Raw genomic sequence first — 72089 nt, forward strand, 5'->3', positions numbered from 1 at the left:
CTTGCCCTCACACTCTACATCTGGTAGTGTTTCGGATTTACTGTGTGTGTCTGTGTGTGCATGCACGCATACATGCATGTGTGTGTCTCTGTGTGTGTGGAGAGAGGCACACACATACAGGTGGAGAGTAGGCACATTACGCATATGTGTTAAAACATCCAGAGAACGAAGCCATGTGTCCCCTCTGATCACTGTCCACCTTATACAGGGAGGCAGGTCCCCTCACTTGGAGTTGCAATTCACTGATTCAAATATTCCAGCTGTGATTCTCATGGGATGAGGACTACACCTCCCAGAAGGCCTTTGTGAGCAGAAGGCCCCTGCGCGCAAGCGCAGATCGCAGTTTCACCCTGCCGGACCCAAAAACTACATTTCCCAGGAACACTGTACCCCTTTAAAAGTTTAAAAACCCCGCCATGTGTTCTCTTGCTCTCTCTCTCTCTCTCTCTCTCTCTCTCTCTCTCTCTCTCTCTCTCTCCCTCTTTCTCTCTTTTTCCTCCCTCCCTTGACCCGCACTGTGGAGCACCCCCTTCCCTTAATAAACATCCCTCCCACGCACGTGGTCGTGTCCTGGGTCTCCCTTCCTCCGGCTCCACGATACACCCCACGCCAGAAAAGAAGAACATCATTGGTGCCGAACCCGACAGCTGTGTCCCCCGGATTTCAGGACTGGGGCTCCGGGCTTGGCGCCAGCCAGGTTCCCCCGGACTGTGCCGGACCGGCTGAAGAACTGGAGACCTGAGACCTGAGGACCGGAGGCCCTATGGACTAAACCACCTGCTTCACATCTCAACACCTGCCTGTGTGCGGCTCTTCATCCAACACCAGCTTCAATCGTGAGTTAGTTCCCTTCCAGCTGGTCAAACGACCCTGGCCTACCCACTGGTCGCCACTGAGCGCTCGACGGCCTGCGGGCTGTTTCTAGGGCCAGGGGGACTTCTCTGGTCCCCTTCTCCAGCCTTCAATCCGGCTTGCGTTCCCAGCTCTGACCGTGATTGAGACGGCAAGAAAGCCTCTCACTCCGCTCGCACCCGGGGCCCGGGGCTCCCGGCTCTCTTTTCTTTTCTTCCTTCCCTGCTTCTGACTCTCCACGTGATCACTACGGTGTGATCTCCCGTCCAGGACGGAGGCTTGGCCTTGCTGCACCCCTCCTGTCTGAGGAACAGTCCTCGTACACTTGAGGGTTCAGCCAGCCAAGCATAACATTCCGCGTGTGGCACTGGGACGCTGGGTCACGCGCCTGAATGTTCGTTCCATCTGCATGCATTTCACCTGCCAGGAACGGTCCTTCAGGTTTGAAGTCCTACGGTTTTTCTTTGCGGGCGTGTTCACGGTCTAGCTATGGGAGCCAAGCAGTCCAAACCGATCCCCCCTGCCTCCCCACTGGGGCAGCTCTTAGAAACACTCAAGCCCCACGCTCTAATGCCAAGCGTTCATCAAACAAAGTTAATACGTCTATGCTCAAAAAATGGCCCACATATTCCTTAGAGGGTAATTGCAAATGGCCGCCTAACGGTACCTGTGACCCCGATATTTTACAGGAGTTAGCCAATCACTGCCATCGCACAGGCAGATGTAAAGAACTAATATATGTCTCTGCTTTCTTTTACCTAGCTCTCAAGATAGATTCTTCTGCCCTTTCTCGTTGTTCGTCTGCCCACATGTTTCTAGCTATGCCACCTGCTGCTAATTCAAGACCAGCCACTCCCGCAATGGACCCTGCGGATGAACCCCCACCTTCCAGGCCCAGGAGAACAGCCTCCCTTCGTTCCGCCCAGGCAGACGACACTCTACTTAAATCCCCCAGGGTCTCCTTTAGGTCTAAGGAACAACCTCCCGAAGCTAAAGAATCTTCACCTAACCTTGCTTCCTCCAGGTCCAGACGTAACAAAACTCCACCTAAACATTCTTCTTCCCGCTCTCCTCCCAGCAGGTCCTCATCCAGCTCCACCAGCTCCTCCCCCTCCCCTCCCCCTTTGCGCAGACGGTCCAGGTCTAGGTCTTGGCGAAGATCACGTGGGACTTCAGGTGCCTCATCCTCCCCATCGCCCGCCCGCCCGACTCCGCCTCCTCGGTCTTCTAGGGTATCACGGCGTTCCCTGCATTCCTGCGCTCTAGCACCCGCGCGCGGGCGGTCACCGGGCCAGATCCTGATCCAGATCAAATTAAGCCTGCGGCCATCCTGCCGCTGCGGGAGGTTGCTGGGGTAGATGGTCTAGTAAAGGTTCATGTTCCGTTCTCATTGTCCGAGCTCTCTCACGTGGCTAACTTACTTGGGTCTTACACCTGTAACCCTACTACTTTTATTAAGGAATTTCAGTACCTAACACAGTTTTATAATATGACATTCCATGACGTATACACCATATTAGCCAATAATCTCCTGCCCGAGGAACGCAGACGGATTTGGGAACAGGCAAGACAATACGCAGACGAGGTTCACCAAACTCTAGCATCACATCCCCTTGGAGCAGAGGCGGTTCCGGAACAGGACCCCCATTGGGATTATAACAGCCCAGGGGATATCCTGGCCAGAGACCAATTCATAACATGTCTCCTGGCGGGCCTACGTAAGGCTGCCCTCAAACCGGTAAATTATTCTAAACTCTCAGAGGTCATTCAGGATACGAAGGAAAATCCTTCTTCATTTCTGGACTGTCTCACAAAGGCCCTGTTACAGTTCACAAACCTAGACCCGGAGAGTACGGAAGGCAGAAACATACTAATGACTCATTTTTTTAATCAGTGTTATCCAGATATCAAAGCCAAACTCAGGCGTTTGGAGAATGGCCCTTTAACCCCACAGGCGGAAGTTCTAGAGGTAGCCTTTAAGGTATATCACTCGAGAAATGACAAGGCCCACGGTCACTGCCACGTGGTACCCGCAGCTGCTCAACCGACCGACATGATGGGCTATTCGTCCTGCCCCAACCGGGCACCACCCCCGCCTCCCGGAAGGCGTGATCCACCGGGTCCGTGCTTCAAATGTGGTAAGATGGGCCACTGGGCCCGAGCATGCCCCAATCCCCAACGCAGCCCCAAGGGACCTTGCCCAAGGTGTCACAGGGAAGGTCACTGGTCTATAGATTGTCCTCGTGTGCTCGGTGATGCAGACACAGAGAATGCCCAAGTGGACCTCTTGGGTCTGGCCTTGGATGACTGAAGGTGCCCGAGCTCCGCCCCAACTGCCACGGTTATCTGCAGCCAGGAGCCACGGGTACTTCTCACTGTATCGGGAAGGCTCATCTCATTTCTCTTGGATACCGGAGCTACGTATTCGGTTCTGAGGGAATTTTGGGGACCAACCTCTCCTTCAAATTCCCCTATTGTCAGGGTAGGGGGACAGCCCTATTTGCCCCAGCGGACTCTGCCACTCAATTGCGTGTTTAGAGGTATTTTTCTCACTCATTCATTTTTAGTCATGCCAACCTGCCCTGTGCCTTTAATGGGAAGAGATCTTTTAGCTAAACTGGGAGCCTCCATTTCTTTTGCTCCCCCCACTCGCTTTGTTCCAGACTCGCCAACGACACAGTTACTGCTGCTCCTGGCTCCCCAGCCTTCTGACACTAACGCCTCTCTTCCTCTTCCAGCCTCCCTGGTGGATCCTCTGGTATGGGACACTCAAAATCCTGCCATTGCTAAACACCATTCCCCTGTGGTCATTCAATTACAGGAACCCACCAGATACTCAAGCTCAGTACCCTCTCTCTTCCCAGAGCCGTAGAGGACATAAACCGATTATCTCTGACCTTTTGAGGAAAAGACTGCTCCGCACCACCTCCTCCCCTTTCAACACCCCTATACTGACTGTTAAGAAACCTAACGGGACTTATCGTTTGGTCCAGGATCTCCGGCTTATTAACTCAGCTGTTGTTCCCCTTTACCCAGTGGTTGCTAATCCCTTTACACTTTTATACAATATTCCTCCAGGAACCTCTTACTTTTCAGTTCTAGACCTTAAGGATGCCTTTTTCTCCATTCCCCTTAGCCCTCAATCTCAAAACATCTTTGCCTTCACCTGGACTGACCCGGACACTAATTTCTCCACACAGCTCAGCTGGACCGTCCTTCCCCAGGGATTCCGGGACAGCCCACACCTCTTTGGCCAGGCTTTGGCCTCTGATCTGCTTTCACTGTCTCTCCATAAATCAAAAATAATTCAATATGTAGATGATATTCTCCTATGCAGCCCGTCTTTGGAGATCAGCAAGATGGACACTGCCGCCCTATTAAACTTCCTATCCAAAAGGGGCTATAGAGTCTCATCCTCTAAGGCCCAGCTGTCCACTACTGAGGTAACGTATTTGGGTTTAACCATAACCCCAACACAAAAGGCTATTACTCTAGACAGAAAAAAACTAATTCAATCCCTTACAGTTCCTTTGACCAAAGAGGAGGTCTTATCGTTCCTGGGAGTGGCCAATTTCCTGCGTTCCTGGATCCCTTCCTTTTCCCTTTTAGCTCGTCCCCTGTACGAAGCAGCTCTGGGCTCCCTGCGTGAGCCCTTACCCCATTCGATCATAAAGCCCTTCCAGAGACTCCAACGGGCTCTCATTCAAGCCCCAGCTCTTCATCTTCCGGATTTAACTCATCCCTTTTCTCTTTATGTAGCAGAGAAGGAGGGATACGCTCTCGGGGTCTTAGGACATCAACTGGGACCTTCTTTTGCGCCTGTAGCATACCTGTCAAAGAAGATGGACCTCACCACTCGGGGCTGGGCACCCTGCATACGTGCACTGGCAGCTGCTGAGCTTCTGATTCGTGAGTCAAAAAAAACTGACCTTTGGAGCGCATACCACAGTCTTCTCTCACCATAACTTGTCCAATCTCCTAACTTACAAAGGCTTACAAACCCTACCCCCTTCTAGAGTTCTTTCCCTACAGGTGGAACTGGTGGAAGATGCCAGTCTCACGTTTCAATGCTGCCCGCCTCTTAATATTTCAAACCTTCTACCTCGACCTAAGGTTGATGACTCCCCATCCCACTCCTGCATTGAAATCCTAGAGGACCTACTACCTCACCCCTCACATATACAGGAGGGCAAACTGTCCCAGGCCACTTACACCTGGTACACAGATGGCAGCTCCTTTTTATGTGATGGGACTCGTAAAGCGGGTTATGCTATAGTATCAGATACAGAGATAATTGAGGCAAAGGCACTCCCTGCTCATACTACCAACCAGCAGGCTGAACTAATAGCTCTCACCCGTGCCTTTCAGCTAGCGGAAGGACAAATTTTAAATGTCTACACAGACTCTAAGTATGCATTTCATATCCTCTTATCCCACGCAGCTATCTGGAAGGAGCGTGGGCTTCTTACGACAAAAGGTGGATCCATAACTAATTCTGATCATATCATGGACTTATTAAAAGCCTCTCATCTCCCTAAAGCTATAGGAATTATTCACTGCCAGTCTCATCAGTCCGACAGTTCTACTGTTTCCAAGGGAAACAATCAGGCTGACAGGGCAGCTAAGACAGCAGCACTCCAGAGCCCGGATCTACCTCAGTCCCCCCAGGGAGTCCTTACAGTACAGCCCACACTCCCACAGACACCCGACACCCAGCAGATCCTGTCCTACCTACACAGGCCCTTTCACCCTAATAATAAGGCCCTGCTCCACTTTGTTAAGGCTCATCTCCAACCTACTCCTGAGGATATAAGATTTCTAAAGGCCATGACTGCCTCCTGTCAGATCTGTCAAAAGTCAGATCCTAAGACTAAATACCGTAGCTTCCCTTTTCCTACCCATCAGGCTAGGGGCTCTCTTCCAGGAACTGACTGGCAGCTGGACTTTACTCATATGCCTACAGTCAAAAGAGTTAAATATCTTCTGGTTTTGGTGGATACAATGTCCGGGTGGGTTGAAGCCTTCCCCACTACTAACAAGAGAGCCCAGACAGTCTCCGATATTCTTCTCCGAGAAATCATCCCCCGGTTTGGGATTCCAACCTCTCTCCAATCAGACAACGGCCCTGAATTCACCTCCCAGATTTCTCAAAACCTGTCCAAAGCTCTCGACATTCCTTGGCATTTTCATATCCCGTACCATCCTCAGTCTTCAGGTAAGGTAGAGCGTGCCAATCGCTCTCTAAAGGACACCCTTCTTAAGTTGTCACAGGAACTGCATCTTGACTGGGTAAAGCTCTTACCTTTGGCCCTTCTTAGAGCCCTACCAAAGAGCCCGCTGTTTATTTCACCCTTTGAACTCATGTATGGACGGCCGGTTCTAACCCCTGGCCTTCCACCTAAAACCTCCCCCCTACCTGATCACCTGCTCACGCCATTACTAACCCACTTACGCTCACTACTGTGGGATTTCACTGATTACTCATTACCTCGACCATGTGCTAATCCATGTCCACCACCAATTAAGATTGGAGAACAGGTACTATTTTCTCCCCCAGGTCAACGTCCCTCACCCCTTTCCCCTAAATGGCAGGGTCCCCTCAGAGTAATTCTTCTAACTCCCACAACTGCCAAGCTCGAAGGACTTCCTCATTGGATTCACCTGTCACACCTTAAACCATTCACTCCTCCAACTCAAGAAGATTCCTCATTCACAGTAACTCAGACAGGACCTTGCTCTCTCAAGTTCCAGAGGACACCAACTTCAATACAAGAAAAATAACGGTTCCATCTACACTTAACTCTTTATTACACTAACACACCCTCTTTTCCTTTTCCTATGTATGACCTCTAAATTCTAAATAACTACTTAGTTGTCGTTACAGGAATCATCATCGCTCACGGAGACAAGGGATTCAGATGATAAATATGGTCAAAAAACCTTATTTCTCTTTTAAGCCATTTTATTTAAGTTCTAGGAAGCCAGCTTGACACACCTGAACGGATTGCACACGAACAAAATAAGTATTCAAACGGAATAAGTATCATTTAATTTTTTATCACTCTTGGCCTCAAAAAAAAAACCCTAAAGCCCCCCACTACCTCGAATCCTTAAGTCTTCACCTCATATCCCCCCCCCCCCCTTAATCTTTCTTTTCCTAATGTGATTCTTGTTTTCCAGCACCTAACGACAACCCAGTTCCTCAAGACACCAACGGATGCGGTTTCAATCAGCCATCCCCGGGACACGGACCACCAGGACATCCCAGGACGTCAGTAAACAGGACATCATAACCAGGACACACCGGAACCATCCCAGGACAAATGGGACCAGGACACCAGGACATCGAACACCCCCCCCCAAAAAATCCCTCGAAGCCCACAAAGTCAGCAGGAAGCAGCTATGAGACCGGGCTACGCCCCCATTCCCTACCCACTAAGACTCCCCCCAAATTTTTTAATAAACCAAAAAGGGTGGAGATGTGATTCTCATGGGATGAGGACTACACCTCCCAGAAGGCCTTTGTGAGCAGAAGGCCCCTGTGCGCAAGCGCAGATCGCAGTTTCACCCTGCCGGACCCAAAAACTACATTTCCCAGGAACACTGTACCCCTTTAAAAGTTTAAAAACCCCGCCATGTGTTCTCTTGCTCTCTCTCTCTCTCTCTCTCTCTCTCTCTCTCTCTCTCTCTCTCTCTTTCTCTCTCATCTCTCTATCTTTCTCTCTTTTTCCTCCCTCCCTTGACCCGCACTGTAGAGCACCCCCTTCCCTTAATAAACATCCCTCCCATGCACGTGGTCGCGTCCTGGGTCTCCCTTCCTCTGGCTCCGCGATACATCCCACGCCAGAAAAGAAGAACATCACCAGCTACTCAGCTTGCTCTGAGGTCCACTGCCTCTGCCTCCGGAGTGCTGGATCGAAAGCGGGCTGCCATGCCCACCTGGCATTTATGTAGGTTCTGAGGCTCGAAACTCCAGTCCTGACACCTGTGCAGCAAGCACTGCATCTGCTCAGTGGCCTCCATGTGCTTCCTTGATTTTTAAAGGGAGTTTTATTCTGTATTCCCCTCTTCTAGCCGTCTTATTTTTGGCTTTGAGCTTTTTCATTGTTGGGAAATTTTATGTGTTCTTTTTGTTTTCTTTGCCCTCTTGCCCTCTTTTCTTTCTCTCAAGAGTCCCTGCTCCTCTTCCCCCTCATCCTTCCATTTTAACACTTTCTCCTCTTCCTCCTCTTTCCTTATCTACGTCCTTTACCACATCCATTTCCTTTTCCCACACTTGCCTGAATCAATTGTTAAGACGAAAGCATATTCCAGAGTAAGTTGGTCAGTTTCACTTTTTAAGGTCATTGCTGGCATATTAGAGTGTTGTAACTACGTTTAATGTATTTCTGTCTCTTGCCTACAAGAGATAGAATCTTGTCCCTGCTCTAGCATGAGTTTGCTATTGCAGAATGAGACGTAGGCTTGCACCTTCACAAGTGGATGTTCAAAAGAGGATCCTCCTCAAACCCCAAAGAGCTACTGAAACTGACACATACACAAAGCACAACCCAGAAATGCAAAAAAAAATTAATGTGGAAAGTGAGACTCTCATAAGATTGGAATTCCTCTGCTACCTAATGCAAACATGCTGAAGGAAGTGGATGTCAGGTGACAATCTCCTAAGTCTTCTGGTCAAAACAACCAGTGATCTAAAAGAAAATACAAATAATCAGGTGAATCCAGCCCAGGGCCTAGAGAGAAATGGCAACCACATAGAGGTCAAAGCCAGCACAATGTATGAGAAAATCAGCAATACAGATGAAGAAGACAAAAACATGGAGACGGATTCGGCAAGGAAATTGAGATGAGGAGTGGAAATGAAATGTTTTAAAACTCAGATAAATAGCACAGTGGAAATTATTATCAATAGATTTGACAATCAGAAATAAGGCGACCAGGAGGAAGAGGATCAGAAGAAAGGCAGTCAGATATGGAGGACGGGGCTGGGGGAAAGTTGGGGAAGTTGCATCAGAGTATCAACAGGAAAACAAAAGAAAAGCGAATGCAATCCAGTGCCAAGCAGCTCTGTGACTCTCAATCGAGAGAGTGAACCCAAGACTCGACAGGAAGGAAGAATCAGTGAGAGAAATACTAGAAACATAGAGAACATAGTGGATGATTGACATTGTTGCTGAAAAAGAGGCAAGTCTACAGAAAGAAAGATAAAGTCAAACATGAGAGGCATGCAGAACCCAAACCCACATGAGCAAAGAACCACTCGGTGGCATAATACTATAAAGATGTCAAAAATACAAAGCAAGGAAGTTTCAAAAGCTACAAGTGGGGAAAAAAACCTAAGTTAGTTAAAAAAGTTAAAATACTATCAAATAGTTAGAATACTATCAAATCTCTCATCAGCACCCTCAGTTTCAGGAAGCATAAAATATGATGCATATTCAAGCTCTGAAAATAAGTAACTGCCAGCTGAGAGTGCCATACCCAGCAAAGCTATCTTTTAAAACTGACCAAGAAATCAGGACCTCTCAAGACGAACATAAACAAAGACAGTTTATGAGTCCCACCCCACCATCCCAGCAGGACAGAAGATGCTTAAGAGAATATTATACACAGAAGATAAATAAAGGGAGCCTCAATCATGAGAGCACAAAAAACTTTCCCTTTCGCTAGAGGAATGCCTGAACAAAGAGGAAGTAGGAAGGAATCCATCTTGACCAGCATAGTCTGTCTACAGAGTCTTCATACTAAGAAAACAGTCAACACACAATTCAACCAACAGAAAAATAACGAAGCTACAGGAATTAGTAAGTGTCCCTTAAAATTAACTTACATTTAAAAAGTCTCAACTTGCCAATAAAGAGACACAAACTGTCTGACTAGATTTAAAAAAAAAAAATAAACCCAACCTTCAGTTGTCAGACACATACCTCAGTGGTAAAGACTCCCACAGACTGAGTTAAGGGAAGGAAAACATTTTAATGAAGAAACAAAACAGAAACTGAAAACAAAGTGGCAGACACTGTTATGATGTCTGATAAAGACGACTTCAAAGAAAAATAGTCAAAAGATATAAGGCGTATCCCATAAGGATATGTTAATGAAAACAGTTCACCAAGAAGGTATAACAGCTGTAGATATGTGTCAAATGTTGGGCTTCCTTGTGAAACAAACACTGGCATATGTAAAAGGTCCAATAGGTCTTGATACAGCGATGATGGGGGATTCAATATCTCATTCTCATCTCTAGAGAGGTCATGGATGCTAAAATCCAGCAGAGAAAGCTCAGAACTAAACTACACCATCACCAAATGGACTAAGCAGGGATCTGCAGGACAGTCCACCCCACAAAAGAACATACATACTTCTCAGCAGCCCATGGGTCCCTTGCTAAAACAAACCACATTCTAGAGCCAGTCTTAACAAATCCAGATGAACTTAAATTACCTCTTATATCAGTCATAGCAGATCATAATGCAATAAAACCAAAAGTCAATAGAAAAATAAACAACCTGCAGGAAACTACACATGGAAAGTGAACAATATGTTCTTGAATGATCAGTCGATGATTGAAGAAATCAAGGAGAAAATTAAAATTTTTCTAGAGACAAATGAAAATTAAAGAATGAACTTCCAGAACCTTCAAGATACAATATTACAGGAATTTTTATATTATGTTGACATGAAAAAAATCAAATAAATGACCCAAGGATGCACCTTGAGGTCCTAACAGCAATCCAAAACCAAAGGACCAGCTCTTAGACTTGGTCCTGGATATGGTACTGGAGAGATATTCGTGTAGCCTTCTTTAAACAAGGAGCCTGTTGGGCAGAGTGCAGTCTATGACAGAAATATCTAGCTGCCCCCAAGAGTTCCTGCTCTTTTCCATAATACTGTGGCAACAATCACTGTGTACCCTGAGTCCACTGTGGCATCAACTTCTGCTTCCTCTCTCAAGAGTGCGAGATGAGTGAGAGACGGTTCCCCTACTGTCTTGTCTGTGTTCCACAAGCTGACATAGAAGGCTTGAAGCTGCACCTAAGAACACTTCCGTGGAAGGAGCTGGGTATGAGAGTCGCTATGGTACCTGCCGTCCAGAAACAGTTAGCAAACACGAATGAGAAATGAACGACCCTTGCTAAGCCACTGAAGTTCAGAGGTTCATTTGGTGTCGATATTAATGTATTCCTGAAAGGTGTGACGGAGACAGATAAACAACTCTCCGAACGAAAAGCCTTCTATCAGAGGGAGCAACTGTTGTATGTCCTGTGGGCAGAATAAGAAGGGTTACACAGATGAACAGGGATCCAAGCATGACTTAAATGCAATAAACATGAAGAGGAACTTAAGGAGAGATGATCAAAGCATTAGACTAGAAGCCAAACCTCTGAGCTCTTATAACGCCATCATAAGGACATTCTCCTTGTCCTTGCATGAGGTGAGGTGGACAGTTTCTGGAATGTTTGGAGCAGAAGGGAGACATGGTGTGACATTTTCATTGGCTCACTCTACCTGTTATTCAAGAATGAGTCACAGAGGGATTCCAAGTAGGAAGCTCTCTTTTGAGACTATAAAACAATCCAGGGAGCATAGTGCCAGGGACTAAGAATCAGGTGGGATGGTGGAGGGCATAAACTGTGTTTGGATCCTGGACATAGCTTCGTGGTAGTGCCAAAGGCTTCTTGTCTAAAATCCAAACACCAGCGGTACTTATTTTTATATGCCTGGCTGGCTTAAAGCAGACGACTGTGTGCATTACAAACAGAAATTGGCTTCCAGCAGCTCATAAAGTGCAGGGTGTCCTCTGTGGTGAAAATACATGATAGTACTATTATTATTTCATTATGAGTGTTAATAATTAATGTGTAAAGAGTAAATGAGACCAGCGGAAGCTCTTACAAATGTGCATTGAATTGCCCAGCCTATAAATATTTTTCATTGAGATTTAATGCTCTTTTTAGATAGCAAGATTGCCAGTGGCTTGGAAGACAGGACTTAGGGTAGGGGTGTCAGAATGACACCTATGATTACCCTTGCCCACTTCCTAGAAAAACAAGAATTGGGCTGCCTTGAATTAGTTAGGGGTCTCTCGTACAAAGGAAAAATGGGACGCACGTATTGAAATAGGCCAGTCTGAAAGAATTGGCCAACAATTCAGAATGGGAGCAGCTGGCAGGTGGAAAATTCCAGAAACCGTTGTAGTTTAAGTCCAAAGGCAGTATATCTTAAACCAAGAAGAGCAGATGTGGCGTATGTCTAAAGCCTGTATACGGACAGAATAACACCTTCCTCATGGGAAGATGTCCCCCTTTTGTTCCGTCTGTGTCTTCAACTCCTTAGATGAGGCCCATTTGCGTTATGGAAGTCACTCTGCTTTACTTACTAACCAATTTCCATGAGAAAGAAGCACCTTCCACAGAAACTGCCTTAATAAAGTTTAATTAACTATCTGGGCATTGAGGTGCAGCCGAGGTGATAAACAATTAACTCTCAGACTGCCACTTTGAGGTAGAACATCACAGTGCCCTATCTGCAGCCCTTCAGTGAACTCTGCCTCTGAGCAACCACATGATGTTTTCCTTCTCTTAAAGTCTAATTGAATATTAAGAATCAACAGCAACAACAAAATCATTGGGGATAGCTCGATGACTTTGCATCCCAAGCCTGGTGACTGGAGTCTCATTCTAGAATTCATGTAATGGTGAACGGAAAAAACTGATTCCACAAAAAGAGTGTGTGTGCACGCACGCAAGCGTACATATACAATAATATTTTTAAAGCCATTGGACAATAAGAGCCCTGTAGTGATATTTCTTTTGTATTTTAATAAATAAAATTTGCCTGAAGATCAGAGAGTAAAACAGCCCCACTGGTCAGCCTTACAGACCAAGCAGTGATGACACACACCTTTAATCCCAGTAACCACACTAGTTTGCCATAGAAACAGGGTGGTGCATGCTTTTAATCCCAGCACTAGAGAGGAATATAAAATAGGAGGACACAGCTCACAGACACGGTCTCATTCTGAGATTCCTGGAGGCAGGATCGCCATTTCAGACTGAGGTAGAGGTAAGAGCCAGTGACTGGCTGTTATGCTTTTCTGACCTTCAGGCTGATCCCTAATTTCTGTCTCTGGGTTTTTATTAATTGTGCTACAGAGCCCCATAGTTTCTACTATTACAAAATATTTAATTCATCTCTTGCTCTTGCTTTGTAAGGTTTAGTCCCACGGATAATGTGATACCTCACACTGTCTCTTTTTCTTTGTTCTCAGTAGTGTATCTTGGGCACTATAACACTTCCCTCCTTTAAAAGAGGCACTGGAAAAATGAAGAGATGTTCATGTAACTGTGTTGTTCTTAAACTAGCCATTTCGGTTGATTTATATTGGTTCTGACTATGGTCTAATCCCCGAAACATTTAATTATTTAAAAAGATCAAACAATTACAGAAAGTTTGAGAAAATAACAAAAACAATTTACCCTAAGGGATATGCCTGTATTATGTCATTGTAATTGCAAATATCAATAAAATATTTAATAGCTACAAGGAAAGTAACCAGTAAACTGGAAAAACAAATTCCTAGAGTAAATGTCCGGATGCCTAAGAAAATAGTGAAGTGATCTCATGGGAATACTCGCCAGCAAGAAATCCTGATGTTGAGAATCAGAAGAAAATCCTACTTGGATCAAAAGAGTAGACAGAATTTAACTGCATCAACTAAGAAAAAGTTGAATAAAGAGACCTAGGTCTAAATCAAGACAAAAACTACTAAACGCTAAGAGTCATGTAATGGCCATCAGCTTGACCACATCTGGAATGAACTACAATCCAGAAATGGAGGGCTCACCTGTGAGAGATTATTTTTGCTTGGTTTGAAGGAGGAGGATCCACTTCTAGAAGACACCAGCCTTTGATGGGGATCTGAGGTGGGAAGACATACCTTTAATCTGGGCCACACCTCCTGGAAGCCTTTATAAGGACGTGAAATAAGGAAGCTTTTGCTCTTTGCCTGCTTGTTCATGCAAACCCATAGAGACTACATCTGTGGGATTCCGGTGTCTACTGAAGACCAAATGAAACATCAGCCTTGTGGACCGGGCAACTTCTGGATGCTTGGACTTTCCGTTCGTAACCCGCCACTGCTGGGCTAGTTAGACCAGAGTATGTGAGTGGTTATCCTACAAGTCCTGCTGCTCTACAGAGCCCTGACTAATACAAGACATTGGCCTGATGTGTCTCGTCTTTACTGGACATATGAGGTGTGGAAGAGATCCAGTACAATCTCCAATCTCTGGACTTTGGCACCTTGCAGAACTAGTAACAGGACACATGCTCAAAACAGACAAGATCCAAATCTGTTTTCACTTGATGGTAGTAGCCATGGCTGATGCCCTTCAGCCAGAGTACAGTGGCATCGAAGAGCATCTCTCACCTTCTATTTGAGGATTTCGGCAAGAGAGAGCTGTAGTATATGGAGGCTCCTGGTTCCTCGCATCACCAGTGAGGGCAGAAAGAAACCAACACTTGGCATCGGAAGGTTTAGGTGCCCTGAGCAGTTAAAAGACTTCTTAGGAATATATGTGACAGGAGACTAACAAAATTCACTCAGAGAGGGCCAGCAATATGATGACTCAGTGGGTCAAGGCACCTGCCACCAAGCCTGATGACCTGAATCCAGTCCCTAGAACTCACACTTTGGAAGGCGAGATCCAACGCTTGCAAATTGTCTCTGATCTCTACATGTGCTTCATGGTACACACGTGCATGCACACAGCCACACAATAAATAACGTACAAAAAGTTTTAAGATGTCTTTCAGAAGAAAAGATGTCTTGAAATAAGTTTAGAAATTATGTTGTAGGCACTTCTTGACTTTTGATGGCTTGACTTGAAGATTGAGACTTTACAATGGTAAGACAGCTATACATATTCAGTGGGATTGATATTATGAATCTTTATATTCCCTGGGTTGGTGCTATGCAGTCTTAGTCTACCATGCCATGTAGAGTGGCTCACTGCACCACAGCTCCCAGCCAGTAAATGAATGATACTATACAACGTGGCCAGCCGTTTTTGAGTCCAGGCATTTAATACATTATATCAGATAGTTACAGGGTTTTTTTTCCCCCTGTAGGTCCATCTTAGATGAGTTTGCCCAACTATAAGCGAAAGGAAGTGTTCTGAGCATGTTAAAGGTAAGTTAGTATAAGCTAAGGTTTTAAGTGAGATAGTAAATGCATCTTCACTTCTGATTCTTTCATGGTGTAAGCCCATCACAAATTGTGGTGATTTCAATGAGAACGGCACCCATAGACTCATGCTTGAATGCTTGGCCCCAAGTTGATATTACTGTTTCAGAAGGATAAGTAGGTATGGCCTTGTTGGGGGAGATGTGCCATTTGTTAGTGCTCATGTTCTCTGTCTGTCTGTCTCTGTCATGTGCGTGCACATGCATGTGTGTGTGTGTGTGTGTTTGTGTGTGTGTGTGTGATGGCTGTTGTCTCAACATGTAAGCTCTTAGCTACTGCTCCACTGCCACAACTGTCTGCCTGTTTGCCATGCTCCACAGTATGATGGTCATGGACTCTAACCCTCTGGAACCATGAGCCTCCAAATTGAATGATTTCATAAGTCTGTTTGGTCATGGTGTTTTGTCGTGGCAATAGGAAAGTAACTAAGAAACAAGTCAAGAAGCATCAAGAAGCTTCTCAATTTTGTACATGGAATTTTAGAAAATATTGTGGTCTTCACTTCAAGGTTTACCCGTTTTCCACTAAAAGTTCTGGTGAAAAATGTCTTCACAGTCTACATGGGTAATGTTGATCAAAGGATTCCTTTTGTTCAGGAAGTTCACGTTTGACAGATTTTTTTTATGAAGTCTTTGTACAGAAGAACTGAGCAAAGATAGGAATACAAGGTGGGAGGAGTCAGGAGCTCAGATGCAATCTAGAGATGCAGTTTGGAGGTGCAGTCTGAAGCAGTCAGTCAGAGAATGCAGTCTTGGGAGGCAGTCTGAGGAGGACGGGATCACCCTTGGTCTGAGGATTCAGGAGTGGTAAAAGTGGTTGGCTGCACTGTTTCTCTCATCTCTCAGCTTTCACCCCCTAATATCTGACTCTGCGATTTTATTAAGAACAATTAGAGGTGGCTGGAGAGATGGCTCAGTGGTTAAGAGCATTGCCTGCTCTTCCAAAGGTCCTGAGTTCAATTCCCAGCAACCACATGGTGGCTCACAACCATCTGTAATGAGGTCTGCTGCCCTCTTCTGCTCTGCAGACACAGACAAAGTATTGAATATGTAATAAATAAATAAATTAATTAATTTTAAAAAAAGAACAATTAGAATTAGTGCTACAGTTATGCTATTAATATAGATGTGTGTACATGAATATACATAAAGTGAGTTAATGAGTGTAGATGTATTCCATTTAATCAAATAGAGAAATAAAAACTCTGATTCTAGTAATAACCTCACATATCCCTCACCAAATAACTAGAAATAATTTTAAGAGGTAGCAAGCGGTTTCAGAAACTAAACTAAGTGTCCAAGAAATATTTAGAATAAAAAAATAAAATGTTTCAGGCTTTTAAAGGGTCTTCCAAATTAGCCTGCCACTTGCAGAAGAAACTCAGGCCTAGGTAGGCAGTACCAATGTTCCATGAGAAAGTTCATGGCCAACCTTGATCTCAAATACATGTACCTCTTCTTTTCAAATGAAATTCTTGACTTTCTTGATAAGACTGGAGATTCTCGTTAGAGACGCTAATGCACCAGGTTCTCAGATCCATGAGTGGCTGTTGACAAAGGCCTTTATTTTTTCTTTTTTTTCTTTCTTTTTTTTTTTTTTTTCTTTCTTTTTTTTTTTTTTTTTGGTTTTTCGAGACAGGGTTTCTCTGCAGCTTTTTTTTAGAGCCTGTCCTGGAACTAGCTCTTGTAGACCAGGATGGCCTCGAACTCACAGAGATCCGCCTTCCTCTGCCTCCCGAGTGCTGGGATTAAAGGCGTGTGCGCCACCACCGCCCAGCAAACTTCTGTTCTTTTAAGTCAGTCATTTTGTGGTTAATTTATTGTAGCGTTCACAGAAAACTACTAGTCATAAATAATGCATTTTCTTATCTACATTCTTTGCCTCTACCTGAGGAAAAAACTGCAGGAAGCTCCAGTTTTACCCCTTACACTTCCCAATGCTCCTCTGTCGGTCTACAGGATAGATTTCAGATCAAGTTTCCTTGTCTTTTGGTGTGTGTGTGCATGCATATGTATGTTCCCAAAGCACATGTATGCACAGTTATGCATACTTGTGTGGGGGTCAAAGGACAACCTAAGTGCTTCTTAGAAACCATCCAGGCCGGGCGGTGTTGGCGCACGCCTTTAATCCCAGCACTCGGGAGGCAGAGGCAGGCGGATCTCTGTGAGTTCGAGACCAGCCTGGTCTACAAGAGCTAGCTCCAGGACAGGCTCTAAAGCTGCAGAGAAACCCTGTCTCGAAAAACAAAGAAACAAACAAACAAACAAAAAAAAAAAAAAAAAAAAAGAAACCATCCACCTGGGTTTTATCTTTAAGATTGACTTTTAATTTGTGTGCAGAGAGAGGTGTTACGTGTACACGAACGCAGGTGCCCAAGGAATCCTGAAAGAGCAGCCAGTGCCCTAGGACTGGGAGCTGCCCAGCTTGGATGCTGGAAAACAAACTCCCATCTTCTGCAAGAGCAGCAAATGCTTTTAACGCCTGCCTAAATCATTTCTCTAGCCACTGTGTGTGTGTGTGTGTGTATGATTGGGAGATGTACATATAAAGGCCAGTGTGAAAACCTGACATAGACATTGGATGTCTTTTTTCAATATCTCTCTTCATTTTATTTACTTACTCATTAATCCATTCTTTTCATCCAGAGACTGAAGTTCATCAGCTAGGTAGCTTGACTGGGCAAGGAGCATGTGGAATCAGCAGGCCTCCGCAACCTAGGTTACAGAACACTCCACCCCCAGCTTTTTAAATGGGCACAAGGAATCCTGACTCTGTCCTCCTGCTTATTCAGCAAGCACTGGGGGGATTAAGCCTTTTCCCCAACCCCCACCTTGTTTTGGACACAGGGTCTTTCCTTTATCTGAAGCTCACTGATTAGACTAGACTGGCTAGCCCACAAGCCCCAGGGATTAGTCCCTAACTGCCTGATGCTGGGATTACAAACGGGCGCCACCGCACCCAGCTTGGTAATATTTGTACCAGGAATCAAAGGCATGGCAAGCACTTTTTTGCCTGAACTATCCCTGTAGTGGTCAAAGTGCTGTTTTCCAGAGAAATATTTTTTTGCTACTGTTTATTTGTCCGTGATGATTGTTTTGCATGCTTTCTGGTCTTGTCTAAAATATGGCCCGGTGGCCATTTTTAGGCTGTACTTACCAGCAGCCTGAAGCAAAAATGTGCACGACTTGACTGAACATTTTGAATTCTGCTGATGGTTCACTGTACATATTGGAGAGCGAAGGCTAAGAAAGGATAATGAGAATGATAATTTCACAGTAAAATTGGGGGGGTGTGGCTGGTAGGCATGCGTTAAAGAGGACCATTCTAAATCCCAGTTGAGGGTACCCTACAAAATACCAGTAGTGGTGGAAAACGTGGAGATCATAATAAGAAACTGTCATGCTTAGGAGACACGAACAAAAACGATGTCCTTGCACAGGAAAATAAGCAGTAGGTAAAATGAAAACCTGAATAAATCGTGACTCTAAGAAATGCCCTGTATTTACGCAAATGGTAGAAACTGGGTACTAGACGTGTGAACTCTTTAAAGTATTGTTTCCATTTTTCTGCAGATCCAAAACGGCTCTAAACAGGAGTTTCTCAAGGAGGCCTGAAACAGCCATCTTTCCTTATATTCATACTTTAAATAAGAAATCAAAGAAGCGAACATCTCATACAAATCGGCAGTATTCCGGGGATATCCTTGACTGTTTGCCCGAAAGCTTAAGAAAAACTAATTAAGAACACCTCCTCGACCATTCGTAATGCTCTAAGAAGGAAACACCACGAAATCTTTCCAAAAAAAAAAAAAAACCTTTTGGTGTGGCTTCCAGGCTTGTTCCCAGGGCTAACGGGCGTGCCATCTGCTCCCAGCCCAGGTGGTAACCAGAGTTCACGTGTCACCCGGCACCGGGTGCTAGGGAGCCGCCCTGGCAGGTCCAGGCAACTCCGCTGCCCGCAGGTCGCTGGGGGGAGGGCAGGGCGGCAGGATCAGCATCCAGCGCCCGCGGCTCGTTTCCCCGGCTCCATCTGCTCCGCGGGGACCGGCGCGGGTACGGGGTTGCTCAACAAAAAGGCGCCCCGCGGAGAGCGCGCTGGCCCGCCCCGCCCCGCCCGGGCTTCCCGCGTCCGCGCCCGCGTCCCCGCGGGAATCGCTCCCGCGTCACCGCCTCCAGGTACCCGGAAGGGGGAGGGGGCGAGGCGACAATAATCCGGCGGGCGGGAGGGCGGGCGGAGGGGGAAAGGCGCGGCGCCGAGCGCCAAGACAGCGAGGGGCGGGGCTCCGGGCCGTGCCGCCGAGCCATTGGTCGGCCCCGCCCCTGCGCCCGCCGCTCATTGGTGAATGCTCAAATTCGGTCTCAAGGCGCCAGAGGAGGTGTTTTAGCGGGGACCGCGGTCCCGGGCTGGAGCTTGGCTAAGGCGGGTAGGATAACGCTGCTGCCGGCCGGACGGACGGACACCGCTAGCTGGCTCTCTGGGCTGGCTGGCTGGCTGGAGTCGGGGATCTACGAGCCTGGCCCGGCTCTGTCCATGTCGCCAGCCGGCCGCTGAGATCTCCACGCACGCCCTGCCCGCGCACGCGTGTGGCGGAGGGTGTCCCCGGAGACGGAAAGCCTCCATCGCACAGCGGCAGTAAGGAAGCGTGCCGCCCCTGCGGATGGGGAGTTGGGAATGGGGAGAAGGGCTACCCGCCCGGGGCTGCCATGCCACTGGCCCAGAATCCGAGTGGCCTGGCGGTGGTGCTGGCTGCAGTCCTGGGTGAAGGAGACTGGTCCTTCCCCCACGATTTAAGGGGTTCCATGGGAAGAGTTCAACTTGGGGTGTGCTTAGATGCCTGGGGAGGGGCTTGCGTGCATCCCAGACGGGTTGGTCTCGAGATCGGGTTTCAGTCCACCCCGTAGTTCAACCCACTCAAAGTTGAATTCCTCCCAGTTCTTTGCGCCAAAATTAACTGACCTGGGAGACCCTGTAACTTTCTGACATTTGCCCAACACCCTCCTTAATTTGTTAACTGTTTTGCCTGTTGATTTTTGTAAAGAATTACTGGTTTGATCAGTTTTTCTTCTTCCCTGATTTTCTATGACTTCTAAGTATATTTTAAGCGTTTGTTCAGTGAGTTTTTAATGAGGGTCGGAGGGTGTCTGTGTTCCTGGAAATTCCCAGGAATGCTCTAGGGAAGAGCAAGTGTATGTTCACAAATGGCATTTTTGTTGTTGGAGTGGGAAACAAGTGTGAAATCGTTTTCTGATATAATTGTGTATTCCAGATGGAGGTAAATTGTTTAACACTAAAAGACCTGATCAGCCCCAGACAGGCCAGGTTGGATTTTGCCGTTGAAGATGCCGAAAGTGCACAAAAGGTAAGCACATATAAACACTTGAATCTCTAATGTCTTTTGGATGGTGGTGCCTGGCTTTCGTCTTGTGCATAGCACAGTTTTGATGACGATTAAAAAAGAGGTTTTAAAGAACCATTGTTTCAGTTCTACACCTACTCACTAGTGTTGGAACCAGATCCTAAAGTCAAAGATCTGCCAGGTGCAGCAATCAAGTGTGCAATGCTTAGAGTTGTCAAGGATAGTTTAGCTTTGCAGAAATTAGAAATATTGGTACCAGATTTAATGTTAAAATGCTGAGAAATACCGACTTCATCCTAGTGACTCAGGTACAGAGGTTCTGCCAAGAGTCTAGTTTGCCTACCATACAGGGCCAATGTGCCTGGCCCTCACTAGCTATTCTGCGCAGTTAGCAGCCCTTCCGCTTCTTTTATACCGAGCCGCAGTCTCCCTTTATGCACGTCTCTGCATCTTGAACGCATTACCGGCTAAACTGGCTGTAGCAATATCCACACCGTCACCTTGGCCTGCTACGGCGCAGGTGTGCCCATCAGGGGATGCCCTATGGAAAAACTAGAGCAGTGAAGTCTGAGCGTTTGTTTAAGCAAAAGCAAAGAGGTACGACAAACCAGTTTTAGGAACCTTGAATGTACATCTGTAGTAGCAACTGCCTTGGGCATTGAACCTCTCTGGATTCCAGGTTAGGGTCAACAGGACTGACCAGTGTCCTGACTGCTTGGTGGCAAAGAACATCCTTTCATATGATACTGTATTTTTGTTAAAGGAGGAGATGCATACCAAGAAATTATTGATTTAAACATTACCTAAGAGTATGACCTTAAGAATATGTTCCAAATTTTGATTCGGGAGGTTTTCTGTTTTCCTTTGTAAGTTAGATGGTTTTGCCGAGAGAGAGAGAGAGAGAGAGAGAGAGAGAGAGAGAGAGAGAGAGAGAATCTGCCCAGTCAGTACTCCATTCTCTTTCTGGTCAATGTCTTGCCAGATACCTTCCCCAAGGGCTGCTCACTCCTCCTCAGTTTGCCTCAGTACTGTTGAACCCTCATGGGGGTGCAGAGAAACCTAAATGACTCAACAGATTGGGAAAGCAGTTACAATATTTGAACTGGAATGAATAAGCAGGGGTTCAGCTCAGAGAGGAGGCAAGAGATGAGAACAGAGTGGTTTTGTGGGGACATTGGGAGACCCTTTGTCCTCTCCCCATTGCTGCATAAAGAGGTTTCCTAAGTATGATAGGAACATGGGGTGTGTAGTCACAGATACCCGAGTTTGATTTCCTGCCCTGCCACTAACTAGCTACATGACCCCAAATAACATATTTTTAAGGTTTTCCAGCAAATATTTGTGTTCCGAAGACTAGAGATAGGGAAAGTTAGTATCACCTAACCTTTAGTAGTCTGTTGGTTACCATTATAAATTGGAGCCCGTGAAAAGCACCTTGCTCATTGGGTTTTTGTTGAGTGCCTAGCTTAAACATTCTTCATGTTGTTCTGAATTAATATAATTAATTATAATTCCTGAATATAAACAGGAACTATAGTTTCCTCTCCCAGCCCTCCAGACCAGAATAATCACACAGAAACTATATTAATTACCACACTGGCTCAGGAGTATTTCTAGCTAGCTCTTCTTACATCTTAAATTAACCCATTTATTAGTCTATGTACTGTCACGAGGCTGGGCGTTACCTCGTTTTCTGCATGTCTTGTCTCCTCAACAGCTGGCTGGCATCTGACCTGACTCTGCCTTCTTTTTCTCTGTATCTCTGCTCGGGTTTCTCACCTGGCTTTACTCTGCTAAACCATTGGCCAAAACAGCTTTATTCATTAGCGAATAAAAGAAATTCACATACAGAAGGACATCTCACATCATAGCAGTCCGATCATAACTTGCCCTTTGGTTATGTGAGAGGCTTTCAGAGATCCAGATGGAAAAGTAGCCAACTAGATTAAACTCTAAGAAATACATGCATAGGCATTGGAAAGCTTCAGGGGGAGTTTTTGGGTTTTTTTTTTTTCCCCAGGATTTGGGTTGAGCCTTACTGGGTAAGAAAAAGTCAACCTATACTAAAAGAGGTAGTGAGAGAAACATTTCAGAAAAAAGAAACAAGGTTTGAGCCTTTGAGAAAGGTTTGAGAAATCCAGAGTGGCCAGAAGCCAGGGAGGCAAAGCTATTCCTTCTGAAGATCCCTTGGGGGTTTACCAGTGAGGGCATCACTAGATCGCTTTTCCCTTAGAGGACCTTTTCCTTAACATACACTCTGGTCCAGATCCGCATACGCACATCCCCTGATCACTCGCAGAGAAACTTGCTTTGAAAAAAAGAACTTTTGTAGCATGATTGCCCAACCTTTGGTTATGATATAATAAACAGACTGACCAGTGTCCTGACTGATGGACAGTTTGGGGCAGAGAGGTTGGAGCTATTAAGAGGACTTGGTGAAATTGCTGATGCCTGCATTGGGCTCGGAGGGCATACGTACTAAGGCCCTGAACTGTGAGAAGAGGGAGACCGGTAAAGAGGTAGAAGCACGCTGGTGCATGCCTCTAATCCAGCACCCTAGAGGCTGAGGCAGGAGAAGTGTGAGGCTAGAATAACAGGCTCGTACCACCACGAGCTTCCGTGTGTTTTCTTTAAGGGCCTTGAACGACTCTGGGGAGTGGCCAAGGAAGATGGCAGATTCAGCTTGGAATATGCTTGCCCCTGTGAGACAGACAGACAGACAGGTAGCAGGAGGCAGCTGATTGGCTGATTTCATAATTCTTGAAAGGTTATAGCCATGGAACCAGATTTCGAATTGTGAGCACATAGTTTGCCTTTAAAGCCGCATGTATGAGGCTGGGTGAACCCGAGAGTGAGGAGAGATAGAGGTCTGGATGTGGACTCGTGTAGTTTGCAAGAGTCCGAAAGGAAACCCAGTGAGGGAGCTTGAGAAGGTGCTGTCAGAAATAAGGAGTGTGAAGACCGTATGCGCAGTTTCTCAGGAGCTGAAGTCTAGATTTTATAGAGCCAAGACTCACTGTCCCCCTTACTGCTTCGGTGGGGCGGGGAAGCAAGATGGCTTCAGCACCGGCCAGCCAAGAGGTGATCTGAGTGAACAGCATGGATTAGAACAGACGAATGGATGGGGACCCTCTTGGAAGGTGACAGGAAGAAGGTCTCAGTGTGGACTGCTCTTCCTAAAAGTGTGTTCTGGCAGGAAGGAGAGTTGATGGCCCGTAGCCAGGGGTCACTTCCTGACACGGAGCCTCTGCAGTGAGCCCTGATCAGCAGGCAGGGTTTCCACAGGCAGGGCTCTGCATACGTGAGAGAGGAGGCCATGAGCGTTATGGAGGACAAGTTTGAAGAAAGCCAAATGGGACCATGTGTGAGCTGTGTATGGAGAGCGGGCTGGAGAAGACGTTAGTCAGACACCATCAAGAGTCTTGCAAAGCTGGTGGTCATATACGTGACCTAAGAATGCATAATCAGGGCTATATAGAGAGATAACCAAGTTGAGAACTAAGGTCTTTTAGCTTCCAAGCCTTTTCTGTGGCAATATACAGCATGTTTCCCCATAGCCATAGTACCGGTACTTACTAATAATAATGGTGTGTAGTATGGAGGGCTGCTTGTTGGTTCCCGGCCGCCTGGCTAGCTTAGACCCAAAATAATCACACAGAAACTGTATTAATTAAATCACTGCTTGACCTATTAGCTCTAGCTTCTTGTTGGCTAACTCTTACATATTTAGCCCATCTCCATTAATCTGTGTATTGCCACATGGCAGTGGCTTACCGGAAAAGCTTCGGCATGCCTAACTCTGGCAGCTCCATGGCGTCTCTCTGACTCTGCCTTCTTCCTCCCAGCATTATGTTTAGATTTCCCCGCCCAGCTCTGTTCCCCTATAGCTCTGCTGTAGGCCCAAAGCAGTTCCTTTATTCAGTAACCAATAAAAGCAATGCATAGACGGAAGGACCTCCCACACCAGTGGTGAACAAAGCATTTCCCAGTGACCTCCCACACCAGTGGTGAACAAAGCATTTCCCAGGTAGCTGTGTTTTACCTTATTGTATCACAGCAGCGTTGTAGCAGATAAACCCAGGTTCGATCCTTCCTTTATACCTGAGAGCTGTGAGACCATTTCATGGCTTGCATTTCTCTGGATCCTCTGACCAAAGCGATGTCCAACATTTACTATTGAGCAGCTCTCATGTGAGTGTGATGTACAGAAAACTTGTGGGTACCCAGGATTGTAGCAAAGGAAGGAAGAGAGAGGAAAGGTGCAGAATTGGACACGGCAAGAGACTAAGCTGCAGTTGAGTCGCAATGGAACTCTGATACAACACCACACGAAATTCAAGGCAACCCCTTTGAGTTAGTCCTGAGCTGGCAAAGAGACCAGATCTTTGCATACTGGTAGGAGTTTTACCAGTCACCGAGTTCACTGGTGGCCTCCCAGGAAAGGGTGCGATCCCGGGTTCATGGGCTCTCCTTAGCCAAAGCAATCCAGCCAAGGGCGTGTACTGTTGGCATGGCTTCCGGCAGCTGGGAGATGACTCATTCATTCCTGAAGAGAGATGGGTGCATCTAGTGTCTACCACACAGATAGGCATGTTACTAGAAAGTCTTGACGGTTTGTCTGAACCCCATGTTTTGTGCATATATGGAAACATGGAATCAAGAGGAATGAACACCCAGATCTGGAACCTATTCTAATCCCTTGTTCTGCCCCACACAGTGTCCAGAAGGCAGTAGACAGGAGACACCGGTGTTAATAGGTCATACCTGATCTATTTCTTGCCTATCTGGGACTTCACAATTTGTGTGTCATTTTTAAATTTTCGTGTAGAGGTGTTGTCTTTGTTGGGGCTTCTGTTGCTGTGACAGAACCATGACCAAAAAGCAAGTTGGGGGGGGGCGGGGAGGGTTAATTGGCTTACACTTCCACATTGCTGTTCATCTTTGAAAGAGGTCAGGACTGGAAATCAAGCAGGGCAGGAACCTGGAGGCAGGAGCTGATGCAGAGGCCATGGAGGGTGCTGCTTACTGGCTTGTTCTCTATGGCTTGCTCAGTCGGCTTTCTTATAGAACCCAGGACCAGCAGCCCAGGGATGGCGCTGTAGTGTGAAGCGGCGGGGCTGCGTCCCGCCACCCGCCGCCGGCTAGCTTTACACCCGAAATAATTACACGGAAACTGTATTCTTTTAAAACACTGCCTGGCCCATAGTTTCAGCCTCTTATTGGTTAACTCTCACATCTTCCTTTAACCCATATTTAGTAATTTGGGTAGCACCACGAGGTGTGGCTTACCAGGAGAGATCTTAACCTGCGTCCATCTCGGAGAGGAGCAGCATGGAGACTCCAATGGCGACTGCCTGAAGCGTCTCCCCCACTCTACTTCCTTGTTCCCACAATTCTGTTCTGTCTACTCCACCTACCTAATTTTCTCTTAAAGGGCCAAGGCAGTTTTCTTTATTAATAATGAAAGTAACACATAAACACTCCTCCATCATTTCCCCTTTTTCTGTTTAAACAAAAAAGAAAGGCTTTAACTTTAACATAGTAAAATTACATGTAACAAAACAGTTATCAAGCAAGTATTACAGTTACAATATTTAAATCTATTTTATCTTTTATCATAACTAAGGAAAGCTATAACTATCTATTTATTCTTCAACTCCATCAAAGACTCCAGAAGGATATAATGCTACCTAAGTAAACAAGAAATAAGTAACTTATAAAACTCTAGAAATGACAGAGACAACTCGCTGCCTGGACAGTCACCCAAAGTTCCTCTGTACCGTTGGGGCATCCATCTTCGGCCTTCAGGCCCATAGTGTCCAGCAGACATTTCCATGAAGCAGAAAAATTCCAAAGACAGTTCAGTCACTTTCTGCTGTGTCCTGCAGAATGTCTCGCAGACTCTTTCACGAATCAGGAACCCTGAGAGACCATCTCACCTTTAGGCAAGTTTAGCAGTCCTCTTTCTGTGGGTTCCTTGTGTCCAGTTTATGCAACAGTCCAGGCAAGAGCAGTTTCTTGCCCAAATGGCTAACAAACTCCATAAGTAGCCTCTTCGATGCCCATCTTCCTCTTGAAGTAGATTGGTGCTGCCAGGAGCAGACGTGTCTCATTGTCATGAAAAACCCTAAGTTATTAAAACATTAAATGCCATATTCTGCAGTCTTTGAAAGATATGAAGAATGTCTATCTAACTGAAATATATCTCTACACATCTAGAACACCTAATAACATGACTACAAGCTTAACTATTATCAATGATTATCCATTAACAACCTATATTTCCTAATTATACATTACAGTTTTTAAAATGAACTACAATCACAATAGCTTAATCAAGATCAGAAATACATATACATATAACAAAATTGACCTTAAAATCTATACCAATGCAAATTCATATCTATATCATCTCCCCCTTTAAATGTAAAAGAACATTTATAAGCAATATTTGGGAAAATGGGCGCAGTTTTTTCTCTCCAAACTGCTTCCTGCTGAATGGGGGCGCTGTTATTTAGGTCTTTCATGGTGTAACCTGTGTGCTAGGTTCCTCTCAGTTGGCAGTTGAGTGAAGTACTTTTTGAAGATGTTCATAGCAACCTTTCAGGAGGGCGTGGTCTATCATACCATATTGGGATAGAAGCAATCCACAGAGTCTCGTCCTCTGTGAAAACAAAAGAAGAAACTCTTTTCCAAAGCATCATGTTCTTAGATCCAAATCCTGAAGTCATACCGTTAAGATGTCCATTCTGGTCTAGCCTGGCAGCCCATATAATGAAATGTCTCTCTGTACTTAGCTCCTTTACAGTCAAAAAAATCAAAGAAAACACAACAAAATACATAATCCAGACTCTCTGTGAATTTTCCATTTTTACGTGGCTTATTTTTACTCTATCACTTTACTTCTTTTAATCTATAACTATCTATATTCTGTCTCTTTAAAGACTTTAACCTTTTTTTTTTAAGGCATTAACTTTATTTTCTATATTTTTTTTCTCTCTTTTAAGCCTACGTGAGCCATTTAAAGGCCTTCTATGTCTGAATCTTTTCTATTGTGAATCTGTAATTTTTTACTATCCAGGAGCATTTCTTAAAAGGTTAACCACTTCTTAAAATAATACGGTACTGCCTGTTTACAGCCAAGTCTAAACCTTAACTGCGCTGTTATCATGGTAATTACGATAGTTCCTGCCTGAGGTCAGCACAATTCAGCATGGCGGAGCAGAGCCAAAGCCGCTCCTGCCTCAGTCATTTGGTGCCCCTGAGCCGCACACAGTTCCAGGCACACAGCAGTCGACATTGGAGCCGCACTCAGCAGTTTAATTTTGATACTGAGCGTGCAGCACAGAAACTCTTTTAATCCAAGTTACAGCCAAATCAGATGCGCAGAGCACTGCGCAGACTGAAAACACCTCTCTCTCTATGGCGGCAGGAATCCGCAAACGCTGTCCCGCTCGCCTAAGCCTGATTCCGCCATCTGCCCAGGTGCAGGCAGGGAGCAGTGAGCCATTGGCATGGTCTCAGAGTACTTTCTTTCCGATACCAAGCGGGCAAGGTTTTTAAGTGGATTTAGTGACCACGTTGGAGCGCCAATCTGTAGTGTGAAGCGGCGGGGCTGCGTCCCGCCACCCGCCGCCGGCTAGCTTTACACCCGAAATAATTACACGGAAACTGTATTCTTTTAAAACACTGCCTGGCCCATAGTTTCAGCCTCTTATTGGTTAACTCTCACATCTTCCTTTAACCCATATTTAGTAATTTGGGTAGCACCACGAGGTGTGGCTTACCAGGAGAGATCTTAACCTGCGTCCATCTCGGAGAGGAGCAGCATGGAGACTCCAATGGTGACTGCCTGAAGCGTCTCCCCCACTCTACTTCCTTGTTCCCACAATTCTGTTCTGTCTACTCCACCTACCTAATTTTCTCTTAAAGGGCCAAGGCAGTTTTCTTTATTAATAATGAAAGTAACACATAAACACTCCTCCATCATGGCGCCACCCACAATGTTCTGGGTCCTCCCTTGTCAATCACTAATTAAGAAAATGCCTTACAGCTGGATCTTGTGGAGGCATTTTCTCAGTTGAGAGTTCCTCCTTTCAGATGGTGTGTGTGTGTGTGTGTGTGTGTGAAGTTGACGTGAGACTAGCCAGCACAGATGGATTATAGACCTAACTCACTCACATTACATAACTTCACTATGACTCTCTCACATAAACTGTGCATTTTTAAAACTGCATCCGTGTACGAAGAAACTGCTCATCCTGAATTGCCCCCTCACTACGGAGAAACTTAAGAACTCATTCCTGTATGGACACGTACCCTGGAAACGGAAGGGAAAGAGAGTAAATCTGTCTACTCATAAGCCTAGGACACACCTTGTGTCTTGAGGGTACCTCTTGGCAAGACTTAGTGTTCATTCAGCACCTGCAGTGGGCAAGGCATCTAGCAAATATGATGTGTGGGACCGGCCTCCACAAGTGCAGACTCATTATTGAGACAAAGACAAACATCCAGTGTTGACCGAGGTTTCTGTTCTTCCTGGTCCCACAGTCATTCGGTCCCAAACAAATACACAGAGGTCTACATTAATTATAAACTGGTTGACCTATTAGCTCAGGCTTCTTATTAACTGTTATATCTTACATTAACGCATAATTCTTGTCTGTGTTAGCCACATGGCTTGATATCTTTTTATCAGCGAGGTGTTCTCATCTTGCTTCCTCTGTGTCTGGGTGACGACTGCAGACTGAGCCTTTCCTCTTTCCAGAATTCTCCTGTTCTGGTTACTCCACCGTATAGGTCGAAGTATATTCCTGTCTGGCTACTGGCAATCAGCATTTTATTAAAACACTATAAGTGACAAATCTTCACAGGGTACAAGACCATTGTCCCCCAGCCATCCAGGAAGCTAAAGAACAATGCAGTGTGCTATGTTATATTAGAGCTAAGTGCCAGGGCCAATGGGAGAGAATGGGAAAAAGGAGAAAGATAGAAGCTGAGTTATATTGGGTGTTTGATATGCTCTTATGAACAATTCTGAACCCTTGAAGCTGGTATTTTTATGAGCTTCGTCTTTCGGTTGAATAAATGGGAATAAATGAGGCGTGGAGAAGGAACTGGCCCAGTAGTCTGAGACCCTGCATATATAACGACTCCCTTGTGCTGCCTCTCCAGGTTCTACTGGGCACCTTTCCTGGAACTTAGGAGAAGGTAGTTTCCTTCTAATTTGCACCCAGAACAAGCTCATCTGTAGCTGCACCATTTCAGAAGCTGTTCTCAGCTGTCTTCTGCATGCTGTGCTTTTCCCAGGGGCTGCTGTACGCCACTTGAAGCAACTTGCTAAACCTCTGTACCTGTGGCTATGTTAACTGGAGCAAACAATAGTACCTTCACCAAAGGATTAGATTAGAGATTGACACAAGTCCAGGAAACAGGGTGTGACATGTATTAAATGCTTCATCTTTTCCCTTGAGGGTTCCTTTGTAGGCACCATCAGAACGGCTCACCAGCAGGGACTTGCTACCAGGATTGTTGCTTGTTTGCCGCCGCTGAGCTGTGAGATCCCATCACCTCCACCTCACCTTTCCGCCACATTCCAGCACAACAAAGTGTCACTGCAAGCTAGCTGGCAGCTTCTGCTGACGCAGCGAACAAACATCAGGTGGCCTGGGAACACGAACACCAATTTCTCCCGGTCGTCTACTTCTTTATAGAACAGGACTTTTGTAGCTATTGATCCGCCAGACCGGAGAGTACAGTAGCGGTAGGACGGGAGATGAGTGTCCAGGAAAAGTGTGACATGTTGAGCCCTTTCTCCTTTCTCCGTGTATGAGTCTCTGTTGGTGGGAAGAGAATTCCACTCAAAATCTTTCCGGTTTCGAATGGTAGAAAAAAAAATATCAGAAAGATGTTTGATTCTGTTACTTGGTAGAACCAAATGCAGGGTCTGTATGCTTTTTTATTGTTTTTTTATGTTCTCCATTTGAACCCTTTCTTTTTTTGTTGTTGTTGTAGAGCTCAATAAAAATCAATTTAAAAAAACTGGCAAGAATAATATTTTTCTCTGCTCCCCTCCCCTTCAACCCTCTCCCATGGTCCCTATGCTCCATATTTACTCAGGAGATCTTGTCTTTTTTTACTTCCCATGTAGATTTAATCCATGTATGTCTCTCCTAGAGTCCTCATTATTGTCTAGCTTCTCTGGGATTGTGATTTGTGGGCTGGTTTTCTTTGTTTTATGTTTAAAAACCACTTAGAGTGAGTATATGATAATTGTCTTTCTGGGTCTGGGTTACCTCACTCAAAATAATGTTTTCTAGATCCATCCATTTGCCTGCAAATTTCAATATGTCATTTTTTTCTGCTGTGTAGTACTCCATTGTGTAAATGTACCACATTTTCTTTATCCATTCTTCAGTTGAGGGGCATCTAAGCTGTTTCCAGGTTCTGGCTATGACAACCAATGCTGCTATGAACACAGTTGAGCACATGTCCTTGTGGCCCAATTGAGCATCCTTTGGATATATACCCAAAAGTGGTATTGCTGCGTCTTGAGGAAGGTTGTTTCCTAATTTTCTGAGAAATAGCCACACTGACATCCAAAGGGGCTGTACCAGCTTGCATTCCCACCAGCAATGCAGAAGTGTTCCCTTTACCCGACAGCCTCTCCAGCATAAGTTGTCATTAGTGTTTTTGATCTTGGCCATTCTTACAGGTGTAAGATGGAATCTCGGAGTTGTTTTGATTTGCATTTCTCTGATGACTAAGGATGTTGAACATTTCCTTAAGTGTCTTTCAGCCATTTTAGATTTCTCTGTTGAGAGTTCTCTGTTTAGGGCTGTACTGCATTATTTTATTGGATTATGTGTTTTTTTATGAGCAATTTCTTGATTTCTTTGTAATCAAGACCTTTGGAGATCAGACCTCTATCTGATGTGGGGTTGGTGAAAATCTTTTCCCATTCTGTAGACTGTCGTTTTGTCTTGTTGACCATGTCCTTTGCTTTATAGAAGCTTCTCAGTTTCAGGAGGTCGCATTTATTAATTGTTTCTCTCAGTGTTTGTGCTGCTGGTGTTATATTTAGGAAGTGGTCTCCTATGCCAGTGCATTGAACTCTTTCTTATCATTGTCTAAGGCAGCATACATGCAGTATGGTGTGGGAGCAGGTGCTGCTCTACCATCTGTTCCAAGATTGCAAAAGCTGAAAATCAAAAGCTTGGCCCTGAGCACTTAGGAACCGTACTAGCGATTTGATGCTGCCTTTGGGGCGTCTCAGCTTATGACTTGCTGAGGGTCTCACTTGTTGCAGAGGCTGGAGGTTGATTTAAGTGAGAAATTCAAATGGTCAATCATAACGTGGAGTTCCACGTTAGTCCTGAGGGAAAGGTGGCTTAGCAGTATGTAGGACTCAGGAAATAGAAAACAAAATAAACAAGCGAAAACTGGTCGTTCACCGAATGGTTGGAGAAACGCTGCTCAGAAAACAGCAGTCCGCTCTCAGGTTAGCGTACGGCTGGTATTTTGTTGGCTTCTGTCCCTTTGACTTGTCCCGCTACTGGTGGCTTTTGAACACTGAACTACAAAGGCATAGCTGTTCTTTACCGGTAAATTCAAACTTGTAAGTAGGGTCTGAAAATATAAAAAATATATCTCTGAGAAGCAAAAAAAAAAAAAAGACTCACTGGTCTTCTTCATTTATAGCTATTGTGAGCATCTGTTGGTGGTGTTAGATACGTTTGTGATTTCTCTTGTCGACACTTCATGGAAAATATGTGTGAAGGGAGTAGCAGCTATAATGGGTGTCTCCTTGGAGCCACCCGTCAATACCCATGGAGCTTAGTCCCGATTCTTTCCAGCCCTGAGCATGTGTTTGAATTTCCAGGTCGAAGTGGAACAAACTCCACACTCTTAGCCGACTCTTGCCCTTCCTTAACCGCGCTGAAAGTTCTCTTTTCTTTAAATAGGAAAATATATTTATTGATCCATCAAGGATGACCCCAAAGACTCCGATGAAAAATGAGCCAATTGATCTGTCAAAGCAGAGAATCTTTACTCCAGAAAGAAATCCCATCACGCCAGTAAAGCTGGTCAACAGGCAGCAGCAGGTGGAGCCATGGACGCCCACAGCCAATCTCAAGATGCTTATCAGCGCTGCCAGCCCCGACATAAGAGACCGAGAGAAGAAAAAGGGACTGTTCAGACCCATTGAGAATAAAGAGGATGCGTTTGTGAACTCCCTGCAGGTAACTGACTAGCTGTGCTCCTAGGCCTTGTGAGACTTCAGAGATTTACAAGATTATTAAAAAGAAATAGGATGCCTGTCCAGTCACATACAGCATTAAACATGGAATCGTTTGGTTAACAGCTGAATATTCTCTTTGATTCTTATTTTTCATAATTAATTTCTTTCTTCCTTTTCAGACCATATTTTAAAAATAACATATTAGTAATTTGATTTAATAAAGAAACTTGGGTTCTGTTTTTTTTTATAGCACTGTTGAGAATTTTTCATTTCAATAATTTTGACTAGAAAAGTTCTATTATTCTGTTTGCTAGTTGGGGGACTTTATTCAAGTTAACCTAGTTTAATGTATTTCTTTAATTTTATTTGCTTAGGTTTTTGGTTGGGAGAGTTCTTTTGTTTTGTTGTTGGTTGATTGGTTGGATGTGGGTTGGGGGGTGTTTCCGCTGCTTTAGCCACTGTTGTGTTGCTGTGAAGAGACACCTCTTATAACATGACAACTCTTATAACAGAAAGCATTTAGTTTTTAGTTGGGGCTTGCTTAAAGTTTCAGAGGTTTAGTCCATTATTGTCAGGGTGGGGAACATGGCAGCATATATGGCTCTGAAGAAGTAACTGAGAGCTGGCCAAGAGGAAGACACTGGACCTGGTGTGGGTTTGAACCCTCAGAGCCCACCCCCAGAGACACACTTCCTCCAACAAGGCCACACCTCCTAATCCTTTTCAAATAGTGCCCCTCCCTGATGACTAAGCCTTCAAATATATGAGAATCTGGGGGCCATTCATAACTCAAACCACCACAGCTGCTAATGATTCAGCCCAGGGCTTTATACATAGTGGGCAAACCCTCTGCCACCAAACCACATGCCCAACTCTTAATGTAGAAGAAGGCTCTCGGGCAATCTTTAAATCACATACCACACAAAGATGTAGAGCTGCTCAGTGAACAGCATCTTCATAGTGTTTTTTAAAAGACCCAACAGCCAGTAATTTTCCCTCCCATCCACCTTTTTTCTGAGACCTCCCAAGAAAGATGACTTCCAGAGTAGTCTTCTTGACTATTTTTCCCCCTTTTTTGGTGTATTATTTTTAACGTTGTAAAATCTGCCAAAATATAGAAATTGGGAAAGAAAAGGAGATGTCTCAACTTACAGCTTGAAGCTAACAGAGCAAAGGGGTTTAATCTACCACACATGCCGCTGCCATGGCAGAGGTTCCTCTGTGTGGCTACATGCAGAGCATGCAGTTTGGAGAGCAACTCCTTTGCACTCAGAGCCAGAAACAGTTCGTCGTTCCTCTCGTACGTCTGCTCTTTTCCTTGGCCTCCTTTCTGTACTTTATGTGCTTTGAAAACCACAAGAATCCCAGCTTCAGGGGGGCACGAGTGAGTGTGGCTGAGTGCATCAGCTTCCACATCCAGAAGGTGAGGTCTGTGGTGCTCCCTGCTCCGGTTTTCCTGGGATAACACTCACACCGGCCACTGTCTTTAATCCCAGCACTCGGGAAGTAGAGCCAGATCAATCTTTGTGAGTTCAAGGCCAGCCTGGTCTACAGAGCGAGTTCCAGGAAAGCCAGGGTTATGCAGAGAATCTTTCAGGAGCATATATTGATCCTGCAAAGTTTGAGAATGATTGTTTTCACCATTAGTGGAAGTACCATCATTGGCCGTGCACACATTCACAGGGTGGTGGGTGCCACATTGATTCCCAAGCGCCTGCCCGTTTCCACGAGGTATGTGAAACACTGACTGATCCCTGTCGCTGAAACCGTCACTTATGACTCTGTCAAGTTACAGGTCTGTGGTCTGTGTCTTTCTGTGGCTCATAAGATTAAACTTCTTTCTATGTGACCACTGGCCACCATGGTTGTTCCTCTTCTCTGTGATGATGGCTGTCTGTGTGTGTTGGTTTGTACTGGGTTGTTTTTCTCTCTCATAGTGATTTCTAGGAGATGGTTGTGTATTCTGGACACTAAACTCATCAGTCACTGTGTTTCCTATATCTCATATATCTTGGTTCAGTTGGTATTTGTTTTTTTCCTTTTCTGATGGGTCTCAGCTCACAAAGCCTATGTTTAAGATGGCTCTGTGTATAGATACCTTCTTTTTTAAAAAGATTTTTTCATTCTAATTTTTTTAATTTACATACATCTCTGTGTGCTTCTCTGTTCATATACCATGTGTGTTCAGATGCCCATGGAGACGAGAAGGGGGCCTCACATCCACTGGAAGTGAAGTTACAAATGGTTCTAAGTCGCCCACATGGATTCTGGGAACCAGATCTCGGTCCTTTGCTCTTAACCTCGGAGCCCCATCTCTTTAGCCCCTAAAATCTCTCCTTGAAGGGGATCTTCTGGGGGCTAGAGCAATGGTTCAGTGCCGAGAACACTTGCTCTTGCAGATGATAGGAGTTCAGTCCCCAGCATCCACATGGTGGCTCCCAACCCTTAGTTCCAGAAGGTTCCAATGCCCAATTCTGTCCTCTGGGCAATGCACACATACACATAAGAAAATATGTCAATAAATGTGATCCTTTTGTATCTCTTTGATCTTTCACTAGTGTAGGCTTAGAAACTTATTCGCCTACTTTTTCTCCATGATAATTCGCTTTCTGTAAGTCTTGAGTCCATCTGGGATTGCTTTATAAATGTCTTGTGAGTCAAGGATACAGCTTTTGGTTTCTGTATGTTTTGTTGTCTGTACATTTTTCACACGCTCTCCCTTTCAGTTGGCAGTGTGGTAGCTGTCCTGTCCATATATGTGTGCTTCTGCCCATTATCTGTGTGTGTACCTTTGTCCATTTACCTGTTTGAGACCAGCATGATTTTGCAGTAAGCTTTCCCAGCAGGCAAAGCACAACTTCACCATACTCTTAAAATGTGTAAAGTCTTCCTGATGCTTTCTTTAACATATGCTTTGAACTGTTTTCTTTCACCTTTTAGTGTTAATATGTAGGCCTGACTGACCTGAACCCATCTGTAGACCAGGCTGGCCTCAAACCCACGGAGATCTTCCTGACTCTGCCTCCTGAGTGCTAGGGTTAAAGATGTACGCCACCACGCCTGGCTCTAGATTTGGGTTTTAATAGGAATTATTTGGCTGTATTGATTGGAGAAGTGTTAACCTCTTTATGGTGCTGAGCCTCCTATCCATGAAACTGGTACACACCCCCAATTATAAGTCTCTAAGACAGTCATTTTCAACCTTCTAAATGCTGTGACCTTTAATACAGTTCTTCATGTTGTGGTGACACCCCCCCCACCATAAAATTATTTCGTTGCTACTTCAAAACTGTAATTTGCTACTGTTATGAATCATATAAATATCTGATATGCTGGATATCTGATATGCAACCCCCCAAAAGGGGTTGTGACCCACAGGTTGAAAACCACTGCTCTGAGATTTTGCATATTTACTAGATTTACTCCTAAAAACCGTATCATTCTCATTGTTTTATGAACGTCTTTTCCACTGACTTACTCTTGCTATATAGAAATGTAACATGGGTTTCAAACATCTTTTTCTGTGTTCAGCTGTCTTGATGATTCCTCTTGTTTTCATGGGTTTTAATGAGTGAACCATCGTGACCTTTTCAGAATGAAAGGCTTGGTTTGTGCTCTTCAGTCGTTGCTTCAGTTGCTTCTTTCTTGTCCTAACGTATGACTACGATTTCCTACATAACACAGAGGACAGTGACAGTGGGCATCCGTGGGTTTTCCTGGTTTTAAGGGAAGACTTCCAAGGTTTCTTGACTAGCCAGATACCAGCTTTTGTATTTTCAGGAATGTGCGCTATAAATTTATCAACAGCTTTTTCTGAATCTATTGAGATAATCTTAGCACTTTGCTCCTTCGGTCTGTTTATTAAAAAGCCTTTTCTTTCCCATGGAGACCTGTTTACATGTGGGCAGAGACGAGAATGCTACTTGAGTATACTTAGAACAAAAGAGAGTTTAACTTATTGGCCCTTTTGGAATCTCACCAAGATTTGGTCCATCTTGAAATATATGACAGTTTAACAGATCACTGTATCTCATGCTTAATCCGTAAGGGTCACAGAATGGTAAAAAGCAGATTCTGAGGCACTGGGTCCCAGATGAGGCCAGAGATGCCACTACATCTCTAGCAAGTGCCAGGTCCACCCACATCTGAGAGGACAGGGTGCAGCAACCTGCACAGGACGCCGGTCCTGTTTTAGACTTGTAACCGTGAGTCTCTCAGCCTCCTGTTATAAATGAGAAACAACTTAGTCCACAGAAGATAGGAGGGAATACATTGAGAGTACTAGACTAGATGTTTTTCGCCAGAATCTTGAACGGTGTGGATGGGACCACGTTGCCAACAGGCTCTCTAACACCAGCAGTTAAGGTAGTAACCATAGTATCTCTCCCCGCCCTTCCTGTCTGCCCTCCGTAGCTCGACGTCGTCGGCGACGGTGCCATGGATGACTATGAAAAGCAAAGACCGAGCAGAAAGCAGAAAAGCTTAGGGCTACTGTGCCAGAAGTTTCTCGCTCGCTATCCAAGTTACCCCTTGTCCACCGAGAAAACCACCATCTCCCTAGACGAAGTCGCTGTCAGCCTTGGTATGTATCGCCTGATTACCTGGAGACCTGCCGTCTGTGACAGTGGGAAGCAGGTTACCTGGGGTGGGCCAGAGGCTTCAGGTAGGGAGTGGACGGAGCTGCCTCCATTGCCAACAGATCTCCCTTCAGTGTGCACAGAATTCAAGGAACCCACAGGGCCAAACGGAAACTCTAGGGCTTTCCATCTTAAAAATGTCAGAGGTAGGGCTATAGCTGAGTGGTAAAGAATTCGCTGATCATGTACAAAATAGGCTTACCCACAAATACAATACATAACACTATACAGGAAAAGAACTGTATTTAACTGTAAAAGGGAATATGTTTATGCTTACATCACAGATTAATCTCATTTTATATTTGTATTTGGAATCTAACAATATAAGCTGGGTCTGATGGCACATGCCTATAATCCCGGTACTTGTGAGACGCAAGCAAGAGGATTGTACACTTGGGGCCAGTGAGACCCTGTCTCTAGAGAAAATTCCAGATTTTATTTTTAGTAACCCTTCAGAGAGTTTGGAACTAGTGTCATTGCCTATATAAAGCAAAAAAACGAGAGCACGACCATGATGCTTGAACCCCTGTGCATGGTCTTCTCGGCCAGCCTGTCAGAACGGGAAGTGCACAGCTGGACATAACTCAAACAGCTAGGCTTCCTAACAAAGAAGAATGCATATGTTCACGTGGCAGGAGCGTGTGTACCGGTGGGACGCCTGCCTGCATGGCTGCAAATACATATACCGTCACTTTGGATGAGAGACCCCTAGTGGACAGGGACTGTATTTCAAGATGATTGGATTGTTGACAGTCATTAAATAGAAATCACGCTAGTCTGGAGGTATACTGGGGTGTCCACTTAATAAACCAGGGAGCTTTCCATATGGGGGATAAGCTAAACGAGCAGTTAACAGTCATGTTCATAGCTGTCTTCCATAACTCAGAGAAACATGCCGGAGTAGTGGGCTGTCCGTCTGAGTTACCCGAGCTGATAGCCCTTCGGACTGTTGGAAACTAAGATGATGGATAGGCACGGGCTAGGATCCGGGGTCAGCAGGGCCCGGCTCTGAACTTACCCACCTCGTAAGAGCTTTGAGAAGTTATTAACTCTTTCTTGTCTGTAACATAAACTGCCTAGGTGTCACAGAGTTTAGCCAATGCGAGTAACGTGCTTAACTCGGTCCGGGTGGGTTTCCTGGAAAACAGTCTTGCAGAAAGTGAAGGTTAAGTACCAGATCATCCTGTGTCCTCATTAAGATTCAGGACGTCTTTCCCCGACCCTACCCTCATGCCATGAGTTCAGCCGAAGATTTTCACAATAGCCTCCCAATGCTGCATGACGACACAGACCCATTAAGCAAAATGTATTGCCGTCTTTTCTCATGCAGGGTTGAAAGTTATTGTCTCTCCCTAGAAGCTCTTCTCCTCAGTGATCATCTCCTGGCCTTGAGTCCGAATCCCTTGCTCCCTAATTTAAAAGGCCGCCGTTTCCCCCAAAGATGTGCAGAGTTTCACACTGTTGTTCCCAGAGTCCTGTGATGTAGATTTGATGCCGGTGTTAATGAGGAAGCGTTTAAAGACCTGGGAATGACTTGAAAACAGGACAACATTTGAGACTCATTCTGAGCTGAGTAACGTTCTCACTCAGTTCCTAGGAAAGTAGACTTAGGAAAAAAAAAAAAAAAACAGTAGTCGTCATTATGTACATGTATGTACAACTAGGACCGTGAGTAGACTCAATAAGACCACCTCAGTACAAAAGCAAAAGAAGGCAGAGTGCCAGGGAAAACCGTCCTCCCGGCAAGCCGCCGAGGAGCCTACGGGCTTGAGACCTGTGAGCGGAAATTCAGCACAGCCCCCTAAACAACGAAACGTGGGTAATGATTGAACTGATGAGTGGCTAAGCTAGGGGCTGCCACATTTGGCGTTTGCCAAAGGAACCTACCAAGTGCCCAGCTGCACATTCTATCTCACTCTCGAAGCAGTCCAAATCATCCTTCCTTTTCCCCGTCTTGTGATGCCTGGCCACTAGGTGGAGACTAAACAGCTTATGATCAAGCACAAAATAACACAGCAGGCAGGCATATGGCCAGCTCCAGGGTGTCTCGGTTGCATTCACATGACATTTCTAATGGGAAGGTTTATGGGATGGTACAGGCTACACAGGATGTGTTAATATGTGGAAACAGACTAGAGTAAAGAACCAGACCTCTCTGGACAAGAGACCTGCCAGGACCTTCCAACAGGCAGCTGACGCCAAGCCTGGGGTGGAAGATGGGCCAGTCGGGGTCATGAGTGAAAGCATTCTGATTGACCGTGAAATGCCTCTTCAGTGTGTGTGGTGCAGAGGACTCCGGACTCTTCCTCAGTCCGGAGTTGTCTTGTTTTTTGGTGTCTTTGTTCTATCTCTCAAGAACTCGGAGCTGCCCTCACTGAGTCTGTTTCTGGCAAATGCAACAAATGGAGCCTCTTTAGAGCCAGTTTGGGTTTTCGTCAACGTGCCTGGAGGCTTTAGTGTGGATCCTTAGATGAGAGCAAAGGGAACAGCAGTCCCAGGGCCTGTCACTCAAGAGAGTGAGTCATGGACCAGAGAGGTTAAAATCTGCCTCTACTGCGACTCTGTGTGGGGGGGTTAGGTAGCTCCAAATCCTGTACACATTTAGATGAAATTACCAACTGTCGAGGACCCTTTACGTCTATGCTCAAACTGAATTACTTTATAAGGGAAGTACTATACTGTGAAGAGGTTAGGTAGCTTCCTGACTTATAAGGGATAGATTGAGGATTCATGTCCAAGCAGTCTGATTCTAGAGCCTTCCACACTTAACCAGCATGTGTATTTTCAGACATTAGAAGAGAAGTCCTGCTTGGGGGTGTGCAGGGAAGGGGACAGCGAATTCATTTCCGTGGCTGGCCTGTACTGTGCTTTGTGCTTCGCCGCTGGCCAGCTTGTTAACAAATGGTGAACGAGGATGCAAGGAGGGTTACTACAAGCCGTGGCAAATAAAGGGCTTGTGTTCTTCCAGCAACATGAGAAGGGGACCAAACCCCTGAATCTGGAGTTGCTGGTTCAAAACCAGAGGCAATATTTACCATCCGCTTTCCTTACCAGACTGTGCAGAGAGGGAGTATATTATGTTACACCATTCAAACCCCCAAGACAGGACAGTACTGTCCAGTGAGGAGGTGAGAGTCTATTTTATAGCTCTATGATTGTTAATCTTTGCTGTCAGTGTGGTGACAGGATTTGGGCTCATCACAGGGACACACCCTCTAGGTGAACCTACCAGGGTATCTCCAGAAAGATCTGTGCGGGCAAGGCCCACCCAGAATGTGACAGCAAAGTCCCATGGGGTAGGGTTCCCAACTGACTAAAATGAGAAGGTAGGACAAGCTGAACGCCAGCTTCATCTCTTTCCATTGCCTGACTATAGGTGCAGCCGCTGCCTCCCGTCCCCGGCACTGTGACCTCTTCACCATGCTGGGCGGTCTCCCTGAACAATGAGTCAAAATAAGCCCTTCCTTCCATTGCCTTTGTCGAATATTCTGTCACGTTAGGAATGCAGGTGACTCGCAGCTAGCCACCGTGACCAGTAGGCATGCTGTTGCTAAACATTAACATCAGTCAGGTAGTCCACGGGACCGCTCCAGACCCTTCAGGAGTGGATACCCAGAAATGTCCACCTGTGTGATGTCATCTGCCTTCTCCTTTTGCCAACAGGTGTCGAGAGGAGACGCATCTATGACATCGTCAATGTGCTGGAGTCCCTGCATCTGGTCAGCCGGGTGGCGAAGAATCAGTATGGTTGGCACGGTCGACACAGCCTGCCCAGAACCCTGAGGACGCTGCAAAGACTGGGAGAGGAGCAGAAATACGAAGAGCAGATGGCTTGCCTCCAGCAGAAGGAGCTGGACTTGGTGGATTATAGGTTCAGGGAGCGCAGGAAAGATGGCTCCCCGGATCCCCAAGATCACCACCTACTTGATCTTTCTGAGTCCGACTACCCTTCCTGTGAGTCCACTATGAGTTCATGAGTAACGGCAAAGGGTGTGACGGGCTCTTTGAAAACTGACCACTAGGATGTGAAGTGTCAGTTAGACAGCCCTGGGAAACGGGGAACAGTCTTTTGACAGCGGGGTGGGGGTGCACCCTTGCCCTGGCTCCCAGCTGAGCTGCCCATTCCGCCTCACTTGTGACAGTCCTCCTGGTCAGAATGCAGGAGCCACAGAGACTGATAACCACATACTGTTTGTTTGCCTTTGAGACTTCACACTGAAGGCATTTTCTTCTCAAAGCATTTTATTCAACTAATCTTGTTTGAGTAGATTGCTAAGAAGAACAACCCCCATAGTTGAGTCTGTTAAGAAAGATAGACAACCCCTGCTTCCCTTTGGTACCATTTAGTGTGTTTATTTGTTTTTTTTTAATTTTATGTCTTCATTGTTCTTTCTTTACCCCCAACTTCTCTGTCTCCTCTTCTCGCTGTAAGCATTGATACCCATCAGTCCCACATCCCTCCTGTTTTGAGAACGGCACATATGGGCATCACTGACACACTACCTTGCACTATTGGACGCTGGCGAAGGGTAGAATGGTTTTCTTTAGCTCCACAACTTCATGCCGTTTAGCTCCGCCCCATAAGGAAGTACTTACCCTATAACCGGAGGAGACAGTCATCTTATTGGAGGGGGGGTTCTGCCATCCATCCACAGCAGCACACAGATAATCGGTGTCCTGTTTGCGTAAAGGCAGGCCCTACTCTTCGGGGGCCTTCTAGACATGGTGATGACAGAAAAGCGGAGTTCTTGGGTTGGGAAGATAACTGAGGACCTGAATTCAGATCCCCAGTACCAAGTAACATCAGGCACCTCAGTGGTGTGTGCCTGTGATCCTAACACTAGGGAGGCAGAGGTAATAGGATCCCTGGGGCTCCCTAAACAGTGAGCTCCATGTCTGTGGGAGACCCTGTCTCAATAAAGATAAAATTGCGAAGCAGTTGGAGAAGTCGACCTTTGGGCTCCGCACGCATGCGCAATTACCCGTACCACGTGAGCATGTACACCCATCCACACAAACACGTACACACACAACACATAAATGGAGTTCTTGCTTTTGAGAGGAGAGTCGATGTTCTAAAAGCAGCTCCTGGTCCCTACCCCTGTCCTTTTATCTGTCTGCATTCATCTCTTCAGAGCTGCTTAAGGAAACCTGCCATGTGGCTTCTATTTCGTGATGTGAGCAAGAGCAGTGGAAAATCACAACCCTTTTATGAGATGCAGGAAGATCCTTCCAATTTCTTTACGGGCTTATTTTTGTGATGTGCTTCCAGTGGCTTCTGCCTGTTACCGATGATCCCTCCATCCGCTGGCAGACTGAGGAGCGGCGGAGCCCCGGGGAACTGGTAGCAAAGTCTTTCTTGTGGCAAATCCGCGTTTTGATGATTTCTCTTCTCTTTCCCGTTTTAGCATCTGCAAACAGTCGGAAAGATAAATCTCTCAGAATTATGAGCCAGAAGTTTGTCATGCTGTTCCTTGTCTCCAAAACCAAGATTGTTACCCTGGACGTGGCTGCCAAAATCCTCATAGAAGAGAGCCAAGACACCCCGGACCACAGTAAATTCAAAAGTAAGAGCTTTCACCTAACCCATGTATCAGCACAAAAGTGCCGGATTGCTGACGCTGCTTCCTGCCTCTGAAATAAATATATCCAGAGAGGGTTTTTATTGACGGTGGTGGTTTTGAAGAAATGTAGCCCTTGTGCTCATAAAAGCCCTCCGTGCAGTAAACGGTCAATCAGATAATAGAACCCCCACCAGATCTACGTCAAGCTCCTTTCACTCCACGGTTATAGTGGACAGGGCGAATCAGAATGCTCCCCTGAGAGCCCGGGAGGGTGTGATCGATTAGCATTTCTCTTTGGTGATGCTACATCCGAGACAGAATGCCTGAGTCTTCTTTCCCCTTTTCTTCCCATCCCCCGCCTACTTCTCTGAAGGCTGGAGGTGAAAGTTTTCTACAGGTAAGCACCCAAGGAATGGCCAGGGCGGGGGGGTGGAGGGTAGGGGCAGGGCTGCTCGGAAGGAGAGAGTCTCTGAGTGTCGCACCCACGCTTGCACCCTCTCTTCCCTTTGAACTTAGCTGCAGGGTCCGTGCCTTGGTAAGGAGCCAGGAGCTTATCATTCTCCTGGTTTTGGCTGGAATAATAGCCATCCTGCTGGTGAAATGGTTAAGATAAAGCTCAACGCTGGCAGTAAACCTGACATCAAGTAGACGTGTGACCCTTCTTCAACTCTTGACTAGAAAAGCAGACAGGCCATCTTGTCCTGTTTTTGAACACACCATCTGAGTCTTGTGTCGTCGTTTCTCCCCTCTACACACTTCATACATGTATTTTCCAAAATTTCTCCAATGTTCTTTTCAATGCAGATCTCACCCATCACACCTCTCCGGCTTGGCCCGGGTTTCAGGTGTGCACCTGCTCTCTTTCAAAACTGTACCCATGACCTTGAATCTTCCGCATCCTGTGTACCAGGAGTGTGGCTTCACAGAGACCCTAGGGAATCCCTGTCATTGTCACAGGTCAGCACCTGTGAGGCGGGCGCCACCACCTCGTGCTGGGGGACATGCAGGACAAGCTTCTGTTGGCCACATACCAGAGTGATATTCACTAAGCCTTTAATCCCAGCCTGTCTCCCCTGGTATTTTTGCCATCATGAAGCTTCCCTGCCTGTCCACAAAGGGCTCTTACACAAGATGTGACGTTGTGGGAAGGGAAGGGCCCATTGTCCTCCCCTGATCCTTGTGTGTCTGCGTGTGCTTCGTGTGCATAGCTCTCCAGTGATACCATGACAGAGCCATCAATCTCATGTCACCTGTCCTCTGGAGGTTCACGTGGTAGCCAAGGAATGTCCCGTTACGTAAACTAAAATGCAGGGGCGTTGCACATGGCGTGACCATAGCTGTGTTTTCTATCTTCAAGCAAAGGTACGGCGCCTCTATGACATAGCCAACGTCCTGACCAGCTTGGCTCTGATAAAGAAAGTGCACGTCACGGAAGAGCGCGGCCGTAAACCAGCCTTCAAGTGGATCGGGCCCGTGGACTTCAGCTCCATTGGTAAGGAGATGGGTTCTGCTGGGGACCTGCTGTGGAATTCCAGCAAAATCGACCTCTTCCGTTCTCCATGTCACATTGAACATTACACTAATGATGTTACTCTTGGACTCAATAATTACTGTTCCTCAAATGTAGGTGCTGTTGCCTCATACACATCAGGAAGGAAAACACTAGAAGACCACGGGTTTACATAACTGCTAAAGTATACTCATTTGTGAACTTTTATTTTGTTCTGGAACTTTTTCCTGAAAAGTTTGGGACTCCAAATTTAAAGAGACACTTCTGAACTTGGGTGATTTCTACATCCGCAAAATAAGCCACTTTTTTTCAGGGAGCTCCCACATAGCGTTTAAAAACTACTATCAGTTACTCACAAAGCTAGCACGAGATAAGGTACCTTCTAAATCTGGTAGGGACATATCGGATACCTTTTCTGTCATTTAGTTAAAAGGTTAAACATACCACAATTTTGCTAAACCATATCAAAGGTACAGTTAATATGTGTGCAGCCAGGGACTGGATCTTCTGTGCAAGGGACATTACATGCAGCCATGCTGCCTGAGCACCAGCTGTTCAGATAATGTTTGAATCACCCTTTCCATGTTGGTATAGTGATACAAATTTGTGCCACATAACTAGGGCTTATAAAAGACACAGCTCTCTGCTTCCTTGGTAACATTAGTGTTGGAGGAAGGCTGCTTGTTCATCCCGGCGCCCAGAACCAAAATAATCACACAGAAACTGTGTTATTTAAAACACTGCTTGGCCCATTAGCTCTAGCTTCTTATTGGCTAACTCTTACACCTTAATTTAACCCATCTTCGTTAATCTGTGTATCGCCACGTGGCTATGGCTTACCAGGTAAAGTTTCCAGCGTCTGTCTCCAGCAGGGACTACATGGCTTCTCTCTGACTCTGCCCTTCTTTCTCCCAGCATTCAGTCCAGTCCTTCCTGCCTAGCTCTGCCCTGCCCCGCCCTGCTCTGCTTAAAGGCTCAAAGCAGTTCTTTGTTCATTAATGGTAATCATAGCACACAGAGGGAAATCCCACATCATATTAGGATCTAGATTAAAAAATCCCCTTAAAATCAAGTATAACTACTTTAATCCAGCAAGAATTTACTGAGTGTAGACTGCAGGCCGTTTACTATACTTAATGCCACAAGAGATTTAACCTTTGTGTGGGGCGGTCCCTGCCTATATGAAAGAAAAGACTTCATGGTTTTTGTTGTTTCTGTACCTTTGACTTCTCTTCACCTGTGATACCCTCTCCTTATCAGCATTCAAAAATAGTCGTGCCTTGCTTAGTGATAGTCTTGCATTCTGAGATACACGCCATTAAGATAGAGTTCATCATTAGGTGACTATAACAGAGTCTACCTACACAAAGACAACCAGGGGTCCCTAGACAATAGACTCACAGGAGCAGTGTTCCATAATCTATATACCTGAACCAGGCATGCTTCTGTGACATATAAATCTGTCGTCTTGGCCTTCAATATCTGCCTCAAATACCAACCCTGTGATGTTTTCCCTGGTCTCTTAGAGCAGAGGGTGTCTCTGCTGGGCAGCTGCAGTTTGGAAGACATCATGGATAACCCTTGCCCTACACATCCAAGGGCAGATCAGTCTTTTATGTCACTCACTGTCGTTGGCTAATAACCTGTCAGCGGTGTAGAATTAGCCCTGGCTTGGAAGTTAGCAATCAGGTTCTAGACGGGGTGGTACTGGCTGTATGGAAATTTGGATAATTCAAGTTAACACCTGATCAATTTTGAAATATTTGAAGAATAATACATTTAGGAATAAATCTGACCCATTAGCCATCCCAGTTTAAGTGGAGGGAGAGCTTAGGGTAGAAAATAAGGTAAAATGTAATGAGCTGGGAACACACTTTTGGACAGCCCCTAAAGTTGAGCCTAGAAATTCCTAGTGGCTCTAACAGAGGCAGCCAGGAGCCTCTGAACACAGAGATTACAGGAGACAACTCTAATGTAGCGATGTCATCGGTAGAGACACAGACTTCTGTGAGACCGTGGCTGCTCTATTCCGATGCAGAAAGAATGACGTGGAATCAGGTCAGGAATTGCAAATTTATTTCCTCTATGGTCTCCAGCTCTGTTACAAAGGCTATCAACAATCCAGTGGCCTTATTAGAAAATCCTCAGTTTCCTCTTCGCTCCTTAAGGGTCTCACATTTCAGCTTCTTAACTGTCTCCTTCCTTCTCACTGGCACAGCAGTTTAGCATGTGTGGGTATTTTCCTTATAATTTTATTGGAGTATCGCTAGGATGCAGTAAGTAGCACAGATGCAATTTGATGAGTTTTGTATATGTAACTTGGGTTAAATAATCACTGTAATGAGGATAACTTCCTCACAAGTGGTGTTGGGGTGTGTGTGTGTGTGTGTGTGACCCTTCATCTCCCCTCTACTGGCTCATCCCTAGATGACTGTCACTCTGCTTCTGCTGCTCTAGATCTGTGTATATAATTCTAGAATTAGAAGCAAATTATAGCTGGGCGGCGGTGGCGCACACCTTTAATCCCAGGTGGGGGGAGGCAGTTCAAGGCCAACCTGGTCTACAGAGTGAGTTCCAGGATAGGCTCCAAAAAGCTACAGAGAAACCTTATCTCAAAAAACCAAAAAAAAAGAAGAAGGGAGGAGGAAGAAGAGGAGGAGGAGGAAAAAGAAGAAGAAGAAGAAGAAGAAGAAGAAGAAGAAGGAGAAGAAGTGGCAGAAGTGGAAGAAGGAGAAGAAGAAGAAGAAGAAGAAAAGGAGGAGGAGGAGGAGGAGGAGAATTATGAAGGTTGACCTTCGTTATTCATGGATTCCCACATTTGTGACTGTGCCCACTAAAATCAAGAATACTCCTGGCATTTTTAGTCATTTGCATGCATGCAAAACAGCAACAACAGCAAAGAGAGGAAACATTGAGTTTCCTAGTGGGCGCGTTCCTGGATGTGGCTGGACACGGCTTCTCGTTTTTGGTTTCACCATCTATAGTGTCATGTGCTTACATCTCTACTTTTGGTGAGTGATTCCGCTGCTTAAAATGGCTTCCTAGAGTGACATCCGCAAGATGACTGACTATGGATCTACACCTGCCGAGCTTCCTCCATCAACAAAGGATCCAAACAAGGGAAGGCAGAGGCAGTGACCTCCCTGGAGTACTGTGGGGTTGAAAGTATAGCAGGACGCAGAGGGAGATCATAATAGACTTGTAAAGGTGCCGGTTGAAGTGCACAGTCTGCGGCCAGTCTCCAGATCTACCCTGAGTCAAGGGAGAATGAGCAGGGGATCCAGCAGACTCCACTCCTGCCCCAGACGCCTGCAGCAGCGTAATTAGTAGAAAAGCTGGTAACCCTCATGGGTATTAGCAGAGAGCCCACCCAGCTTTAAATTCCAGGAAACTTCCCAAGTGCTTCAGCCAGCTCAGCCTTGTAACCCAGCCTGGTAGCCCTCCTCATCCCAGGAAGTACCCACCCTAAGTAGCTCAGTTTAGAGGTCTCTGTAAAACAGGTGGCTCTTCCCACCATCTTGTTGCCCCAACATCACTGAACCTACAGAACCCATGTCAACCTACAGGAAGCAACTCAGCAAACAGCTAGTGGCTGAAGCCCTCATTGTCACGGTCCCAGGAAGCCCAGGGAAGCTTGACCTACCTACAGGGACACCCCCTCATCCCCGCCATCCCCCGGAAAGAGTGGCCCATTCCTCCAGGACTTTAAAAGCAGCCACCCAACCTTCCCTAAGTTGGCTCAATCCGTTGAGACTTCTGGAAAACAGTTCTGTGACCTCCCCTCTGGCCCCAAGTAGTAACTAAACAAACCCTGTTCTTAGGTTCCCCCTTAAGAAGCAGACAGGACCTCCCGTTCAGGCCAGAAAACAACTAGACAGCTGGCCCTGAGCAGATCGGCTTCCAAAGGGTCCACGAATTCACCTGTGCGGCCCTCAGACTATCACAGGCGCACTGGGTCGCTCCACCTGTTTGCAGCACTCAAATACCAGCAGGCACGTTGCTCCTGAGCGCACAGGGGCAGCATCACCTCCACCACAAAACAGATGAGCCCCCCACATCTAGAGAGACACAGCAGGGCGACCAGCAAACATGCCTTCCAGCTGAAAGTGGGTTGTCACGTGCTCTGTGGCCTTAGCCTCTGAGACACCCACTTGTGTTGCAGATGTTGATTGCAGCTGGAGATTTAGTGACCACCACCTTAAAACATCTACATGGACTCTAAGCCAAGCAGCCTGTCCATCTGTCCGTCTGCCACCCCTGGACATATAGCCAGGAGGGAGTCGGCTGTCGAAGCCACCGTGCAAAACTGGCAGTCACCAGTTCTGCCAGCTGGACAAGTGTCCAGGTCCGCACACAGAAGCATTTAAAAAAAAAAAAATGTAATGGAACCCAAACATACTAACTCCAGCAAGGGACTCCAAAGAAAAGGAACTTAATTGCCTAATGGAATTCAAAAGTATAATCGAAGAAATTTAATGAGCTTTGAAAGTTTATAGATGATTCGGTAGGATTAGGGAACTAGATTATTGTGTGAATAAGAAACTTAGCAAGGAACTGGAGATCAAGTGAAAACCAAAAAGAAACCTTGGAACCAAATATCAATTTTAAAAAGTCAAGCGGCTCAGCCGTAGAATAGATTGCACTAAAAGGATTCTGAACTTGGCATTCTTTGAACAGGACAGGTTAAAAGGAACAAAGGAAAAAGAAGAAAAAGAAAAACTTAATGCCTTTGAAACTTCCTCAGTAAGCAAGCATTCATGTGATTGTATTCCAGAAGGGGAGGGACAGAGAAGAGCCTGAGAAACCAACACCCGTGTAGAAATTGCTGTAAGTCCTCGAGTCTTGGGAAAGATACAGAAATCCAATCTCAAGAAGCACACACACACACACACACACACACACGATCTAAGAGACCTGACAACAGAAAGTAAAAGAGTATATATATATACACACACATACACCCTGCAGTTAGAAGCTGAAATAAGGAGTAGCTATATTTACATTAGATAAAATAGGGTCAGTGTCATAAATGGTAACAAGAAACAATAGGCATTTAGTCATAAAAGGATCCATTCAGCCAGGAATTTAAATTGTGTTTATGTATGCACTTAGCGCTGAAGCACCCAAGTATATAAAGCCAACGCTCCTAGGTGTCAAAGGAGAGATGGGCTGTAATGTCACAGTGGTGACTGGCTTTCGGCTCAGCTCTTGAGAGGTAGAGACAGGTGACCTGTATAGTTCAAAGCTACCCTGGTCTACAAGGGGTTTCAGGCCAGCCAGTGCTACATTGAGAGACTGCCTATGAATGAATGAATGAATGAATGAATGAATGAATGAATGGTGGATGCTTCGCTGCTCTTGACAATGGGTGTGTCATCCAGATTTTAAATATCAACGAGGGAACATCCTTGTGAAAGGGTACCATTAGAGTAAATGTTAGATGCATACTGATGACGGCTTTCTGTCTGTTCATTGTCCCCGCCACTGTCCTGCCCTGCGAACTCTAGCTGCCTACCTCCGTGCCTTGGTCCTCCAGCTGCACCCTCAGCTTGGGGAGACTGTCGGGTTCCTGCACCCCCACCTAGAAACATCCTTCTGGCAGTAATTTAGGAGAGTCTAAGTTTGCTTAATTTCAAGTCTGCTCTAAGGGGTCGCCATCTTCCCACATCCCTTACCTAGTTCCTAAGAGCCACGGGTGTATACATTCCTGTTCAGTGCTTATTTGATTCAGGAGAGCCGGCAGCTGTGATCCCTGGGACTGACTTGACCTATTTCTTCTTCTTTTTGTCTTGTACTTCTGATTTTATAAAGGCAACATATATTGGGCTTCTGTTGCATGGCAGAGAAAGCCATCAAGATTTATTTTTGGTTCAGTTTCAAAGTTGCATTAGGTCAAAGTGCATTTTCTAAAAGTCTAGCTGGACTTTTTCAGCGTGTCACATCAGATTTATAATTAAAATCTGTACGCTCTGAGCGTATAAGAAATAAACACAAATAAACAAGGCAGGAACGACTGGCCAGACCGTGGGGATGGCTGCCCTGAGTTACAGAAATGTCCATCTTTTTACCTTGAAACATAAAATGGTCTTCAGGGCCCAACCTTCCATCCCTGTTCTCACTGTTTATCAACACTTCAACCCCGGCGTCTGCTGACCTTATTCCTGTGGTCACCTGGTAACCAAGCCTCTACCTGTGCAAGAAAAAAATAATAAAGCCAAGTAGGAAAGTGAGACTCTCCTCTGCATTGCCCTGAAGCTCTGGAGTGAGAAGCTGATCTCCATTCATCCTGAAAGTGGATCTCAAACTGCGCACACGGAGCTGAACGTGGCTGGGTTTCCTTTGCTGTCGGACCCTAACCCGGCACGAAAATGTTGGGCCTGTTCTAATTCAAGTTGTAGAGCATCTTGCTCCACTTCGGTTGCAGTTGGGATAATTTTAGGATGCATATGGGTTCGTTCTCACGTTATAGTTAGCCATTTTTTTTCTTTTTCCAGTATATGGAAAGAAATTGGGGTTTGAGATAATTCATAAAATTCTTTTGATTGTCTTAGTTTTTATTTATAGGATAACTCTTTCAATTAGAAGTTCAAAGCCATCTCTTTATTTCTTATTTTTATTTCATGTGCTTTGGAGTTTTGCCTGCATGTATGTCTGTGTTGGGTGTTGAATCCCCTGGAACTGGAGTTCCAGTCATTTGTGAGCTGTGGTGCTGGGAATCGAACCTGAGTTCTCCAGAAGGGCAGCCATCTCTCCAGCCGCTCAAAACCCTCTCTTAAAAAAGGTGAAAATTACCGGAGACTGTAGCTGTGTAACAGCCCTGCCTTTCTCTGATTTTCTCTCCCTAGACGAAGAACTCCTGGATGTCTCTGCCTCTGTCTTACCGGAATGGAAGAAAGAGACTTATGGCCAGATCCGAGTGTGTGCGAAACAGAGGCTGGCTCGTTACGGTTCCTTTAACACGGTTCAGACGTCTGAGAAGATAGAGAGGAAAGTGAGCTCGGAGCCCAGCAGCCCACAGGGAGGAAAACAAGGTACCGGCCCTCGCTCCACCTCTGGAGTCTTTCAGTTGCCATGGAAAAGTAGCCTTGGTGATACGCAGGCGTTTTCAAATGATCTCTCTAGACCATGCCGTTTTTCTCAACAGCCAACTCTTCACTTGCCTGAAGTCAAACAATTATTGGCTGCAAAAGAGACGCTGACTTCACAGTATGTGAGCATAGCCCCGCGCCTGAAATTGATCCAGTCAGCCTTGATCAATTGGCTTGCTATGCTTGGCCCCTTTGATATATCACAGAAGTTTATAACTTGGGAAACAACATTTGTTTTGCTCTCTTACTTATTCTTAATGAGACCCGAAATCACCGTTAATAGCTACGGTCTGGAAATTGCCCTTTCCGAAACAAAGCCAGAGCAGATTTGGAGTGGTCTTCACAACCCCTCAGCCTCGAGGGATGGTCTGTGTTGTGTGTGTCTGCACGGCATGGCTCCCGCTACATCTGTTAACCCTTCACGTTCCCTTTCAGGATCAGCCTACTCCCTAGAAATTGGAAGTCTGGCAGCCATCTATAGACAGAAAGTAGAAGATAAATCACAGTAAGTCGCCTTTAAGAAGCCGGTCACGGTCAGGTCGTGTTGCCGTTCCTGGTGGAGATGGAGAGGTTGACAGCCATGGCCAGTGGACGCACCGACAGTTGATAGATTCACTCTGACTTTCAGAGCTCAGTTTCTCGCTTAGGGAGGCCGTGGTTAGAGAGAAGTACTCAACCTGCAAAACTAGCCCTGGGTGAAGTGGGTCTCAGTCATGTGTGCAGCCAAGCAGAAACCCATGTCCTCTACTTTCCAGAGGTTAATCTAGTCCAGAACATGAACGAAACACGTTCACATATTGAATATGATTATATTATTTATATATAGAGGGGGGGGCAAACACATTAAAATCTCATAACGGGGCTTAGTTTTAAATGAGGGCTGAGGGCTGCCTAAGCATTCCTTATTAGTACTGAGCAAACGGAGAGGAAAAGAATAACCAAGTACCAGCCCGGTAGATGCGTGCATTTCCTCACCGCCCACTTTCGAGGTAAACTTGACTAGCTTCCCTTTACATCAGTCTGGCCCAGACTCCCTTCCACCCGTACTCTCTCGAGTAACCAGGAAGCTGGCCTTTGCTGTCAAGCAGACCCGCAGTGAGGTCCAGCTTCACATCTCTAGAACTGGAGCGGGTGGATTAACTCTGAGCTTGGCTTGGCTTCTCCTCATCAGGAAGTGGGAATAGGAGTAGCTGTGACTGCAGTGTGGTACCAAATGTCCGTCAGGGGCCAAGTGCTTGATACTCAATAACCATGAGCTGGGGGAGAACCGCTGTCAGCCAGTGGTCGGTCATCTGAGAGCCCAGCAGCTCTTCCCACATAGGCGCCTCATGTCGTCCCTAGCCACCCATCAAGAGTTCCTTGGTCTGCCTCTGTGTGACCAGGGAGGACATTTGAACATCGTCTGAGCAATCTTGCCTCACTTCTGACTTGGACAGCAGTGAATCGGGGGCTGTGGTAGAGCCCGGTGACTTGATGGTACTCATCTTTTCTCTTTATTACAGGGGGGAAGCCTTTGCCAGCAAGAAAGTGGTGCCTCCAGCAAGCAGTTTGGACCCTGCCCTCCCCATTGACTCGGAATACTGTGCTAAGCCTTTAGCCCACCCAGTATTTTCTGTTGCTCAGACAGATTTGCAGGCTTCCTCCACGCAGAATAGCCTCCACGGACAAGCAGGTGGCCACGTTCCTCCCGCCGCCTCAGACGCAGAGAGCTTGAAGCCAGCTCTGCTTGCTGGCCAGCCCCTGGTCTACGTACCCTCCTCGCTGTTCATGCTGTGTGGGAGCCTGCAGGAGGGACTGTCCCCAGAGCTGAGAGCAGAGGACGATGGTGGCTCAGAAGTCCCGGCTGACCTGTCCTTGGCACCCTCGGCTCAGAAGCGCCTGTGTGAGGAGAGGAATCCCCACAAGGAGGATGAGCCTGCCGTGAAAAGGCAAAGCCAGGAGTTTGAAGACAGTCCCTTATCCCTAGTCATGCCCAAGGTAAGGGATTGTGGGTAAATGTGTCAGGTGTCATCTCGTTGGCTCCGAGCTTAATGGCGACAGATGCTCTGAGGCAGCAGACTCTGGACTAGAAGTGTATTTCATGCGGTCCTCATATTTAATGAAGCTCCAGACTGGCTTTCCCAAAAAATCTTACCGTAAGATAATACTATAAGAAAAGTAACTTTTATTTTAACAAAATAAAAAAGTCACAATTCTCATGAAAAGCCGAAAAAGTGTAGAGAAGAAAAAAGCTTGCCCGTTAGTACGGGGTAGTAATCGTTGTTAGTGTGTTCATGTATTCCATCCCAGCATTGTTTTATGAACTTAAAAAAACAAGTTTGGAATCATGAGAGTCATCATTTGGGCCCTGGAAACAGTGGGGTACCTGGATCAGGGAGGTGAATGGCTCTGGAGAGCCAGCTCTGGGCTGGGTCGGTGTTCTGCACTGCCCAGCGATGCTGGTTCCTTAGCTACGCAATGAAAAGGACAAAAAGATGAGCTGTCTGCGCCCTCACCGCTCCCCACAGTAGCCACACAGAAGTTAATGAGGTAGAACCAACCAGTGAGGCTGGGAGAACCAGAGCACATTCCTCTCAGCAGCCTGCCGTGGCGTGCTGCGTGGAGATGACTCCATTAAGAGCCTTTCCCTTCTGCCTTTCTCCTGCCAAAGTGGTTTTTTTTCTAGTTTTATATATAGCTCGGCATTGCAGATTAGAAGTGTGAGAAGGAAATAGAGTTGGTAAGAATGGGAGGGAGATACCAGCAGGTAGAGAGGGTAACCAGAATGCATCATGTACCCGCATGAAATTGTCAAAGAAGTAACTTAACAAAAAGTACTCAAATTTTAATTAGAAGCCGACAGTGATGGCGCACGCCTTTGATCCCAACACTCGGGAGGCAGAGGCGGGCAAATCTCTGTGAGTTCGAGGCCAGCCTGGTCTACAGAACTAGTTTCAGGACAGCTAAGGCTGCTACACAGAGAAACCCTGTCTCAAAAACCTGAGCCATTAATCCAAGTGACACCTGGCTGTTTTCTCGTCTATATGCTATCAATTTTAAGAGAACTCTTCTATCTAAAACCGACTCCTGGAGTCCTGACTTGGCTTTTCTGCTTTCCGGTTTTGTCGTGCTTAGAGACCATCAAACTCCACAGCCCTCGCCACTCCCGTGACTGCGGGTGACGGGAGATCTACGCCCCTGGAAGCCGCTGCCTGTGGAAAGGGTCAGCCCCCGGTGGATGAAGACGCTTCAGGAAAGGCTATGGCAAACTGCTGCTTCCTTGCTTCTGCATGTGGAAACCCTTCGAGAAATCCAGACGCGGAGATGACATCACCAAACGGAAATGACATCACCAAAGACCCCGCCTTGCTGCAGTATCTGTATGTGCAGTCTCCAGCAGGTAAGGGATGCCCGTGCCAGTCACACCATGCGAGCCCATCTCTGCCCGTGTCACCTGACCAGGGAGAACAGTAAATTGTCGGGCTGCACCTGTCTCACTCCGGGTCTCCGCAAACAAAGGACAAGGCTCCGGTCCTCTGTTCAACAACTACGGGGGTAATGGGATACATTTTAAATGCATTACACTTTATCTGACGAAGAAACCACCATTTAAAAGACAAGTTTATTTTTTTTTTTTTTTGACTCAAGCAAGTCTGGCACGGGTTCAGACTCACAGTATGAATGTGTCGACGATTGTGCACAGCCAGCATTCTGATTTTCAGGGTCAAGCAGTACCAAGTACATCACCGTGATCTTCAATAAGAGGACTTGACATTTAAAACCATTCGTTACCTACGTCAACTTAGAACAAGCACTCAGGTATTCTCGTTAGTAGAAGAATAGTAATAGCACCTGCTTCTCTGGAGTGCTAAGAAACTGAACTGACGCTAATAAATCTCAAGTACCTAGAGCATGCCAGTACTGGCACCTACTAAGTAAGACTCAGTAGATCATGTTGTTATTTTGAATAAACCAAATTAGAGCGAAAAGCTGGTCAGGTTTGTCCTATGTACGTCAAGTTATTCTTGATACAGAGATACTGTATTAGCTGCTTTTCTGTGTTAGAAGGGAATACTTGAGAATAGTTTAAAGAAGAAAAGGTTTATTTTGGTGTGTGGTCTGGACAGGCGTGGCCAAAGGAGCATGGCTGCTTACGTTGTGTCTGCAGCCAAGACCCAGAGGGGTAATCGCTTTGGCAGTGTAGAATTGTGTACTACAATTAGAAGGATGCAGAGATGATTAGCACAGCCCCTGTGCAAGGGTGACATGCGCATCTGTGAAGCAGTCCATATTTAAAAAGAAAAGAAAAGAAGACCCGGGAGGGTGGGATGCTGTTGCCCACCAGCTTTCTAGCTTTCATTCAGGCCAGGACCTCAGCCAAGGGAGCATCTTCCCTCCTCGGTGACCCTCCAGTGCAGCAGCCTGACGGACGGTCAGGCATGTCTCTTAGATGATTCCCAATTCCGTCAAGTTGATAACGATGATTGGCCACTAGGTTTCTGAAATGCCTTGGGTCCAGTCCCGTGCTGGCTTCAGTCTGGTCTGCCAGGCAGAGGAGAAGGGTGTTTCTTCATCTGCCATGTCCTCAGCTTGCATTGTTGCCTCTGGGACGGCTCAGTGTGGAGGACACTTTAATATGGAGGCACAGACTCGTCCGCTACAAAACTGAAATCATAGCGCAATATGGAATTTTTTGTTTGGTGGTTTCTTTGCCTTTTTTTTTTCTCAACCAATAAACCATTATTAGGCGATTGAGGGAAAAACGTAGACTCCTCAGAATGTTTCAAAGCAGACAACTTAGTAAATAGGCGTATAAAGAAACAATTCCAGTAAGATTAAAGTAAAAAGTCAATTTTTTAGTTATTTACACTAATAAGACCCAGTAGCAAGTGTGTGGGCTAGGGCACACACCTGTAATCCTAGCACTGGGGAGGCAGAGACAGGCAGATCTCTTGAGTTCGAGGCCAGCCTGGTCTACAGAGTGAGTTCCAGAACAGTCATGGCTACACAGAGAAATAAGACACCCAGCGGCAAGTCCAGAACGCCACACACTTCCAAGCTGTGATTGTTAAACATAATAATAAGATCTTCAGTCTAGAGTCCCGGAACCTGGCTGTGTGTGTGGGTTAGGACATCCTCCGGTGTCGGTCCTCAGACACCACCCACCTTTTTCGTTTTGTTTTGTTTTAGCCAATCTCTTTCTGGACTGGAACTCACCAAACAGGCTGTGCTGATTGGCCACTGAACCCTAGGGCTCATGTCATGCTGGTCATCCCATCCCTGTCCCGACCCCACCACCACCTACCTGGTGCTGAGACTGCAATAGGCACCAGCGTGCCTGGCTTCGGGGGAGGGGTTCTTCTTGTTTATTTGCTTACAGAGCTCAGATCCAGGTCTTCTTCGTTGAGTGCAGCTCTTTCTCAAGAGAGCTATCTCTCCAGGCCCTACATCTGTACTTTTCAGTATTACCAAGTATCATTCATACACTTAGGAATTCTTGCTTGTGATCACTGAGGGAAATAGAAATTTTTGGCTAGAAGTTCATAGCAATAAAAGTAGAGGTTTTCGCACCGAAATTTTATTTTCCCCTTCATTTTGGATTCGGTGCAGTCCCTACTAAAACCCCTCAACAGGAGGATGAGGAGGCGGTTAAGTAAGGTGTTTATTGAGTCAGCATGAAGACCTGAAAATCCCCAGGGCCCACACAAAACTGGGCACGGTGGTACATATCTCCACATTCCCCGTATTCCTGTGGAGAAATGGGAAACTGAGGCAGGAGAATTCCCCAGAAGCTCTCGGGGCAGCTAGCCTGGCCTGTGCGATGGTAAACAAGAGACCCTGCTTCAGAGTAGAAGGTGGGCCCAGCACCCAAAGTTTTCCTCTTATGACCACGCCCACCCACATTCACACGCAAATGCATGCATGAGAAAGAAATAAAAGAGTTCTCCATAGGCATTGACCACAAGACCCTGCAGGTGAAGGTTGACATGCAATCTTGTCGCCAATGTGATGTGGCCATGTCAGCTGGAAGAGCACAGCCAGGATGCTCACCCTCGCCAGAGAGAAGGCTCTGTCATGCGTTGATCTATTATGGACCCCGCTGGAGGAGCCATGAGGGACATGAACATGAAGGGGATCTTGTCCTGTGATTTTTCACCTGGTTCTCCTTCTGTTTCAGGGTTAAATGGCTTCAACATGCTCTTACCAGGCAGTCAGACCCCGCATGCTGTGGGACCGTCACCGTCGGGTCAGCTGCCATCCTTCGGCGTTCCTTGCATGTTCTTGCCGTCTCCAGGTTTGGCCCCCTTCCCAGTTCTCTATTCTCCGGCGATACCCGCGCCCATTTCTTCAGCTCCTGCCACTCTCCCAAACACCGGACCCATGAATTTTGGCTTGTCCACCCTGGGATCCACAGCGCACCTTCTCCTCAGCCCTGCAGCCATGGTCAACCCGACGACGCCCACCATCCCTTCCTCAGATTCTCAGCTTCAGTGTCAGCCCTCACTCAGTCTGAGCCCAGGGATGCCAGGCTCACACAACGTCATCCATCCCGAGTCCCCCAGTTACAGGAGACATCCAGTGTCGATGGTAAAAGCAGAACAGGTAAGACCCGAGGCTTGGTCACTCCATGATGGGGTATGCCGGCATATAGTTAGCTTTCTTCTCAGTCACTTGACCAATGCAGAGGTATTACCTCAGGTCCTGCCTGGTTTTCAGTGTGAAGTGTGTCATCTGCTTCTTCCACAGAGCCCTGGGCTCCAAGGCAAAAGATGTCATGCTTCAAGACAAATCTTTTCAGTTTGTCGAGGGTAGTAGGAACATTATCAGACACAGTTATAATTGATCTCTGCACTTGGACAGTTTCCTGACCTGGCATTCGTCTCTTCAGGCTGTTTGAGGAGATCATCCTAACTTTAATGATACGGCTGTTAGGACAGCCTGGGAGCTTGGGTTGCACACACTCCTGAAAACACACACGGACAATCACTGCCCCCATAGTCAGTGCTGTGTTTGTCTCTCGGATTATTTTGTAGTCGAGCCAGTAAAAACCTCTTCCATGCTTGTGACACCGTGTTCACGGTCACTCGTTCCTCTCAAGGAACGTTATGTGTGTGACTAAAAGTAGTTGGAGGTGGGTTATTCAGAGGTTCAGAAGTCTGCTGTATATTTAAATAGTCACATTAGTTTTCAGACACGATTTTGTTTTGGTTCAGTTTTTGCGGCCAGCGCTGGAAGTCAAGCTTTGGGCCACACATAAACGAGACAAATGTTCTGCCACTGGTCCACACCCCTTGCCCAACAAACGCTTTTTCAAAAAGATAACGTTTTTATTAAATCTTTGAAAATTTCCCTGCAGAGTATTTGAATGATATTCATCCCCTTCTGTCCCCATCCAGCTTGGTTTTCTCCCCCTCCGTCTTTCTAAGCTCCCTGAGTCCACTTTGTGTTAGCCAGCCCTTCCTGGGCATAGGGCCTGCCCCCGAGTGTGGTCATTGTGGCTGGTGTCACAGCGTTCAAGGGCATTGCCCCTCCCTCTCTCACAGCAGCTGGCTGACGCCAGGAGCTCCTCAGCTAGTGGTGGGATAGTGATCCCACCTCCCTTCGGGGCTGGGAGTTTTTTAATTTTTTTTTTAAATAAAAACATAATTGCCTCATTTTCCACTTTCCCATTCCTCCCTCCAACCGTTCTCATAAACACACCCACTTTCCTAAATTCAGGGCCTCTATCTCCTTAACCATTGTTACATGTATGTTACGTGTTCCTGGATATGTATATGAAATTTGCTCAGTCCTTGTATGATGCTTGTGTATATGATTTCAGGGCTGGCCACTTGGTACTGGATAACCGATTTGGGTGCTCTTCCCTGAGAAACACGACTTTTCCCACACTCCCCTCCTCTATAGTTCTGTGTCTCATGTTGTGGCCCCCCGAGACAAATTTTGGTCCGACTTGAGTTTACATATTGCTCTTGATGTGCTGTCAAATATGTCATCTGTCAGCACAGCCCCTTTTGAGAGCTAGTTATGGGCCAGGCACTGATCCGGGCAGTGTCAAAAGAGAATCGGCAGGATCATGCTCCCTTCCATTGTGGGGCACACAGAGAGGATGACTATTAGCAGAAGGGACCACAGACACGCAGCGTGTTCACTTTGCATCTTCTAAAGTACTCTACCAAAATTTTCTCACTTAATTCTTCTAGCCCTATGAAGTTGTTATTCATCTCTGATGGGGATGCAGACACTGAGGGACACAGAGGTGAAGTAATTTAATTTGTCCAGTATCACACAGCTAAGTGATGGCAGAGCCCAGGGCCTGGCTCTAGACCTTGGCCACATCGGTACCATTTTTTGATAGGCTATGCTTTTTTGTATCTGAGATACTCACACATTGTGCTCAAGGTGGGATGGTGGGAAAGCCGAGCAGAAGGGACAGGCAACCTGGCGACACCCAGCAGGAAGAGATCCCGTCTTGGAGCTGGAAGCATCATTTCACTTCTGCTTTTGCTCTTTCTGTCCAGTCTCCTGCACCAGCGACTCCCAAGAGCATCCACCGAAGACACCGGGAGACATTTTTCAAGACTCCCGGCAGCCTTGGAGACCCTGTTTTTAGGAGAAGGGAAAGGAACCAATCCCGAAACACTAGCTCGGCCCAGAGACGACTCGAAATCTCAAGCAGCGGGCCTGACTAACCTGCTGCTTCAGTGGGTGGGGTGGCCTCAGCCCCTGAAGTTTCCCGCACCCCAGACAATGTCCTACATGGAACACACACAGGCTGTCCTGGTCCTCGGCTTGTGTCCTTGCTCTCTGGCATCCACTGGTTCTGCTAACTTCCCAATATCATGACTCACCTATTTGCCTGAAAGTAATTATTACTAATTATGCATCTAACACCAGCTAGAGCGCAGGCTCCGCCTGTCGCAGCGGCAGTACCGACCAACTGGTGTAGTCTGCTTCGAGAATCATCTGAGTGCTGGAAGTCAGTCCTGACAGGCTGCTGGAGCCTTGCAGTTTTTCTGGAGTGGGGGTGGGGGGACTGTCTAGCACTTAAGCGGGGGCGGTGGCGATATGCGTCTCACTGCCCTGAGTGAGTCGTCTGTAGCGAGAACTTTCTCTGCAGCCTAAAACACACTACTGCGTCCTCAGGCTCCGGGGAGCCACCTTCAGTGACGAATCCTACGGTGTTATTTATTTTGTTCCTGAAGTAGGATTTCCTGCACAAAGTTTACAACATCGGTCTAACACATATTTTTTTTTCAGGGTATCGTGACTTGAATGTTTAAGACTTTTTTTTGTATAATTTGCCCTGCACTTATTCTACAACTTACTAATAATGTGGATAAATGTATATACATGACAGATGTCAAGACCAAAATAACTGTGAATGTTCCTCCACCTAGCTATTGATGGATGAACTGTGCTCGACCTGTCTGGGGACATGGGAGCGGAAACGAAAGTCTAGGTGCCTTGTGGCTGTTTCTCCGGTAACCATGAACAGTGAGGTTTTACTGTTTGTTTAAGACAAAACCGAACCTACTGTGCTCAGCTTTCATGCCCTGTGGTTTTTAGGTTGAACGGTCACAGTCCAGGGTCAGGTGTGTGCCTTCTCACGGTTGCCATTTGTAGTCAGCTGAGTCAGGGTGACAGGAAAGAACGGAGGATACTGGAACCAGGTGAGAGTGTTGGTTGAATTGTGAAGCATATTGGTAACAGAAACATATAGGGCACTGGCTAAGTCTTTTATTTTTCACTTACCGATTTTCCTCAGATTTGGAGAGAGACGAGGGAAAATGGGCACATTCTGCCCGTTTCCAAGCGTGTCCATAAGTTCCGTGGCCCAGAAAAAGAACGGCAGGCACAGGGGTTGGCTGTGCTAACAGGTACAGTCCTGGAAGCTGTCGCGCGCCTCCCTTTGTGAGCCGCGTTGCTTTAGGGTTCTGCATTGATTGGTGTTTTTACCTCAGTCTTCTCTCTTCAGAGTGAACCTCCTGTTCTTTTCCACTCCCTTTTCCCTCTTTTCTTCCTGTGGTCTTCTCTTTAAACTTAGATTTAGAGTCTTACTGTAAGGCTACCTTTTCTCTGTATTTTTTTTGTGCCCTGTGAAATACCAGATAAAAGTGTAAAAAATATTAATTTAAGAGACTCTGGGAGCTTGAACAACATAGTTTTATGTTAAGTACAGGACATCTGTGTCTTACTACCCCAACGACAGCTTTGGAAACGGGAAATGAGTGGCCAGATGTAACACTTTCGCTACTTATCCAATTTTTTTTTTGTCAACACTAAGCTTCTAAAGTTGCAAAATGGCATTACTCCCCTTTATAAAAGTTGGTTTTTCCTTGAGTTTGGCGGTGATGACTCTGAACCCACACCGCCGGTTCCTTTCCGGAACAGGGGAATCACCGTTTCTCAGATAATCGAACATGCAGCCAGTGGGTCCGCTGAGGCCTCTGGCGTGTAAAACCTGTCATGCCTATGAACTGCCACAAAGCAATTTCATCGAGACGTCCACATTTCCGTGGAAACACAAACCTCTTCCCTTGTTCCCGGACAATGTTCATTTATTTTTTTAACTATGTGCTGTTCTTTACTATTAGAGTTTCTACTGTTTGTGAATTGACCACATTAACCTCAGAGAATTTGTGATTCTTGAGAGGGCATTGAGAAGCAATTTCATCAGTGAAAGACAAAGTTACTTCTGTGTTAGGGTCCCGCATGCTCTGGCTTTTGACTCGTCCAGAAGGCCCGGTACCCTTTGCGGCTGCCCAGCTGGACTTGAGTACCTGCGGCGGAGAAGCGGTGGCAATCTAGAGTCTGTCGTAGTCTAATTTAGGGCAAGAAGAAATAAACTGTTAGTGATCCCGCAGAGGACATGAGCTCTGAGTCAGCAAGGAGGGGGTGCGAAACCCTTGCATCCTGGTACAAGAGTTGGGGGTATAACTTTTATACTTGAACCTACCTACCAAGTTTACATTGCTCAATGTAAGGTGCTATTTCTGTATTTAAATAACGTTAATATAAGGCTGCTTCCTGCTTACCTTATTGCACAGCTAGATTCTGTAGGTGTTAATATTATTGCTGCTTACCGCTGTTTCCATGGTTTTGGCTCTGCTCTTTCCCAGTGGCTGTGCTATCTGTAGCCATCTGCTTGTAACTTTTCCTACATGTAAACCAGTCTTTCCTTTTAGAAAAATACTAGGGTTTATAAAGTAGCAATAATAAAGGCATTTAGTAAGAAACATATTTTTTAAACGTTTTCATTTATTGTGTGTGTGTGTGTGTGTGTGTGTGTGTGTGTGTGTGTGTGTGTTGGTGGTGGTATCCCATGGCACGTGGGTAGCAGTCGGGCGACAACTTGTAGGAGTCAGATAACCCCTCAATTGCGGGTCCTGGTTGGACTCACTGGCAAGCACCTTTGCCTGCTGATCCATCCCACAGGCCCTGTGTGTTTCCGGGTGGGTTTTCTCTGCTACCGCTTATTGTAAAATTGCTAGCAGTAGCCGTAACAGCCACATAGATGCCTCCTGTGGCTCTCACACACCAGAGATAGCTGCATCGGGCTGACCTGAGGAGAGCTTGGGACCATGCTGTTGGCCTTGCGCCGGCTGTGTCCAGCTGGAAGTTTAGAGCTCCCAGACTGGACTGACATTCGATTCAGCAGCCACAAATGAGACCGTCTTCCCTGCTCCTCGTGTCCATGAGGTTAACGACTTGTCGGTCTAACTCGTGCTCAGTCCGTTAATTGCATGGATGCTGCTTAGCTCTCTAGACTCGCAGGGTGTGGTCCATGGTGCCTGGGTGTCACTTCCGCTGCCATGTAGTTAGGTGGAGCAGGCAGATACTTGAGCTGGTGAGATGGTTTGAAAGAAGATTTCTCACGAAAGGTGTGGCACTGTTAGGAGGTGTGGTCTTCTTGGAGGAAGTGTGTCACTGTGGAGGCGGGTTTTGAGGTCTCACATATGCTCAAAATACCACCAGTGCCTCATCCTACTTCCTGTTGCCTGCAAGCCGAGATGTAAGATACTCAGCTACCTCTCCGGCACCATGCCTGCCTGCACGCCACCATGTCCCACCATGATGATAATGGACTAAACTTCTGACACTATAAGCCACCCAATGAAATGTTTTCCTTTATAAGAGTTGCCATGGTCATGGTGTGTCTTCACAGCATAGAAATCCTAACTAAGACAGCTGGTTTACCCAGAGGGGGCTTGTGTCCGAACATCTATAACACAGGCAATACATTTTCTTCCAACCGCTATCTCCCACAGCCCCTGGTTTCCACATAAACAAGCCCCAGGCTGACCATATCCCCTTCACCCACAGCCCGTGCCCCTTCTCCTGACTAAGAAGGCCCAACCAAACTCTACCCTGGTCCACCCGTCTCCCCAGGCAAGTGAGTCACCAGGATCAGTGTCCTGCTTCAGGAAGGGCTGGAGGCCAGCCACAGGGAACACCTCCCCTCATTCCCTGTAGGCAAGCAGACCTGTGTGACTCTGACGCCCTCACCAAATCTATGTCCAGTTCTGCTCCCTCGAGCTTTTCACAACCTTGAGGGTGAGGGGATTCAATATATGTGGCATTTGTTTTTTGCAAAGCCTCCATCAGTTCTGCAGAGCCCAGCACCTGCTGGAAGAGTGTTTGCTGTAATTGGTGCTCTAGCTTCACCTTAATATTTTATCACAGTGTCCTCCCGTCATCCAGGAGGCCCGCATCGGTAGATGGTCACTGAAACGGTTTAATAGTCCACACTTAAGAAAGTGTCCTCCCGTCGTCCGGGAGGTCCATGTTGGTTGATGGCCACTGAAGCAGTTTAATATTTCATACTTAACAAAGTGGTTCTGGCGGGTAATTTGTGTTGGTGTTAAGGTCGGGTTGATTCTGTGTCTTCTGGCCTGAATGCTTCCAAATTTAGGAAGTCACTCCAGAAACTAAAATGGTTTCCATTCTCCCACATGGAAGTCTGTGACTCTATGCAGCTGACTAGCAACCCCTCATTTCAGTGGCTCTTGTAAGCCAGTGTTCCGGTGGTAATGGGTGTTAAGAGTAGAAAGTGGGAAACATTGATCAATCAGTGTCTGGGGAGGAGGTGCCCTCCTGCTGTGTGCCTACAGAAATAGGGGGTGGGGACAGGTGTCAACATCTACTGTCCTTCCTCTACCACTTCTGTGTTTTTGAGGATGTGTTTCTCAGCCTTCACAGTCCACTGTAGTCAGAGACTGCTTGTTCGTTTCCCGGCCACCCAGACCCAAAATAATCATAGAAACTGTATTAATCACAACACTGCTTGGCCAATAGCTTAGGCTTCTTATGAACTAACTCTTACATCTTAATTAACCCATTTCTATTCATCTATGTATTGCCACGTGGCTGTGGCCTATGGTAAGGTTCCATCCGGCATCTGTCTCCTACATACAGCGGCTACATGGCGTCTCCCCGACTCTGCCTTCTTTCTTCTAGCATTTAGTTTAGTTTTTCTGCCTAGCTCTATTTTGCCCTGTCACGGGCCAAAGCGGCTTTTTTATTAACCAATGGTAATAAAACATATTCACAGCATACAGAGGAAAATTCCACACAGTCCACCTGTCTCTGCCATCCCACCTCTGGCTCTGAAGTTACAGAAGTACACTATGTGGGTGCCGGGGATTTGAACTCCAGTCCTCATGCTTGCATGCCAAGCACTTTAACCACTGAGCCATCTCCCTAGCTTCACAGTTCACTGCAAGATTACAGACTTAATTTAGTGAGTGTATTTGACTTAAAATCTGGCTTGAGTATGAAAATGTTCTCATGTTTTATTAAGATGCTATTCAGAAAAGCAATGAATCGATGCCCCAAGCTCTCTAAAGCTAACATAATCCTTAACTTCCTAAGGGTAGAGGTCATATGTGACTTTATCTTTATGCGTTATGATTGCCTCAAAGGCATATCTCCAAAACACTGGAGTAACGGTGTTGCCATAAAAGTTATATTAAAAAAAATTAAAGCTTCAGAGGACTATTTCATTACATGGCCTCAGTAGCAACAATTACCTCAAAGTATCACGAGGCGTTTTCATTTTAATTCAGAAGAATGGGCTTCACGGTATAACCAACGCTTATAAGATGAATTTGGTCATGATGGTCTTCCCTTTAACTTCCACACATCCTGGAAAGCATTCTGTAACTCACTGTCACATGCTTTCCAGTCCCACGCTGCTTCCACCTTGCCTCGCCAGCCTTGTGAGTCACCCGCCACTGACGGCCGCCACTCATCCCTACTCCCTGTCTGTTTCTCACCCCAGGGACTGAAAACCTGGCAACTGATTCCCAGATGCCACTGCTGCCAGATCTCTGATATGACTTTGACACATCTACTCATCACACAAGACTGGGAAACAGAAGGGTCACCCCGGCTGTTCTTCTCACAGTAGAAGCAGCCTAAGCTGCAGGGATGCATGTGAACAAAAAACTTTGGAAAGGAGCAAAGTGATTGGTTGATGAACACAATGGACATCTTTGATGTAGCAATTAGTGGGCAAAGCCAGCAAACTTGGGCTTCATCAGAGTTAATATACCTTATGGTAACTGCTATTTGAACCAGGTTCCTGAAAAGTTGATGGTGTCTAACTGCCGTGATGCTGGTATGCCTGTATATCACAAATTCTGTGACTGGAATTAATTTTCTATCTTAAACCCGCATTTTATTTGAAGATTCTTTATTGGAGAATCTCGGCCAGTGTGCTACTTAATCAGTATACCCTCTGCCACTGCAGAGGCAACTAGAAGACTTTCAGTGGCCAGTGTTCCTAAACGTAGCTTAAACGGACTTAGACAATGATAGTCCCAGTGAGGGCCTGAGGTAGGAGGAGCCAGATAATCTCCAACAGTTCCTTCCAGCTTGTTCCAATGACTCCTTCTGACTAGCCTTTCTCCCTGCCTCCACTTTTTTTTCTTTTAGGTTGCAGCAGGTACAGCCCCACACAAGCCGAGTTCAAGTGAAGAGAACAGGCAACTGTTTGGAAATTCTTCCCCTCCGGATTCCTAAGAAAGTCTCTCCTCAGTTCTCAGAAATCCAGGCTGGCTTGGGCATCTTCTATGGTTTAAATATAGGTTGTCCTTTCACGGGGCCCCTCTCTTAGATGAAGAGCTGCAGGCAGTTAGCAACAGCTGCAAAGAGAGGGAATGAGTCCTCCCAGGTGTCCCCTAATTATATACCCAATAACAAGTTGTCAGCTCTAAAACATACCATACATATAATCAACATTAAATGGTTGTGTTGAGACATATATTATAGTGTTGTAGAACAATAATTTTAAAAGTTCATGAATTTGAGGAGAGTGTTGAGGGAGCTTGAGGGGAGTTGGAGGAAGAAGGGGGCAATGGTGCAGTTACATTCTAATTAAAAGTAAAATGAAATTAAAGATATGCATAGTTTTCCCCCAAAATCCGTGTGTTAGCCCCTTGATGTCAAGGGCAGCATCATTGGCACATGGTGCCATCTTTGGAAGGTCTGGCCTAGTGGGAGAGCCTTGCATCATTGAAAGATATATCCTTGTAGGCAGAGTTCTGTGTGTCTCAGCAACCACTCCTGTAGAAGGAAGCGGCGGGCTGCGTCCCGCCACCGGCTAGCTTTACCCAAAATAATTACACGGAAACTGTATTCTTTTAAAACACTGCCTGGCCCATTATCTGTAGCCTTTTATTGGCTAATTCTCACATCTTCCTTTAACCCATATTTAGTAATCCGTGTAGCACCACGAGGTGTGGCTTACCAGGAGAGATCTTAACCTGCGTCCATCTTGGAGAGAAGCATGGAGACTCACTATGGCAACTGCCTGAAGCGTCTCCCCAACTCTACTTCTTTGTTCCCACAATTCTGTTCTGTCTACTCCACCTACCTAATTTTCTGTCTCTTAAAGGGCCAAGGCAGTTTTCTTTATTAATTAACCAATGAAAGAAACATAGACAGATAACTCTCCTCCATCACACTCCCAAATAACCACTCAGAGACTTAATATTATAAATGTTCAGCCGATAGCTCAGGCTTACTACTGCCTAGCTCTTACATATTAAAATAATCCATATTTCTTATCTAGGTTCTACCATGTGGCTCATGGCTTTTTACCTCATTTTCTGTACATCCTGCTTCCTCTGTGTCTAGCTTGAGACTCCTCTGACATCCGTCTTCCCAGTGTTCTTAGTCTGGTTCTCCCAACTAATGTTATCCTGTCCAGCTATTAACCAGTCAGTTTCTTTATTAAACCAATCACAGCAACATATATTCACATGGTATAAAGGAATATACCACATGTCCTTGACGTAAAAATAAGCCCCTGGTCACTGTTTCTCTCCCTCCACTCCACCACTTGCACTGTGACCTTTTTCTTTGACACATATTCCCGCCATCATCATCATCATCATCTACTGCCCACAAAAGTGAGCCAATGTAGGTGTCTTGCCTTTGGATCTACAAAACTGTGAACTCAATAAATGGTTTGCATGTATAAGTTAGCTAACGCCAGTGCTTTATCACAGTAATGAATGGCTGGCTGAAACAACACTCACTTTGGACCAGTTAGGTCCAGACAAGATTATCTTTCCTATTAGATGAAACTGCTCATGGGGAAGAAGCATATGGGCTCTATAAAGGGAGACTAACCCCTGAGCAAAATTCAGCCCAGTTAGAATGGAAAATGAAGCAACTTGATGCTGGCCAACAACAGTGATTTCACTCTGTACTCCCTTCCCTGAGGTGGCAGGACATCAAACTGCAAGACATGATGATCAGATAGCCAGTCCCTACCCTTATAAACTGCCATCAACCAAAATATGTATTCCCTTCTGCTCCTTGGGAATGTTATCCCTTTTGACATCACTGTGAGTTCCTTGGTCACCATGAACAACTCTATAAAATACTGCTGGGTCTTCTTCATGCAGATCCAGAGCTTCAACCAGGCTTTCTGCCTCCCCGTCATGTTCGCCAAAACTGGCATCCACAAAGAAATTGCAACTTGAGGCATCCACGAAGAAATTGCAACTTTACACACAGCCCAGGAATGCACAACTTGCAAATCTGCCTCTGGGTTTTTCAACCACAACAAAAAATTATTATTATTTTAGGTGAGAAGATCCACGACCACATATCCTGCAAAGTCTGCCCTTTGGGGCTGCCATCAATAAAACTTCAACTTGGCATGCAAAAGCAATCAGTTTTTTTCAACCCACAAGCCTGTTTTGGTCAAGTGATAATCATTTCAAGGGCATACATCTCAGAAAAGCATATACAAGCTAATATATAAAAATGCTTATTGTAAAGCCATGAAAACAAAAACTGAAGGCCTCAATGACATAGATAAATTGTATCTATTCACACAATGCACTAATGCTGAATAAATGGAATATCTAGAGCTGTACATGGCAATACGGACACATCTGAAAACATCTACGGTTGAGTGGGAATAGAAATGATACAAAGATTAGATTTTACAAACATTTTAAATTTAAGACACGTTTGCAGCAAATATATGTAAGGATAAAGTGCACACATGCACGCGCACACACACAAGTGCACACATGCACACACACACACACACACACACACCCCACCCTGACAACAATAAGTTATTCCAAACTGGAAGAGCGTGGAAGGGGAGGGGCTTCTGAGAGGTCTTCAACTGAAATATCCTGTTTCCATTAAAGCAAAGGGAACTGAGGTCACTTTGGCAAGTGGCAGACGTCATCCCAGGATAAGCAAATACCTGTGTCTGTACTTCTCTATGTGATGAACTAACTATTTTATAAAAATTATGCCTATTTTTGCCTGTGAGGCTCCTATACTTGGACTTTGCGTGGAGCCGTGGGTTATCAGGTTAGCCCAAATATCTCCTACAGCTTCCGGCGGGAAGTTTCCACATCCTCTCACACAGAGCTCTGAGAGGCCACGATTTACTTGTTGCCCAGAAATATGGGAGGAAATGATCTGTGTGCCTTTGGGCTAGACGTTCTGAGATAGCGCTCATGGCTTTCTATGTCTGTTTTTTACCCTTAGCCAGGAAACCTGTTGGCCCGGACCAGGGTCATTTGGCCACACTGGGCCTGAAACAAGAAACAGAGGCATGGCCAGGCCAACCTATAGGGAGCATGCCAGTGAGCAGAAGGAAAACATTTTTCAAGCTTCGGAGGTTTGGGGCTGCCTGCTACCTCTGTCTAATTTATGGCTGGCTGACACAATTTCAGAGTGTCACAGGAAACACAGGATCCAATAGGGCACAATTGCTGTGAGAAAGTCAAGGTTTGCAGAATAACTATGAATCTCCCAACACCTTTTTTCTTTAATTCATAAGACATTAAAGAACTCAGTAAATTCAATATTGAAAATGTGATATACATGCATGCATGCATGCACGTCTGTGCATGTGGTATAGTTACACATCTGTGTCTACATAGGCCTGTGTATGCATGAGGTTAGAACAGGATGTCCGGGTCCTACTCTATCACTTGCCACCCTGTTCCTTTGAGACAGGGTTTCCTGCTGAACCAAAGCTAGCCTGGTAGCCAGCAAGCTCCAGGGAACCCTTGGCCACCATCTCCCACAACACTGAAATTGCAGGATGAATGGCTATACCTTGAGTGCTGGGGATTTGAACTCGGGACCTCATACTTGCACTACAGCACCATCATCTCATCCCCGGCACTGGGAATGTCATTATGCCCCTACTACCTTCTGGAGAGCTTCACCGTAGTCCGGCTTTACAGGCAAACCAGTGGCTTTGCCAGGCGTGAGCACTCTTTGGAAAGGACTGGTGATATACCAATCATTCTCTTTGTGCCCTCAATCTCTGTATTCTAAGATCTGTTTGCCTAGGTAGTCTCTGGTGAGCTGCTTTCTCCCTCCCCATCTCCAAGTCCTTTCTCCCACCATAAAAATACAGACCATCTCGAGTGCCGAAATCTCCGTGGAGACCTCCAATTGCCACGCACCGTGCCCCCGTGTCTGCGTTCGGTGCCCTGGCACCCAGTTACCAAGATTCGGGAAAGGGGCTGGAGGTTAAAATACACAAACACACACAGACAGAGAGACAGCGACACAGGTCATCCTTGAATTCCCCAAGAATGCCCCCTTTATTGTGTTCAGGGGCAGATTATATAGAAATAGCCACGCCCCAGCCAAACCCACCAGAATCCACTCTCCTGCCATCAGGAACTCCTAAAGGTCTCGTGCTCAGAGCAGCTGTAGGCACTCAGATCAGGGGATTACAAGAAATCCAGGATCTGGGGTCTCGCTGCTCCCAACACTCGAATGCACTGGAAGGTGACGTGTATACTGCCTGGGTGTGGGGACCACAGGGTCCCCTGTCATAGGGGTGACAGCAGGGCCACTGTGCTGAGAACCTGTCTGTCAATCAACAAGTGAGAATCAAATATATTTCCAGGTCCCAGGGTTTCCAACTACTTTGCCATCAATGTCTTAAATAGGACCCAGCCTACTGTCCACTGATGGAAAAGAGAAAATTATTGAAAACACAAAAAGTAAGCTAAGGAACTAAAAATCATTTTTTCCAAACTGGATTAGCATTGCCTCATAAAATTTCTTTCATTCCCATTATATTTCTGGGGTTTATATTTCTTGAGGCTTTATATGTAGAAAATGTAATAAATATGAATGACCATTGAAGCTGGTCCCTGTCGTGTGGCAATAACAAGTATGCATTATGGGCGTGTAAAGTGACTATCTAAAGCCTCAACTAGCGAAGAGGCAAATCTCAAAACGCAGCATTTGTTTTGAATGTTTAATTATTGATCAACATTTTAAATACATTTGCATTTTTATGAGTCATGAAAATGAACATAGCTAAAGCCTCGTATCAAGCAAAAAAGTGATGCTTAAATTTAGTTCATTTATTTTGCTTGAGAAGTGTGTGCGTGGATTTTTTACAAACACACCATTATGCGTATAACATGAGGCGTTCGAAACATTGCCGTATAAAACGCCAGAATGGTAAGTCTGTTGGGGAACTGAGATTTGCAGATCAATCAGCTCAAGGAAGAAGGAGAAATATGTGCAAATTACTCATCTAAAAACGCTTTTAAAACAGCTGGTGTACAACAAGTCGCCATTCTATTGGTATTGCACTGTATTGTATATACGAACAGAGTGATGAGTTTTGTCTTAATATTTGTGAATATTAATATTCACAAGCCCCGGGGAAACTTTCATGGGATCTTTCAAACTGCACAGCCCTGCCACCTCCTCCCGCTCCCTGCGGGTTCCCAGCACTGTCCACGAGGTGGCGGTAGTATCTGCACAGCGTGGCCAGTCTCCACAGCCAGATGTTTCCAAACCATTTCCCTTGCAACCAATACATTAAATAAACTTTACATCGCCCTTGAATTATGACATATCCAGGGTGAATAATGGCTGAATCTCCAAGTATTTCATTAAATTTTCCTGTCATGTGACAAACTATACCAGGGATTTTCTGCTCCACCTGGAACAGACCAGGATGTTAAATTCATTTTTTTTATATACCTCGCTGCTGCCTTTGTCTTCCCTAGTTCTTACATACTCGACTCACTTCCCCGTTCCAGTTGCTAAGCAACTAAAAGAGCTTTGTTTTTCTTAAACACTAGCCATT

General features: G+C 45.9%; 1 protein-coding gene and 1 pseudogene across 1 annotated transcript; both read left to right on the forward strand.

The window, feature by feature from the left end:
* Positions 1-20366: 20366 nt before the first annotated feature.
* Positions 20367-60165, forward strand: E2f7 (E2F transcription factor 7). The gene is made up of 12 exons (XM_038315109.1): positions 20367-20459; positions 32420-32698; positions 37111-37279; positions 40998-41288; positions 42743-42901; positions 44256-44390; positions 51254-51439; positions 51932-52001; positions 52999-53473; positions 54611-54875; positions 57654-58078; positions 59995-60165. Exons 1-12 carry the CDS (start codon positions 20367-20369, stop codon positions 60163-60165), a joined length of 2718 nt encoding a protein of 905 aa, XP_038171037.1.
* On the forward strand, positions 55671-55771 carry LOC119803754 (annotated as a pseudogene).
* Positions 60166-72089: the final 11924 nt, after the last annotated feature.

Source organism: Arvicola amphibius, chromosome 17 (genome assembly GCF_903992535.2).
Source record: "Arvicola amphibius chromosome 17, mArvAmp1.2, whole genome shotgun sequence".
NCBI lineage: Eukaryota > Metazoa > Chordata > Mammalia > Rodentia > Cricetidae > Arvicola > Arvicola amphibius.

What these genes read in the sequence shown, in the direction of transcription:
- E2f7 (XM_038315109.1), top strand. Translation starts at nt 20,367, where the DNA reads ATGGAGGTAAATTGTTTAACACTAAAAGACCTGATCAGCCCCAGACAG. An exon ending in CGTTTGTGAACTCCCTGCAG is followed by an intron (nt 32,699 to 37,110) that starts GTAACTGACTAG and finishes TGCCCTCCGTAG; the next exon opens with CTCGACGTCGTCGGCGACGG. An exon ending in GGACCACAGTAAATTCAAAA is followed by an intron (nt 42,902 to 44,255) that starts GTAAGAGCTTTC and finishes TCTATCTTCAAG; the next exon opens with CAAAGGTACGGCGCCTCTAT.